Genomic DNA, 72,089 nt, shown 5'->3' on the forward strand with positions numbered 1-72,089 from the left:
CAAGAAAAAAGGAAGGAATGGTTGTTAGGTGGAGCACACAGTGGTCCCCAAATGTCTTCTGACATTGACTGCTTTTCACCATTATGGCTTTGATTCCCTCCAGCTTTCTGGGTCTGTCAATGATCTTCTAAGATCTTTTTTCATTAATTTCATCACCATCCCCGCTGACTTCAATTAAATCAGAAGTTTGTTGTGATGGTGTCAGCTGGTTTTGCAAGGGCCAGATTCATTTTATATAGAATAACTTGATATTGGCTATATTAAGTAAACTACCTAACATATGGAAGGCATAAATCAAATACAGTTTCTTCATGGAGTAGTTATAGACCACCAGTCTGCCAACATTTATATCACCTTAGTTGCCACCTCTGCAGGGAGAAATCACTCAATGATGAAATGAAGAGCATTAGAAAAAAAGGCTGACATATATCCTCCATTACATGATCCAGAGCTCTTGGCCATGCCTTATCTGTGCTGAGATGAGCTCACAGGCCTCCTTCCACACTGTTCTCCAACTTATCAGAATCTCTCCCTAGAATCTGCACCTCTTGTTTCATTCCCCACTTCTTCTGCTTCCCTGCTGACTCCTAATTACAATTTGTGTCACCACTGAAATACTGTAGGCACAGTGAAAACCCTGTTGTATTCTTTCAGACCACCAGAAGACACCTGTCATAGTGCTTATCACACTTTATTTTAAGACTTGTTTTATTGTTGTTCTCTACTTTTAAGACCATAAATAAGCTCCTGAGCTGTACAGACCACATGCATGTGCTCACCCTTGTACCTGCAGTGCTTACCACACCGGAGAGGGTCACTGATCATTTTGTTTCTTAATGAGTGAATGACTGAATAGCATCTCAACACTACAGCAGCACATTCTGTGGTATCATCTGCCAGATCCACCGTTTTTAACTCTGTACCACAGAATATAATTTGTCGTTGTCTTGTCTCAATCCATGGGCCTGGGGTTGAAAGAGGTCCATCTAATTTCTGCAGGGAGAGGGTTTATACCCCATCAGTGGTCCCTGTGATGATTTTCAGTTGCACAACTCCTTTGTTAGTTTTGTGCTCATTTCTATGGTGAACTTGTTTATGGCATATAATACTTGTTTCTCATTTTCAACAGTAATTTCTTTTTGTTTCCTTTTTTTAAAAAAAATTTTTAAGTATATCTTTGTATATAATAGCCAAAAACTAGAATTAGCCCAAATGTCCATCAGCAAGTGAATGGATGAATTATGGCATAGCTATACAAAAGAATATTCTATTAATGATAATTTATCAAAAAGCAGTAAAAAGGAACAAACCATTGACAGATGAATGGATAAAGAAGATGTGGTGTATGTCTATAATGGAATATTACTCAGCCATCAAAAAGGATGGAATGTTACCATTTACATTAACATGGATGGAACTGGAGGGTATTATGCTGGAGGAAAATAAGTTAAAGAAAGACAATTATCATATGGTTTTACTCATGTAGAATATGAGAAATAGTGCAGAGGATTTTAGGGGAAGAGAGGGAAAATGGAATGGGAAGAAGTCCCATGGGAAGGCAGGGAAACAAACCATGAGAGACTTTTTTTTTTTCTAAGATTTTAGTTATGGGAAACTGAGGGTTGCTGGATGGGAAGAGGCTGGGGGGATGGGGTAACTGGGTAACTGGGTGACAGGCATTAAGGAGAGTACGTGACGTGAAGAGCACTGGGTGTTATCTGCAACTGATGAATCACTGAACTCTACCTCTGAAACTAATGATGTCCTATATGTTGGCTAATTGAATTTAAATTTTAAAAAAGGAACAAACTGTTGATACATGCAACAACATGGATGGATTTCAAAATTATTATGCAGAGTCAAACATGGCAGGCAAAAAAGTGCATATTTTTAAATAAAATTCTGGAAAATGGAAACCAATATGTAACGATAGGAAGCAAATCAATGGTTGCTTGAGCATGGGTATAAAAGGAGATGTGGATTTTAAAGGAGCATAAAAAACCATAGGGAGTGATGGATCTGTACTTTATTCATTATTTTGATTGTGGTGATGGTAGACAATGTGACCAGTCTTGACATGATCAAAACTGATCAAGTTGTGTATCTTAAGTATGTGCAGATCCTTGTATTTCACTGTTTCCTCAAAGTTGTTTTTAAAAAGCCAGGTTTTGTAAGGCCGTGGGAGTCACAGCTCAAAGTTTAAATTAAACTCTAAATACAATGGGGAGCTACTAATGGGTTCTAAACAAAGGAAGGGCATGATTAGATTTAATATCTAATGTGACAGAGGCACTCTTGTTTTTTAAATGTCTTATGTGACCCAACCTCACATATCTCAAAATAAGGCAGCCACAGAACAAACACTCAACTGATACTTGCTTATACGAACAACTCCGACTTTGGATTAGTCCGAGTATTTTCTCTCTTCAATGGAAAGAAGGTCAAAGCTCGCATGGGGATACCACAGTGATGTTGTTACGGAACCTGGACTGGATCGCCCAACGGAAGAACCAAGCGGCACCAGGAGATCTTGGAGGATAGGAGGTTTATTTAATGCCGGTGGGCTCAGAGGACAGTGATTTCCAAAGGTCTGAGCCCCGAGCACAAAGGGGGCAATATATACACTTCTACTGCCTCATACTTGGTACTTTTGGCTCCTGCCTGAAGCGGGGCAGGGAGAAGAACCCGGGAGAGCCCCAGAGCAAGGACTGGGACTCTCTCACTGGCTCAGTCAGCCATCTTAGGACACAGATTTTCCTTATCAATGTGGGTGCACACTGAGTAAGCAATAGGCAGAAAATGTGAAACCAAACATCCCTTTTCCCACAATGGACTGAGGAAGAACTAACCACCACAGCAGCAGAGCTCCTCCACTGGGTGCTTGCCACATAAAATCTACAATATAACATCTGCTGTTTCTAATAGTTCTTTGAAAAGAATTGACATACCCAGGAGACTCGAGGAAGAGAATCTCTGTCCCAGCCCTTTCATAGAGGAAGAGAAAGAAGCCAGGAAATGTTAGATCAGGAAGTCTGATTTTGATAGCAAGTGGGGATCCTAAGAGATGAATAAGGGATGAGCTCACCCCCACTGTGACTCCAGCTTGCCGTCACCTCCGTTTTAGAGAGCACAGTGCCTCTGAGAGCCTCAACGGCCATGTTCTTAGAAGATGAAGTATGAAAAGAAGTGACGGAACATCTAAGATTAAAAAAAAAACAAGAAAACAAAAAAACTGGGATTTAAAAACTCCTAAAATCCAAAATCATTACCTTAAAGCCAATAGTTTGTTTAGGCCTCGAGTTTAAACATTAATGGCTAAGGGTTAAGAAGAAAGGAGGGACTGACTCTGTGTCAACTGCAACTTCTTTCTGAGGCATTTTAAAGCATTTAAAGATAATTTTGAATTATCTTAAACTTATTAAGTTGTCACTGACAGAACCTTTTCCTAACGCTTGTGAACTAAGATACTGCTCCAGTTGAGGTAGAAATTTTACACATTGTTTTATCACTCAGTTCATCATGACACTGTATAAACAGTCTGACCAAAACCAATTTGTTGTCAATGCTGGGAAATGCCTGTTACCTCCCACTTTGACAGGAAGTCACCATGTTGGTTTAGCTAATAGAATTTCTTAAAAGTTCCTTTGACACAGCCACTGGAAGTTGTGCTTTCTTCTCCTCTTAAAGAGTGAGACTTCCTTTCAAAAGGGTCCTACTCGGGCACATTTATGAAGTGCCTGCCGCAGATGGGACCAGAAGCACTCAGGAGGGTGTGCTTTCTGGCTAGACGTGTAAGGGCGGCCTGGCACCTGGGGTCTCAGCTGGTGTAGGACAGTCGAGAAAGTGCAGAATTGGCGAAATTGCATTGCCGTCCATGTCTGAATGATAACGGCAAAAGAGATACTTTTAAGCGGAGCCTGCCTTTAAGTTAAATACAAATCTAGTTGAGAGAGTGGACTTTTCGAGGATGTACTTCAAGCAAAGGAATTGAAAACTAAAACATGGTTGCTTCCGGAATTGTTAGAATCAGGAATTGTGCCCTATGGTAGTGCTGCTTCCCTAAGATGATAAACTCCTAAAGACGAAGGGAGGTGTCAAAGTTGCTCTTTGTTCAGTGCCCAAAAGACATTTTGTTCCTAGGAAAACAAAGATATAGACCAAACTGCAGAAAGAAGTCAAAGACTGCCCTTTGGCTGGAAACTGCAGTCCTTCTTAGCTCCTCTCCCTCCCCGAGAGATGAGGATGCAAGAGAAGTTAATAAACATACACTTTCTCTGGCTTCTATATAAATATGGTCAGAAGATGGGACTCTAACTTGTGGGACTCTTGAGTCATTCTTTTGTGTGAAATCATGAAAGCATGAATTTCACAACGGCAGCAATCTATATTTGTTTTATGCTCTACTGTCTTCCCAGTGCCTGGCACCTCATAGATGCTCAGTAAGTTTTCTTGAATAAAATCAAGAAAATATATGTTCCCTCTTCTGTAAAAAACAGACAACAAAACAGCTTCTGGAAACGTGTAAGAAATAGGAGTTACTTCTGAGAAGAAGAGGAGAAAGAAATTTCATTTCCCAGCTTTTCTCATATTTAAATGTTTTATTGTGAGTTTGAATCACCTTTATAATTAGGGTGAAAGACTAGTTAAAAAGAAATCACTCCTTGAGTCCTTTTGAGAAATGGGCTTTAGCAGAATTTAAACAAAAACAGAAACAAAAATGTCTTTCGCCTTTGACCTGAACAGCAGCCTCGCCCCAGGGAGGGGGGAGGAGGGAGGGGAGGGAAGGAGAGGAAGGATGGAGTTCAGAGACCAGAGACTTAGAGCAGCCTCTGAGTGAGAGTCTCTTGGGATGTTTGTGTCAATGCCTGTGGTTCCTAACCCCTGAGGAAATAATGAAGAGGGCTACTTCAGGGATATTTTGGAGTTAAAGAGATAAAATAAAAAGACTGAAGGCCTTAACATAACAATAAAAAATTAAAAAAATAAAAATAAAAAAATAAAAAGACTGAAGGCCTTTAGCCTAAAGAGGAGGGAATCTGGAGGCAAGTTGCCAGAGTCTGAGACCTGCTCCTTCTCTTACTAGCTGTGTCATTCATCTTCATCAGCTCCACTTGCCAGGCCTCAACCTCCCCATCCGCCGCATGGGGATGATAGCTGCACCTGGTGCCTCAGGTTGCTGGGAAGACAGGCCCCTAGAGCGGTGTCTGCCATCATCATCCTCTCCAGGTGTGTCAGCTGTTACAGACCAGAGGCGCACAGAAAAAAAATGAAGTTCAAAAACACCATGGATATTGATGCAAATTCATATGCATCAGCCCCTCGGGGTTCTTTTCAATCAATGCAGAAACTTAATAATACCCTTTGTCTTTCCTTTTGTGCCTATTAAATTGTTCTCCATTTGACATAGGTACAATTTCATTTTTTCAACTGGTAGATGTAAGGGCAGCCCCAGCGGTGAGACATAAAAGATCCCATGGTGAAATGAGAGTCTCTGCATGAAAGTGAGCATTGAAATGTCTTCTCATTTTACCTCTAAACAGACTCGTTTAAGAGGAAAGCAAAAATCCAAACATGAAGTTAGGGCCTACACTCGCATGGGTACAGACAACTTGGGCTGTGTTTTGTGAAAACGCCTATGTTTGTTCACCAAAGACAGATAGTAATAGAGATTTCAAAAGAAACTGCAGGGCTTACTCTGAATGTGGGTGGCTGGGTGGATTTCAGAGCCTAAATCTTCAGTTTCTATTATCTGCCCACTTAGAGTAATTGGAAGTCCTAGCGCAATTTCCGGGATGGTCTCCTAAAGAAGGAAACCAAAGACACAGGGGGTGCGTCCACCCCTTGTCCTGAAGCTAACAGGTATTTCCCTTGCACGCTTTCTCTGTTGTGTGTCTATTAAACGTACCTTTTCTGTCTGCCCTTCTCCCCCTCGGGGGACATGTTCCTGGCTAGTCTTTGATTCATCCTTCCCCTCTCTTCCCAGTGAAAAGCATCTATTCAACCTCAAGTAAAATTAACATTATGGGTCAAATCAATCCGAGTGACTTGAAAATCAAAGTCACACCCCCCCCAAAAAATAAATAATCTCCATTAAATATCAATTTTGGCTTTCTGCTTTGGCTGTTTTCTTTGGGTGCTAATCAGAAACACGTTTCTGCTGTTGCTCAGGCTCAGAGGGAATATTTTAATCGTGTTTTTTTCGCTACATCTTTCATCGTGGATTTTTTTTTACATGAGAAAATTTGGCTTTTCTTTTATTCCTTCCAAACAGAGACTTATCTGTGCTATGATATATGACGTATTGAATAATTAAAATTATCTGGCAGAGCCATGAGGCCCTCTTGTCCCATTCCCAGTCGCCTTTCCCCTGCTCCCCACAGCTGGCCTCCCCTCCCCAGTCTGCCTGCATTGGAGGTCCAGACACAGATCTCCCCAAGTAACCACACAGTCTGAATTCACCCTCTGCCCAGCAGTTCCTCCTGCCCCACTGGGACTGACACACTGGTGTGTGTTCACTTAACGGTTGCTCCAGATAGAAAAAGGAAGGCTGTCAGTGTGCAGATTAGGGACTGCTCAAGTAAGCCACAGAGGGATGAATCCCGCCCCCGGTTTGAGGTGACTTGTCCCAAGGTTCATCTTTGTTTCTCCATGATACTCTTAGACATCCCCATGAAATCAAAAGTCCTTGGACTTCTAGCCTCGATAGTAATTAAGAGGTAATATCAACCACCACCAGAGTACTTTTTATGAACCAGGACTTCCTAAACACTTTATGTCGATTAATTCATTCAATCTTCGCAGCAGCTCTGTGGAGTTGGTGGTATTATTACGCGCCCCCATTTTACAGGCGAGGAAACTGAGGCTCAGAGACATCACATAACCTGTCCAAGGTCACACAGTAGTAAGCTGAGGCCCTTGAGAGACTTAACAACTTGCCCACCAGTTGAATCTCCTGATGTCGCCCACCAGAGTTCCCTTCCCTGGGCCCCGCTCTGGTGAACCTGGTCATTTTGTGCTTCTCATGTGCCCTCCACACACTCCATTCCTATCGTCTGTACCACTTTACTGCTCTTATCTATTTGTACTGCGTCTCTTCCTTCTGGTCCTCTAGGTCAGGGACCCGTCATACTGACCTGTAGATTCCCGGGGCCTAGCATATCCCTGGCACTTAATCCCACTGCAAATGGTTTTCTTCTCTTAATTCTGATCAATTGGTAGCAACTACCAGCAGTGTTGTGTTGAGGAGGCTTCTGAGCAAGTGTGCAGTCATTGGGGAAGGAGTGATAAGCCATGGCTGTCTTGGGAGGGAATGTGGCAGACCTCCATCACTCATTCACTATCCCTCATTCTAGGGTTCCTCTCAGGGTCCAGAACAGTGCACACTAAGTTTGTTTGGTTCATTTGTGACTCTTCTGAGCATTTTGAGTAGTTTTGAGTTGTCTGTCCCAGTGCCCTATAGACTCAAGAATGTTTCACCTATAAACCCCAGCACTTTCAGAATTACTGCCTTACTGTGATTCTAACCATATTGAGAAAAGAAAAAAATCACCATTCCTAAAGTCCTTTTGATTATCATACTTGGGAATATCGGTCTTTGGAGATCTGGCCAAACCACAGCAAATCAGAAAAAGACCAAGGCTATGGACAGATATTTAAGAGTTTTTGTGCATGGGTGGATTTAAACAGCAGGGTAAGAGATGAGTACAGAGGAAGGAGGCAGATCCCTGGGCAAGAGTCAGGCCCATAGGTTGGAGGAGATTCTGGAAGGAAAGGGGAAGCCAAGGAGATCAGGGAGTTTAAAGACCAGAACTCACCCAGTCCAAGTGCTGCAGAGAGTGGTACCAGGCCCCCGGAATGGAAAGATCAGTAAGAAGTAGCCCCACAGCACACCAAGCAAGAAGAAGTGTGAGCATTGTCTATAGAGAATTTACAAATAACACAACCAAACAAAATTTATTGCCTTTTAGGGGTACCTGGGTGGCTCAGTCGATTAAGTGTCTGACACTTGATTTTGGCTCAGGTCATGATCTCAGGGTCCTGAGATCGAGCCCCTTGTCAAGTTCCACACTGAGCATGGAGCCTGCTTAAGATTCTAATCTCTCCCTCCCCCTCTATAACCCCACTCTCCCTCCCCCGCCCCGCTCATGTGCTCCCTCTCTAAAAATAAAATAATAATAAAATATCGCCTTTTATTATTACCATGCGCTGGGAATTCTAAACAATGCCAGTGATAAAATACTCTTCCCTCAAAAAATCTCGTTGATCTAAGTTGTAATCAATTACTGTAGTTATAGTTGAGTTTTGGTAATAAATATGTAAGATTCATATTAGCAGATTTCGACTTCCTATCTTTAATGAATATCCTTGTATTGTACATGGGAGATAATTCAGAGAATTCCCAGTTATATAATTGCTACCTGTGTTCTTTTCTAATGTAGGTTTGTAACTGTTTAGAATTATTTGAGTGTGCTTCAAGCTCAGTGTGTCTCCAAACCCTTGGTACAATATATTCCTGAGTTTAAACAGGAGATATAAAATTAAAAATGATAATATGGGGATTGTAAAAATGAAATACAATTTGAGTTATTTCAACTCTGCCATTCTCTGTAAACACTTGGAATTATTTGTATTTAAAATTATTTGACTGGAGAGGCACCTGGTGGCTCAGTTGGTTAAGCCACCAACTCTTGATTTCAGCTCAGGTCATGATCTCATGGGATCAGCTCCTGGGATCAAGCCCCTGGGATCAAGCACTGTGTCGGGCTCTGTGCTCAGCTGGGAGACTGCTTAAGGATTCTCTCCCTCCTTTTCTCTCTGCCCCTCCTCCCACTCACAATCTCTCTCTCTCTCCCCCTCCCTCTCTCAAATAAATAAATCATTAAAATTATTTGACTGGAGAACCATTTGAAGGCTGCTAGAATTGATCTCAAATCAGCAAGGACATGGACATTATTGCAATTTCTGGAGTTTATTGTAAAGTGAGATTTTTCTGAGTGTCTGCCAAACTTAACACTTCAGAATTTTTCTCTATGTATGTTTCATGCAAAAGAAACTTTTCAAAATTAAAATTTTTTAATGTGTTCTGCAATCCACTGTAAGAGAAGATAGATTGACAAATCTGATTATCCATCCGAGCAGCATGAGTTTGTGAAAAGAGCTACTTTGATAAAATCATTGGCAAAGGCGCAAAAGTCAAGGAACCAAATTGTAATACTGACATTCATTTCTGTGGCAGACCAATTAGTAGGTATGAGTTTTACTTTTTGTTCAAAAAATACAGGAACATAATTAAAATGCATTGGTCCATTTACCTTTTGGTGCATCGTAATACTAGATTTTTTATATTTTTAACTGGCATGAACATATATAACACTCCATTCTACATAAAACACAGTAACAGAAACTTTCTGCTCTCTGCATTTCTTTTTTGGCCACGATGATTGATTTTATTTCGCCATTATGACTGGAAACAGTGCAGTCATAGTGAAGAGGAGAGGTAAACGCTCAGGGTGGCCTCCTTAGGGGTGTCAGAGCGGCTGCCTATGCCCTCGGGCATAAGATCCACCCTGGAGTTGCCTGCAGCCCCGCCGCCGCCGGGAGGGACCCAACACAAACAGATAAGGTTTATGATAGGGTGCAGGCAATACGAAAAAGAGCGCGTGCAGGTAACAGCGCGGGCGGGCGCGAGGTCGCCAGTTCCGCAGGGAGGGGGGCGGGGTTGGGTGGGGAGTTTAAGGAAAGACTGGGTAGAGGGGCTGTCATCTAGCTGTGGGAGTTGGGGCGAGTGCCAGGGCCACACTTCCTGTCAAGCGGTGAAGTGCAGAAGGCTGAAAGGACCTGTGGTAAAGGATGCACTTTCCTCCACTTACGACGCTGTGAGCCTTGAGCAAGATATGTAATGTCTCGGGCCCGTATGTAAAAAAAAACAAGAGTGATAACAGGGCTTGCCTTGTTCTGCAGCTGGGAGAATTCGAGAACAGGGCTTAGAACACAAAGAGCGTGCTTGAATAACAGTCGGGAGGACATCTGGGAGGGATTGCAGTAACGTCAGCCTGTAAAGTTAAAGGAATGAGTGGGCAGCGGCAGAGATTCAGGTCCCAGTTGATCCAGCTGCACTTCTAGGTTGGCCCCTGAACGGCTCGAGATGCTACTGTAGATGGAGATGGAGGGCGGGGAACAGACCTCTGGAGCCTGTCACACCTTCATCCAGCTATTCTAGGTGGTCTCCTGCCTGCCCTGCCCATCTCTGTCAACCCCTGTTTTATTTTCTGCATAGTGCTTGGCACCCCTTGGTATGGTCTTGTTTGTTTATTTGTTTATCGTCCTCTCCTTCCACCCTAGAATGCAGATTTGCCGAGAACAGCATTCTGTCTTGTCCTCCTCTGTGTCTGCGAAGCCTAGAATTGTCCCCGGCCACCGCTCAATAAATAACCTGTTAAATGAATTAATTGTTGAATTGATGTCGTATGCCCTCATTACCGCCTAAATGAAGGGGTGATTTGGCTTGTTTGCCAGCAGAGAGAAAGAATCCAGGCGGGGGAAAGCTTGACAAACTGGAGAGCAAGAATTATTAGGAGCCTCTGATCAAAAGCACAGGTGGAGGACGAGAGGGGAAAGGATAGAGAATATTTCTTGCCTTGAATATCGGATTTCATCTAGAGCTGACTAATATCCCTCTAGCTTTCACTCTCAGACAGCTGGGCTCTGATACTTGTGTGATCAGGCACTTGCTGTAATTAATCATCTTTATAAAATAGCTCAGAGGATTACATCCAGCAAGTAGCCGTCCAGCCTTGTTAAGGTCCTCACAGCCTTTCCTTTATGTGTTGGTTTGCTCCCTAAAATAAGCAGACTTTTCTTACTCTTTTAGCAACTCCAAAAGATGCAGGATTGGTTTGCCTGAACCTTGTTTAGACAACTACATGGGCGTATGGAAAGAAGCTTTGGGCTGAGATAAAACTGCTCATCTAAACGTACTCCGCAAGTGAATGTCTGAATCTCCAGAATGTGTTTAACAGAAAGGAAAATGTCCACCTATGGGTCGGAAGTTACAGCTAAGGAAGGACTAGCAGAAAAGAGAGAATTTCCCTGACTTTTCAGCTTTAACACCAGTAAATAAGCACTCTGAAGTATAGCGTTATGCCTCATGTGAAGGCTACATAGTTCACCCTGTATTTTGATGTATGTGCATAGAGATGATACCTTTCCTTTGACATTTATCTTTAGTAGAGTTATTTATCTTTGGAAAGGAGTCTTAATGGAACACTTGGCAAAGATAAAAATCAGTCTATGACCATTGATGCAGAAATGCATAAAATTCTGGGATCTGCAGCAAACTGCGTGATAAACATTAAACCAAAACTACAAAAGTGATCAAAAGATATTTTTCCAGACTTTGGCAGTAGTAAATAATATAAGTTGAATTTGTTTTTCAGTGTAATTACTATTAATGGTGAAATCAGATGATTTGATAAACAATAAAAATGTCATGAGTGATTTCTTTGAAAAGTTAGAAAAGAAGCCATCTGATTAAGATAAAAAAAGATTCTCTACAGTCATCCCAACACCATTAGGAGCATCACTGAGCCACCTCTGATGCAGAGGATCCTGTCTCCATTTGCCTTTTTGCATTGTAATGTTATATTTGTTACATTTTTTTAAACTGTCATAACCATATATATGAAACACAACAACATAAAATTTTCAGTTTCTGACTTTCTTTATTCCCAACAAGTATTGGGAATAAAGTTTGATTAATTAATTTTTGAATTATTGTTGTATCTCCTCAATCCCATCTAATGAGCTCCTTTGTCAGCAGCGAGAACCGGAGATGGGGAGAGCTTGACCATGTTAGAAAGCGAGCATCATTGGAAACCCTCATTGCCAATGTTTGCCCTTAGTCATTCAACCAACATTGATCAAGCTCCTTTCTCGTGTTAGGCATTTTTCTAGACCCTGGGGATGGAGGGGTAAATATGATGAAGACTGCGCTCCTGCATAAGCTCATCTAGATAGAAGGTAGATAAAGAAAACAGGAAAGCTGAGGACAGAGCGGTGGAGCACATTGAGAATCTGATGGAGCTGTAAAAACAAGGCATCTTAGAAGCACCTTGTAGGGCAGAAAGGAAACAAGAGGATCTTGGCATCATGAGAGCTTTCAAGATCCTGGCTTCGAGAAGGAGGGCATGATCACTGCTATGGCAAGAGACCAAGTACAGTGAAGGCGAAGCGTTGGCCACCAGATTTGGCAAGATTCCAGAAGCCAAAGAGATTGAAAAGAGCAAATTCAGTGGAGCTGTTGGGGACAAAAGCCATTTAAAGACAATGAAGAAGGGGGCACCTGGGTGGCTCAGTCGTTAAGCGTCTGCCTTCGGCTCAGGTCATGGTCCCGGGGTCCTGGGATCGAGCCCCGCATCGGGCTCCCTGCTCAGCGGGAAGCCTGCTTCTCCCTCTCCCACTCCCCCTGCTTGTGTTCCCTCTCTCACTGTGTCTCTCTCTCTGTCAAATAAATAAATAAAATAAAATAAAAAAGAGAATGAAGAGGGAAAGGGGAGGTCCCATCACAGAAGCATTAGATTTCAACAACTTTGATGATAAAGGGAATTTTGAAAATGAAGCTTGTCTGGGAACAACAGGAGTTCACTTCAAAAGACAGTAAGTCACAAGGACAGTGGTAAGACCGGAGACCCAGACCCCTCAGCTGGGCTCACCTTCAGCTCTTCATGGCCATACAGAAATTGAAGGCTGATGTGTCAGATTTCCAGTTTTTTCAAGAAAATCTAGAAGGCCATATAGTTTTTAATATCCCTATTGTACATGTTGACTCAATTTATTTTAAAAATTCATATGACAATCAAATCACATCTGTGGGCCAGATGGTTGAACAAATGAAAAGCCCTGGTCTAGTGATTCGAGCTGCAGGGGAAGTTGGATGCCTGTCTTTTGCTCTCACTTCGACCTCTCTTCTCTTTCTGAGTAATACCCACCTCACATACTGACTTTTCTGTATTCTGCTCTCAAGTGGAAAAAATGTTAACCACCCGATTCTTGTCTAAGTCATACCAAATAACCGCTTTTACCTTTTCAGTTGAATCGATGAGTTGTTCTGATTTGTTCAATTAAATGTTTGTTACACCAACAGTAAACAAGCAGAAAACTTAAAAAAGCAATAGCATTTACCTTTTTTTTTCTTTTTTACGGTAAGAACACTCAAGATTTATTCTCTCAGCACATTTCAAGTACACAATACAGTTTTGCCAACTATAGTCACATTGCTGTGCACCAGATCTCCAGAGCTTATTCATCTCACATAGCTGAAAATTCATATGTCTCCCCATTTCCCCCTTCCCCAGCCCCTGGCAACCACTGTTCTACTCCCTGTTTCTAGGAGCTTGACTATTTTGGATTCCACGTGCAAGTGAGATCATACAGTATTTATCCTTCTGTGACTGGTTAATTTCACTTAGCAAAATGCCCTCAAGGTCCATTCATCCATGTTGTCACAAATGGCAGGACTTCCTTCATTTTTAAGGCTGAACAATATTTCATTGTGTGTGTATCTCACATTTTCTTTATCCATTCATCTGTAGATGAACAGTGAGCTTTCTTCCCTGTCTTGGCTCTTATGACTATAGGTGACTGTTTCACAGTGTATATGTATATTGTCATCAGGTTGTACACCTTAAATACATATAATTTTTTATTGTCAATTATACCTCAATAAAGCTGGGGGGAAAAAGAATGGTGGGAAATCACCCATAGCATACATACACACTCCGTGTGGGTGAGGGGAGAGAACAAACCGTGTTTAGGCAGCTGCTGGGCATTCCAACAAATGGAAGATGCTCTACTCCTGTATCACGTGCCCTGCACCATTCTCCAATGGTAAATAAGTATAGCATTAGATTAAAACAAAAAGCAATAACATGTCCAATAGCAGTAAAGAAAGCATCAAATATCGCAGTATAGAAAGTTAACAAAATTAGGAAAACCTCTACACAAAAAAACATACAAAACATTATTAAACATTAAAACAGAAAGCAATGATGATATTAAATAAATGAAAACATATTCCATGTTCCATGATTGGAGTATTCAGTATATAAATAATGTTAGTTCTTTCCCAGTGGATCTATTGATTCTGTAGCTGGTCTTGCAGTAGGCATTCCAAACCAAAATTCCAGAAGGGTTTTCTTGCCAAAGAGATCCTAAAATTTAAATGGCAATGCAAAAGGCAAAGAATGCCAAAGTAGCACTAAAGAAGAACAAAGTTTGTTTTCAAGATTCATTGTAAAGCTACAATAATTAAAACTGTGGTATTGGCATTAGAATAGACAAACAGTGGAAGAGAATAGAGAATACAGGAATAGATCCATGGATATATAATCACTTGAATTATGACAAGTGGCCTTTTCATGGTGCTAAGACAGAAACTGAATTTTTATCAACCATACACAAAAATCAATTCAGTTATATTTTCAATTTAAGTATGAGAGGCAAAACAATAAAGTATCTATAAGAAAATACTGGAGAATATCTTCACAATCTTGAGGTAGACAAAGTTTTTTTTTAAGATTTATTTATTTTTGAGAGAGAAAAGGAATGGTTGCAGTAGCGAGGGTCAGAGGGAGACGGAGAGAGAATCTCAAGCAGACAGCCTGCTGAGCATGGTGTCCCAGAAGTGGGGCTTGGTCTCAAGACCCAGAGATCATGACTTAAGCCAAAATCAAGAGTCTGATGCTCAACTGACTGAGCCACCCAGGAGCCCTCAGATTTTTAAACAAGACACAAAAATGCATTAAAGTACCATAAAAGAAAAGATGGATTCATTGGATCACATTAAAATGAGAAATTATATGTATCAGAAACTATCTTTAGGAGAGTAAAAGGGCAGACCACAGAGTGGGAGAATATATTTGCAGTACCTACGCTATTTGAACAAAGCAGTTATATCCAAAATACGGAAATCCTGCAAGGGGAAAAAGGACCAATAACCCCGTAAAAGAAAGAAAAAATGGGCAAAAGATTTAAAGGGTGCTTCACAAAAGAAGATATTTGTATTACCAAAAAACATTTGAATAGGTGATCAAGGATATTAGTCATCAGAGAAAAGCAAGTTAAAGCCACAGTGAGATACATTACAGGCCTACCAGAAGGGCTACAATTTAAAAGACTGATAATATCAAGTTGCTGGCAAGCATGAGGAGGTACTGAAACTCATACTGCTGAGAGGAATGTAAACTGGTATAACCACTTGGAAAACTTGGGTAGTTCCTACTAATGTCGAACTATACATTGGGATTTCACAACCCACCAATTCTCTTTCTAGGATATTCCTAATCGAAATTTGTGCATGTACACCAAAAGATACAGTCAAGAATATTAATAACAACATTACTTTAAGAGCTCCCAACCGAAATATCTATCAATAGAAGAATGAATAAATTGTGTTGTACCCATGTAATGCTATTTATCAAGATAATGAACAAGGATATGGATGAATCTCTCAAGCATAACATTGAGCAAAAGAAGCCACAGGCAAGTGAACACATACCGTATAATTCCGTTTACATAAAGTCCAAAATCTGGTGAAATTTATCTATGGTGACTGAAGTGAGGATGGTGCTTACCCTTTTGAGGCTAGTGTTTAGGAGAGTCTTTGAGGGTCTTCTGGGGTAGTAGTAATATACTCTTCCCTGCTTTTGGTGGTGGTGTTCACATTATGAAAATTCATCATGCTGGGTACTTACAATCTGTGCACTTTATGTGTTTTCATTAATAGTTTTCTTTTAGAAACACTTCGTGAGCACCTGTGATGCACCAGACATGATAAAAGTCTAGGGAACATGGCAGTAAACAAAAGGAACATTCACTTCATGGAACTTAGTCCTATGATGGATGATCTAGCTCTTTCTTTTCCATTGTGTAGAAATGACGGACCATTTTGAACTCGAAGATAGATGTACAGAAAACCCAAATTTAGAGACTATTCCCTCATTTGGGCATTTGTAAGAAATGGTGGACCTTCACTTTCCCTGAAATTGCACACACTGTTTCCTCCTCACGCATTCACAAAGGTAGAGGTGTTCTTTGCCCTGGCCAAAGCTTATCTTTCCACCTCTCCTCTAGGCTCTAACTTCCTATTTGTGTCTATATCTTTCAACATGATTTACATGAATTGTTGTTTGTTGTTTACATGAATGTTTCCCCCACTAGACTGAATTTTTTGAGAACAGAGGAGTATCATCACCATCCTTTAATCCTCATGCCTAGCAGAGTGCTTGGCTTACAGTAGACACTCTGTAAATATTAGCTGGATGGATGGCTGAATGGATGCACACATACAATTTCTATGTAGGATACTTAACATTCTTTCCTTCTACTTCTGATGCATCTTAAAAATACATTCTAACATTCCTTCAGTCATTTCCTAGTATGTCAGCTGACTGAAGACTGAGAAGGGATATCACCGGTGATATAGAATGTCCCCGTCTCATAATTTCTAACACTGCCCGATATATGATAGTTGAGTTATCTCAGTCACTAGGTGACTCCAAGTGACTCCAACCTGTGTGAACTGATTAGCTACTAGCACCAAGCTACTAAATCTAAAGTACTTTAGATAAAGCTACTTCATCTAAAGTCGGTATTTTATGGCCTTCAAACTGTTTTTTTTTTTTTTAAACTATTAGTTCTTTAATACAAGTTCCTCTGTGGACTTCCATAGCAAAATAAACTCAGGCAAGTGACAAAAAAGAGTGAACTAGTGATGTGGCACTTACAAATAACATCATTTGGGGGTGCCTAGATGGCTCAGTCGGTTAAGTGTCCGACTCTTGGTTTTGGCTCAGGTCGTGATCTCAGGGTTGTGAGATTGAGAGGTTGTGAAGTTGTGAGATTTGACTGCATCAAACTCCATGCTCAGCTAAGAGTCTGCATGAGATCTTCTCTCTCTCCATCTGCCCCTCCTGCTTGAGCTCTCTCTCTCTCTCAAATAAATAAATCTTAAAAAAAAAAAAGTCTATAACCTAGCAACCCAGTCCCCTGAGCTTGCAAAGCATCTGATAATCTTGCTTGAAATACTTTTTGAAGTATCTTCCCACAATAACTTTCCACACCCTTGGCCTGAATGGGCCCTCAGCAGTCACCTGCTACCCCAGGAGCCTATCCCACCAGTCACTGTTGACTGGACAAGGGCTGGACACTGGGCACAAGCAGAGCCAAAGAATTTGAAGTTAGGATCAAGGGAAAGAGACTTAGTTTCTCCACTTGACTAGTATTGTACTGTTTAAGTTTGAGAGCCATGAGCCACCAGGTTGTGCCATGATGCCTGGGGAGCAGCAAAAACGAGTCTATGGAGAGTAAAACTGAGGCATGAGGAGAGAAGCAGAGGAAAGAGATGGGGAAAAGCTATGGCCTGAGTCCCCAGTAGTTTGCCATTTCCAGGTGTTTCTGAGGCCGGGCTGTTTGCTTCTTGCTACCAGGTTCCGTAAGGTAAGATTCTCTCATAAAACTATTCCTTTATGTGTAGCTTGAGTTGGTTTTTGTAACTTTAACTAGGATGTCCTAAGTCCTATGTTTTCATTCTCTTGTTTTGTAAGGGGGCATTAATGGCTTCTAAATCTTCTGTTAGGCTCCACAAAGTTTGATTTATGTATCGTAAAGGTTAATCCATGATCATGGCATGAGCATATGAAGTGAGAGGTAAAAATCCCCCCCTCATCCTCAGTCCCTAATTAACTATCCTTAATAGAACCTACGTATCTCCCAAGAAAATTTTTATGAATATACAAGCATATGTACTTATATCCTATTTTACATGAGTGGAATCATTTTATAAATGCCCTGTAGCTTGTTTTTTTTAAATATAGATATGTTCCAATGTCAGAAAATATAGGTCTGTTTTATTTATAAAGGCTGTTTGATATTCCATTGTATGGAAATGCTGTTATTTGTTTAATATATTCCCCAGGATTTTTTTTTTTTTTTAGTTCTTTAGCATTACAATCCATGCTGAGATGTCTTGCCCATATATCTTTGAGTATTGTCTTGAGTCTACTTGAAGTATAAATTCCTAAATTGTAATTGCTGGGGCCCATGATTTAGGCACTTTTAGGGTCAATGAATACTGTTTAATTGCTCCCCTCCAACCATGAGTCTAACTTTGAAGAAAGGGGTATTAGAACCTCCTCTAAATGGGGCCAGAATGGGCGTGGAGTGGTGAGTCAGATGAAGCATGGAAACACTCAAGTGTGAAAGGGAATACAGTTTTGTGTGACAGAAGCCGAAAGGCTGTTCGATTCTTCCTCATCTGATAAAACCAGGGCCAGTGAGTTCTTAATGGGCTGTGTTGAGTCACCATGCTATAGATTCACATTCACCCACATCCTGCCTGCTAGAGTGAGATGTGACAATGAAAGCCCCGTCCCTCTGTGGCTGAGAATTCATGAATTCAGAAGAGGCAGGGAGATGGGAATTCTCCCTCTAGCCCTCTGCTCCCTCCCAGAAGTCCTTCTGAACAAAATGGGAGAACAGTAAGGATATCTCCACCATCTAAAGGTTAATATGGCCCTTAGGGGTTTAGAAAACACATTTCAGTCCTGATAGGACTCTGGGAAAGCTGAAAGTACAATACTCACTTTGCAGACAATGAAACTAAAAACCAAAAGTATTTGGTGACTCTCACATTAATAGAACCAGTAAGTTTTAGAGTCTGGATTCAAACCAAGGGCTTCTGGTTACAAAAAAAGGCTGCCTTTAAGCAATGCCACTTAGCTGAAATAGCTGATTTTGACCCCCAAAATAAACCATTTATTTGTAGCTAGTATAAGCCCTTTGTTAAGCAATAATTAGCTTTTCAGTTGGGTATGCGGGAGTCATGGAAACACAGCTCTGGGAATGAGCAAGGGTCTATTAGGGTTTGAATCTTTGAGGTTCCTCTCTCAGGTTCTTGGGTCAAAACCCACCATGTCAGAAAAGAATGAATGCCACTTAGCTGAGAGTGTACTGAACAGGGGCTCTTAGGAAAGACATGAATAAATACTTCTGATAATCAGTCAAGAAGTCCTAAATTAGCAAAGCTTTCTGAGAAACTTTGACATGTTAGGAAATCCTTACAACTATAGAGCTGGTTTTCTGCAACCACATACTTCTTCCCTGTGCACGCGCGTGCACACACACACACACCCCACACACAAGCCACCAAAGGTCATTCTTACATTTTCTTTGTGGTTTGAGTTCTGTTGCCAAATCAGCAGCAGTAAATGTTGGCACACAGGGGCATACCACATTCTGTGTCCGGTTGCCCTGGGTCTCCGTTGGGAAATGCAGTTCCCTCCAGTGACAAGGGTTTTGCCTTGCAATAATGAGTGTTAAAAATAGATGTGTACCAGCAAAAGGAACAACCATGGGAAGTGGGTTTGGGCATTTCCTTTGGTCATATGTGCATCTGTTACCCGCCAACTGATTTCTAGAATATGATTACGGATACCTTACAGTAACAATTTTTACACCAGCTACCTAATTAATAAAAATATGTGACTTTTCAGAGGTAAGAAAGCAAACTATCCTGAAGAGTTGAAGAAACTATCAAGATGGTTCAGACCCTAAAATAAATCAGCATAAATTCTAGACCTAAGTATTCAAGGAGTTCACCTCCCTTCCTTCCACCCTTCTTAATCTACATACTTTCCATCAGAGATCTCATTCAGACTATTATATGCTGGTAACTCCACAGCTCTGTCTCCAGGCCTAGACCTCTGCACTGACCTCAAAACTTGTGTACCCACCTGCCCTCGACATCTCCAGGTAAATGTGGAATAAGTGTCTCAGACTTCCCCTCAAATTCTATTTCTTTCCTCCTTTTCCCCAAAGGAGTAGATGATACCATTATTCACCCAGTTGCTCCAATTCACCAGCAGGTTGATCTTCATCAGCGGGTTGATCTTCATCGTCCCATATCCACGGCTGCTCTTCTAGTGCAGGCCTCCTCCATTTCTCACCCAGACTGCTAAAATGTGCCTACTCTTGCTCCTGACTCCTGACAACCCATTCTCCCTGCCAAAACCCACTCATGTCTTCCCATCACACTGAGAATAAAGTACAAATGCCTTATCAAGCCCTATAATACGACACAGGGTCCAGCTCCTACCTACCTGTCTGCCTCCTCCTTACTTCCTCCCACTCCATGGAGGCCCCATATGCTCCTGTGGCCTTGTTTCTATTCCTCAAACAAACCACGCTCATCTCCTAGGGCATTTGCTGTTTCTCCTTCCTGGAATGTTCTTCACAGATCTCCACAAGGCTCGTTCCCTTTGTCATTTGGGTCTCAATACAACCACCACTTCCTCAGGCCTTCTCTGAGCACACATATCTGTATGACTCCTTCCACCCCTCCATCCTGTGGATCTGTAACGTAGCCAGTAGTTGTTCTATTTTCAACATGGCGCCAATCAGTACCTGAAATTAACTTTTCTTTTTAAGTTTTGGTCTCCTCAGTTAGAACGTGGATTCTTTGAGGATTAGGGACTTTGTCTAACCACTCCCTGAGTTCCCAAAAGCTGGCCAAGTTGAATGAATCCTTGACTGACTTTGGAGACATGGGCAAAGTCTGACCCAGTCAGAATAAGGCTGAGTCACTCCAAACGAGAAGTGTCTTTATGTATCCAATCTCTGCTTCCTCTAAGAATTTCTTCTGGTTACAGAAACAAAGATTCTAGGCAGGGAGACATGAAAAAATGAGACAATTTTGTCACAAACTTAATCTAACTTGCAGCTTCATTTTTCCAGACACATAAAGAACAGAAAGCTGGTGAAAGAGTCATGTTTTCATTTATTTTGCAAATATTTATTGAGAGCCTATTATATGCAGAGACTGGGGTAGGTAGTAAGAATTGAGTGGTGAATGAAACAGAAGTAATCTCTGCTTGTGTGGAACTCATGGTCAGGTGGAAGGGACATGTTTCACAATTAACTACAGAAATCAATGTTCAATTATTTTGTGATGGGAATGAGGAGGAAAACACAGGATGCCATGACAGGGAGACCTGTGTACTCTGGAGCCTCAGAGAAGGACTCCCTGAGGACCTGCTGTGCTGGGTTGACTTTGAGGCAAACTGACAGAACAACATCCAACAGGCCAGTCCTTGTTCCTGTCTCACTTCCCTTCTCCTTCCTTCTGTTGCCATTCTCTTTACTAGAAAGGAGGGTACCTTCTCTGCACAAGCAGCACAAGGTCGAGTGACCCCACTGCACGTGACAGTTGGCCCTGTGTGACCTGCCTTGGGCAGCAAGGGGAAAAGCAGGTGCCCCACCTGAGCCTGCCTCTCTATGATAGTCTCACCCTTGTCCTTGCACATCCTCCCTGAAAATCAGCATATAGCCAAGAACTTATCCAGTCAGTAACAATGCCTCCATGACTACTAGGACTACTACCTCATCATCTTCCTCACTGGCCAGCATTTACTTAGAGCTTCCTGGGGACCAGCTAATGTCCTAAGCATATACTTTCCACCCCTATTGTGGTAGCAAAGCCATGCACGCCCCTTTTCAGAAGAGAAAACTAATATGCCAAGAATTTAAGCAACTTGCTCAGGGTCACACGAGAAAGTGACCAACCCAGAGTTAAAACCCAGGTCTAACAGTACATGCTTAACCCCCACTCTTAAGCCATTTGTGTCCGGTAGAAATCAAACCCTCTAGAACAATCTGATTTACTCAAGAAGTTGAATGAGATACATCTGGGGTCCTACCATCCGTGAGATAATTTGGAATGGAAGGAGAAGCCTCATTTATATTCAAGGCTTTGTCTCACTTGCTTTTACAAGATGTGAACTTTCCAGAGTAAACTGTTTACTAGTTACATGTTGTACTTTCAAAGGCACAGTGTGCTTGGAAGCTAAGACCTTATTGATTCTCAGAAAATGTATTTGAGTCAGAAAGCATCGTCACCACTTTGCAGATAAGGCAACTGAGGCAGAGGAACGAAAACCAACATGGCCAAATCTCCTAAGGTATCAGAAGCCAGTGACAAACTGCAGGTCCCATCTTTGGGCCTTAGGCCAGTCAGCCAACATCTCTGAGCTTCAGCTTCCTTATTCACAGCATGAGGAACCTAGGCAAGGGCTTCCCGGAGAATTTCACTCTTCTCCAAATTCCTATAACCCAGTGATGGGGGTTGTGGTCCCCAGTTAGCTCTGCCTGCCCAACGAGGGTACTCTTTTCTTTTGGTGCCAGTTTGTCAACGCTCTGGTGAGGAACCACTGTCCCTTGAGAGCCCGAGTGCAGGTCCCCAGCCAGGGGAGTGCAGGCCATGTGGATCAGTACTCTACCCTGCTGCATTCAGAGGGAGAGGTATGGTTTCCCAAAGGAATGTGAAGGTGTCATTAAGCAAAACCCACCTGCGTCTGCCACAAGGGATAATCTTCAAAGTGCTGGAGAACTTCAGCTTTCTCCAAACCTGGATGCAAGAAGCCCCAGGCATGGGTTCAGTGAGGTGAGTGATACCTTTAAACAGGAAGGTAAGAAGGGCATCTCAGGGGAACAAAGGATCAATATGGAGCTGAGCCATCTTGTTTGAGGTTCAAGGTAAAGCTCTGAGGAGCGGAAGCAGACCATCCGGCTCTTACCGCAAATTTTCTTCTAACTCTTCTTCCCTTTTGCTCCAAAGTCGGTGCCAGGTGGCTATGTTCTCCTACTGTAAAAGGAAGGTTTATTTTTGGTTTGGGTTTTGCACTTCCCAAACAAAGTGATTTATAAGGGGGGAGATTCCCTACTGTCTCATCCTTCATTAAGGAATGAAAAAAGGAAAAATCTGGACCAATTTGAGTCCATTTCGGTGAGAGGAAACAAACGTGACACCAAGCCAGAAAGGCACTGGTGAAATAATGGAAGAGAAGAGCAGTGGTTACTACTCCAGACCAGACATCACAAAGGTATCTAGAGAACAGGTTCGGGCCATCTGACATGTGTTATTCAGTCAGCACAAGGAGTATTTTTAATTAAGTTAACTGCCAACATTTAAAAGTTAAGTATTTCATGCAAAAAGATTTTGCATGGGGACATTAGGTGGAAATGGAGGGGTGTGTATTCCCTCTGGTGCCACCTCCATTCTCCGTCCTCCATATCTCCTCATGCCTACTCTCCATTGAGGTTAACTGCTAGGCCCGCAGAGCCATCTGTATTTTGCAACCTCTGCTCTATGTAGTTCTTCTACAAGGAGAAGCCACAAATACCAGGAGTTTCTCTGGACTTGTGTGCTCACCCTGGAAACTGAGCTGCTCCTCAGAACGTTGTTAGAACCTGCGTTGTTCATCTTGTCATGCTTTGTCAGCCCTCACTTTGAGGAAGAGAACCTAAATCGATACCCAATCTAGTTGGAGAAAACAAGATCCATTACAGATGGGGTTTACATCTCACTTAGGCTTTTGCTGCCAGACCCAGCGGTTCAATACAAACTCTTAAAGGAAAGTGAGTCAGGGTGTATGGGATAGAATTAGATCTGCCAGGCAGAGGACATGGCCAGCTTCTAGAAAATGCCAAGCCTGGATGGAACAAGGTGGAAGAAGGGAGGCACTGGCTCAGACCATGAGCCCCACAAAGGAACTACAGAATAATGCAGAAAAGTAACAAGATAGGTGTCTGAAATATTTCTGGCCAGTTCTATTTATTGGCCAATTTTAGCCACTTTAGAATGTTAATACATTTTAGATTACAGAATTAGTTGTTTTAAATAAATGAGGTCTTTTTTCATCTATTCATTCAACAAACATTTATTGAATCCCTACTGTGTGTCAGGCACTGTCTTAGGGTTTAGAAAGGCTGAGCATGGAGATGAGCAAAAAACTGTTTTAACTTGTTATTTTTATTTGTTTAGGTTATCAAGATGAATTTTGGCCTGAGTTTTCCCTAAATCTCTGTAGTATATGACAGTAAAATCCTAGAATAATAATTTCAGGATTCGAGTCAGAGGAGCCGTTGACATGGGTAACAGATTCACTGCATGGAGGGGTGGGGAATCACCCAATCAGTAAAAATCTTTTAGCACCACCCTGTATATGTATATTTATTTGTTTATAAGTTATATAATATAATATAACATTATATATTGCATATAATTATGCATGTAACATATATATTAATATATAATTATATATATATATATATTTTGCACTTGTGCACTTTCTGGGGTATGTCACCCCATCCTGGAGAAGCCTAGATTAAGCCACCCACTCCTAAAAATGTTGTGGGACTGTATGGCCAGCATATCAAATGTTCACATCCACAGGAGTTTGGACGGTCTTCACTGATCCTGTAAGTGGACGATAGACTGTCAGCTCAATACCTTCCCAAGGCTGATGAGGTTCCAAGTGATCCTCTAACACACTTTACTCACAGAACACAGACTGATCTTCCCAAAAAGTAAACCTGCTTATGGAACTCCACTGCTTGCAGGCCTTTGGAGGCTGTCGTTGCATTCAGTCATAAAGCACGGAACACCAGAAGGGTCCTTCAAGCCTCTATCTCTGCAGCTGCACCACCTCACCCACCCCCTGAGCTCCCCCAGGAGTTCCTGCCCCGAAGGAGCCCACTTTGCACCTTACATGTCACCTCCTCAGTGTCTCTTCCCTGACCTTCCCATTCTCAGTCCAGGCACCCATTAATATTCTCTCATCATATTTCAGATATTTCCTTTATAGCAGTTAGAATAATTGAGAATCACAAATATATTTGTATGTTTCTATTTAACGTGTATCTCCCCAACAGACTGTAAGCTCCTCAAAGAGGAGGTACTTAGGTCGTTAGTAGCGGCTGGGTGGCCCGGTCGAGTGGATGGCATTTAGCATACACTCAATAAAGATTTATTAAAGGAAAAAGGGAAAGGAAAGAAGGATGCAATTGATTCCTTTATAAATATACAAGCACGTACATGTATATTTTCAGAGGACTGAGAAAGAACAAGAAAGTTCCTAATACATTCTAGCAAAAATATTGGTGAGATTCGTTCATAACACCTGCCAATAAGACCATCCACTAAATGTGTCTGTAATTACAGGAAAAGGAAAAGAAATGTCAACTAAGGTACCCCAGCATTGACTTTTTTTAAGTCATTAAAAAAAAGTAATTCGGGTGTTCTTATGTTCTTGGCTCATGATAGATACTAAAAGAGAAAGTTGTCGGAAGACTGGAATGAATGAACCAATGACTGAACAAGATCTAAGAGGCCAGAAAATATGAAATACTACAGGAATACAAATAATGACTAGCTAAATAAAAATAGTAGGGAAAAAGAAGTGTTACCAAAATAGTAACACATTAGAAATATAATAGTGGTAAATATTTATATAACGGTTACTTCGTAGCAGGCCCCACTTCAGAAACTTTACATACATTAACTCATTTCATTCTCACACCCATCCTTAGGAGATAGGTTCTATTATTATCCCCATTGTATAGACAGGGAAACTGAGGCACAGTGACTCCACATTGTGCCCGCAGTCTTGGGAGGTGGTAGGTGATGGACTGAGAGTCCCCACCTAGGGCACCTGGCTCCCATCCTCCAAGGGTCTCAAGTATTGCTTGTTACTGCTGCTTTCAACTACATGAAAACATGCACACACACTGTGACATTTGTTGTTTGAAAGAACAAATTCATTCTGCCCCATGGCCCCTAAGGAGCTTGATCCCAGATTTTTATTTGTATGGTATTAAAAAGGCCATTAATCTTTGAGGTTAACACGTGTGTCTTGAAAAGGGAAGAATGCCCTGACTTTCTAGGCAGGTGGAGGAATGCCACCCAACATTATAAATCCTTATAGAAGGGAATTCATGCACTTAGCAAATTTTTATTTTATATCCACTAAGTTGGAGTCACTGCTAGGACCTGGGGCTTGACTAGCTATCCAAAAAAGCATAGTCACTGTCCTCGAGAAGCTTACGGTTGGGCAGGGGAGACAGACAGGAAACAAGTAAGTCCTCACTGATTACTGTGGTGAGAGTGGTTGGGGAAGAAAGGTCAAAGGTCGGGGTGCTAGGAGCAGGGAGAGCCCAGCCTTGGTGAGCAGCTGGGTCGGAGGAGGGGGTGGCTCTGGAGCCTTTGTCCAGTGCTCAGCATGTGTTTGACCCACAGGCCAGAGGAGACACATCTTTCAAATCTTGCCCTTCCCCACCCCATGAGATGTGTTACCTTGGGCAAGTCAGGGCATCTCTCAGCGCCTCCATGTTCATGTCTGTAAAATAGGGCTAGTACGACTACTCATCTCACGCATATAATGTGAGAATTAAATGAGACAATCATTTTATAGCACTAAGGAAGTCTAGCTGCTACCACTATTAAGAGAAGTGTCATAGTACTATCTGAAAACCAGAAATCTAAATGTAATAAAATCGGAAAGCTATCAGAGGGAGTATCAATATGAGGGAATGCTTTAAACAAAGATGAATTTTCATACCAAATCACTAAGGGGTTTGCTGAAGCACCTGCCAGATCTACCGACACGGCTCTCCTGAGGGTGTCCCTGTATCTCTCCATGCTCATCCCCGGTCCAAATTCCCAGAGTCAGATAGAAAAGAGTTTATTTCAGCTTCTCCCTGAAATTTAATTCAGTGTTGCTGGTGTTCTAGACACTGCACCCTGATATTTCAGAGTTTAATAAAGTTATTTGGGGTTTGTAGGAAGGGTCTTGGATTCCCCTCCACCTTTTGCCAATTTTTCCCTTATTTTTTTTTTAAGTGATAGTGACCATAATTGTAAATTCTATACCCTCTTAAGTAAATTTCAAATTGAAATTTTTAATCTTAGTGTTTCTTATGAAACAGAACAAAACCATATTTCTATTTCATCAGACCTCGATAACCTGTTGTCTTGAATTTTATTTTGCACATGGCAGGCATCTAGATTTTCAGGATCAGAGAATCGATTGAGGGTTCCTATTTTCTATACGCAGTAGCAAAAGGCCCTCATGAAGGGAAACTCCCTGCAAACATCTCCCTGCCCTTGTGGCATCCCAGCAAGTTCTTGGGGCTGTCACAGATGGCAGAGATGGAGACATATCCATCACCAGGACCTGCTAGGAGGTGGGCGGGGGTTGGGGGGATGTAGAGCAGAGGGAGTTGATCCCCAGGCCTGAGCAAAGGAAGAGAAATATTTACACTGCTCGTAAGTCATGGAGTCAGGTCTGTCCATCGTGTTCAGGGGGCCTCCTGAACTTTGAAACTTGGACTTTGTCCAGACGTGAAATACAGAAAGGCACGCTTTCTGCAACGCTTGCATCATCTGCCACTGCTTCGCCTCACTTTCATCTCAGCTGAGAGATACAAGACAGATTCTTGCAACTGCTCCCTGGGATTGCCCTGCTAACAAAATTGTTGACGTGGAAATCAGGAAGATTTCGGAATCAAAGGGCACGTGGACATGGGAATCAAGAAAAAGTCTTCATGTCCACAGGACTGGGCCCATATGGTAACGATTCCATCAGGATGCTAATTCTCATTCTGTACTTGCGTGGCATGCTTATTAGTGCTCAGTTATTGTCTGTGTAGTGTGTAATTAGGTCTCCATGTATACGAACGAGGCCACAGTATTAGTCTTATGAGTGACGAGGAAGATCGATCCTTCATGGGGGTTACCCAAAACACACAAACACACACGTGTGCTTGTCAGATTCAAAATAATCACTTAAGCTCCTGATGAAGAGACTGCCGATTCAACACCAATCATCCTGAGCACTCCTGTGGCCAGATGTCTCCAAGCAGCAGGGCTCATGCCATCCCCATCCCAGAGGGAAAGGGGCTAGAACCCACAGAAGGCAAAGGATTTTGCCCTGGCAACCACAGCTTCTCCTCCCGAGGCTCCTTCCCCTTTAAGCAAATCCTCCCCACAAAAGAAAAGATATGTTTATTTGTATTTTTCAGTTAAGTTGACTATTTATCCACATTTCCTGCCGATGAGTCATTTATGCAGTTTACTGAAAAAAAAAATAAATTGAGAACCGAAGCACTGCAAAATTAAGGATCAAAGACGCAAAACTGACGTAAAACCCAAATAGGTATGGGTTAAGAATTTAATCAGCAAACCGATCAGTCAGCACACCAGGACCAGACTGCCAGGGAGGCTGCATTTTCAATTGTTTGTTTTGTTTTGTTTTGTTTACCTGGGGTCAACACAGCCTGCCTCTCTGGAGCACCTTTGTTGGTTTTGCTCATCAGATCCTTGTAAATAAAGCACACACTGGTATTTGGTCAAGGAACCAAGCCACGTTTGCCTGGGATCCGCGTGAGGAAAGATCCTGGGCTGGCTGCATAAAAAGGTGTGTGTGTGTGTTTGTCTCTCTAAAAAGAGGCCTGAGTTGAGGGAAGACCAGAGGAAAATTGCTCTGTTTACAGTGTGCAAAGGCGGAGAGAGGCACCGGGCCTCGGGGTGAGGTGGTTAGCCCTGCATCTGGGAAAGCACACATGAGTTCCCCACATCCACCCTGAATGGCTGGGGCTGCACTACACACACACACACACACACACTGATTTGTCATTTTCTACTCCAGGACTCATTTGGCTGCAAAGCTGGATGATGAGTGTTATTTTCATCTCTTCCTCTGGACACATTTTACCCAACTTTAGAAAAAAATCAGTCGGAGAGGCCGATATGTATATCCACACAATAGCTTCACAAAAAATACCTGAAACTGATTCAAAACATCCATCACCAGAGAGCCTCAGAAATGGATACATACAACATGTACTTAGTGAGCATGTGCTAGGCACCACGTATGTTACCTGTGTTAGTTAATCCTGAAAACAATTCTTTGAAAGGGTTACCATTAGTATTATTCCCTTTTCATAGATGAAGAACCTGAGACATGACTTTGCCAAAGTACACAGCAAGTAAAGGGTGGTCCATTTTGGCTCAAAGTTCAAGTTCTTAGCCATGACTGTGTTATGTCCCTTTGAAGATCAATCAGTTCTGTCTGCATCTCATGGTATTATCGTATCAAGTCCTTTGTATTTTGAAAAACAAAATTATCCATATTAAAAGCCTCTTAACACCACCCTAAATCCATAATCCAGAAAGCACATCTTTGAATTATCATACACATTTTCTTTACAATGAACAAAGAAAAAACTTTGACCTTCTCATTCAACTGATTGAAATGCTGACTGTCACCTGTTTCTAACACAATAGGTGAAGTTATGCAATCATTTTCTGGCCCCAGTCCTGCCTCTTCTCTTAGGACTGTCCCCCTAGAAAACCTGCAGGGCTCTCTGGAGCTCACACAATGCACCCAGTTCTCAGCCACAGTTAGTAGATGCGTTCTCACCTGTCACAGGTGTTCCGTGTGTCTTCGCTTCCCTGAATGGCAAAGACCCTTCTGCCCCATTCTGTTTCTGCTTTTACAAAACCTGCTTTCAACTACCTCCTCTGCCCACCTGTTCCTTCAACCTCATTCTTCTCAGATTTGCACACTTCCACAAGTTAAGACCACGGAACTGCAGTGAAGACTGCACTATTCTCCAAGATCAGATAGTGCCTCTGACTTCACCCAGGGTTACAGAAGAGGATCAGCTTTAAAAGTCAGTCCCTGTGCGGGCGCCTGGGTGGCTCAGTCGTTAAGCGACTGCCTTCAGCTCAGGTCATGATCCCAGAGTCCTGGGATTGAGTCCCGCATCAGGCTCCCCGCTCAGCGGGGAGCCTGCTTCTCCCTCTGCCTGTCTCTCTCTGTCTCTTCTGAATAAATAAATAAAATCTTTAAAAATAAAAAGTCAGTCCCTGTGCTCTCTCCCCTCTCTGTATCTGCTTGGGCGTCCCCTTTCCTCCTACTGTCTATAGACGATGACTAGTCTTGAAAGTGAGGTAGTGGAATGACCCACATTAACCTTTATTTTCTAAAGCTCAGCTTAAAATATCTAGAATGGAATCAGTTACATGTGAACTTCCGGTCTGCAATCCAATAACCCACTCTTCTTAAATGTACGTTCATCCAAAATCAACCTTCGTCAGTCAGCACAGCATTTTTTAAGCCCTCATGGGTTCACTCTCTTCCACTCATTGGGCCCCAGTTTGGCTATCTGTAAAAATAAAGGAGTGGGTTAAACCATTTCTGAAGTCTCTTCCAGCTCTCAGGTACTTTGATTCTATTTTGGGTTTCCATCTTCCTCCCCCAGAGTTTCTATCCATCCATCCATCCATCCATCCATCCATTTATTCATTCATTCACTGAAAAAAATATATCTATGGAATGCCTACTGTGCCCTAGATAATGTTCTAGGCAGAGGGATTAGGTGATAACCAGGATGAATAACATCTCTCCCCATGGGGTTTATGACCCTCTCTCTTTCCTCTCCCCCAAATAACATGAAAGTGTAAAGAAAACCCATGGTAAGTTTGACCCAGTAATATTGTATAATCAAATGAAATCTGAGTTCAAATTCCCTTACTACATGTATAACCTTGGGTAAGTCACTTAAGTTCTCTGAGCCATTCTTTATATAGAAAAATAGAGATCAAAATCTGTGGAGTTGTTATAAAGAGTAGAGATGTCTGCAGAGTGTCTATGACCTAGTAAGTGCTCAGTTATGATAGATGACATTGGTATTATCGAGAGCAGTAAGAGATATTAAGGCGCCCCACATGTTTCCCTTGGGCTGCTCTCCTTGTTTTTGTTTAACTGATGGGAGTGTTGCCAGACAGGACATATCCTCTAATTTAATCTTTATCAGAACTTCCCTGCCTACCTCCCTTGTTGAAGTACATGGGATTGCGCTATAGTGGCCCAATGGACTGTTATCCTATACGAGATTCCTATTACTGTTGTAAAAAATTACCACAAATTTAGTGGCTTGAAACAACATAAATATAATATCTTGTGGTTTGGGAGGTCAGAAGTTAGAAATGGGACTCACTGGGCTAAAGTCAGCAGACCTGCATTCCTTCTGCAGGCCCTGGGGGAAAATCTATTACCATGACTTTTCTAGCTTCTGGAGGCCACCTGATTTCTTAGCTCATGGCCCCTTCCGCCATCTTCAAAGCCAGCTGTGTAGCGTCTTCCAGATCTCCGAGCCCGAGTCCTTTTCTACCTCCTTCCTCCATTCTGAAGGCCCTTGCCATTACCTTGGGCCCCTAGCTAATCCAAGATTTTATCTCCCTATTCCAACGCTAACTGATTAGCAGCCTTAATTCCATCCACGTTCCAACCTTAATTCCTCTCTGCCATGCGATGTAACACGTTGCAGACTCTACAAAACCAGACGAGGGACATCTTTGGGAGGTAACTGTTTGGGCTACCGCAGCTCTCCTCAGGGCTCTCTCAGCCAACTCCATCTTTGCCTTTCTGTTATTTCCCTGACTTTGCCTCTAGTCTCCACTCTGTAGAAAGAACACCAGTATGGAAGATAATACCTTCCATGAGGATCAAACGACTTAATGCACAGAAAGACCTAGCTTAGCAGCTGGCACATCATTAAGTGTTTATTTAATAGAAGCCATATAGCAGGGATCAACAAACTTTTTCTGTAAAAAGCCAAATAGTGAATAATCTAGGCTTTGTGAGCCAGATAGTCTCTGTTGAAAATATTCCGCTTCACCATTATAGTGTGAAAGCAGCCATAGACAAAAAGTAAACAAACGGGCATAGCTGCGTCTCAATAAAACTTTACTTACAAAACAAGTAGAGGGCCATATTAGGTCTGCAGACCAGTTTGCTGACCCCAGCTATATAGGCATATATTAGAGGTGCCCAATCAATGGTCACTGGCTCACTGTTACCAAAGTGAATGAAACCAATATAAATGTTAAAAGTTCCAAACTCTTCCACACACTATACCTGGCTTTGAACTCAAAGAGTCAGAGTCCCTACTCACAGGTGACTGACCTTAGAGACCTTTTTAATATCACATACTAATGTGTCCGCCTGTGTGACAGGCGAACAGTGGCCTCAAAGCCTTTGTTCCTCCTCCTACTGAGAGGTAGAATCTAATTCCCCTTGCCTTGAATCTGAGTTGGCCTCAGTGATTTGTTGGACCAGTAGATGGTGGCAGACGTGACATTTTGGGACTTCTGAGGCTAGATCATAAGAAGACCTAAAGCATAAGTCAAAGTTTTTTAAAAAGAGGGCGCAGGAAAAGGCAAAGCAGGAGGAGGAGGAGAGAAGAGGCTACAGCAGCTGCGGCTTCTCAGGCCTCTTGGAATGCTCAGCCATAACGCCTAAGCCTTACAGACAGGCCAGTGACAGCCCCAGCTGATCGGCCGGCCATGAGCCAGCATAGGGCCAGGATCTGGTCATGCCTGTGAAGAAGCCCCAGTGATCCTGTGTCGAGATGAACGAACCAGCAAAACCCTTCCTGATTTCCTGACACACAAATTCTGGGCAAGATAAGTGGCCACTTTAAGCCTCTCAGTTTTTAGGTGGTTGGTTACATAGCAATAGAAACTCAGCACAACTGGGAATTTATGAGCATAGCAATTTTGGTTGTATTTGCTCACTAGTGTTTCCTAATATTCTAGAACAGTGCCTGGCAATAAGATGTATTTGATAAGTATCGAATCATCAAGTGAATGATGAATCCATTCCACCCACTTTGCCTGGCCGACTTCCCTGCACATTTCAAGCCTCAGCTTAAATATCGCTTTCTCCCTAAAGGCTTCTCTGACTGGCCACCCTCTCCCCATTAGATCAGATTCCTCCATTCTTTGCCTTTTCCTTCATCATGCTAATCCCTGTGATAATTCACATAATGATTCTTTTAAGCACATGTTTAATGGCTGTCTTCCTTCTAAAGCATGAGCTCCCTGAGAGCTAAGATGGGGTCTGTCAGGTAACCTGCTCTACCTAGCACCCAGCAAGTGCCCAGCATCAGTTAGGCTCATAGCAAATATTGTTGAATAAATGACAGAGGCTGTTACACACACAAAAAAGATGTTATCTAAAAAGTTCTGTGGATTTGTACAGATCCAGCCCACAGAGCAGAATATATCATCATTGTGCGTGAAATACCAAAAAGGTTTAAAATCTCTTACAGGGGTTTTTCTTCTTGACCTTTTCAATGTTTTTTTTTTTTTTTTTTTCCCCTCAACTGCCTGACAGAGGTTTCTGCTTTCCCCATGCCCTGAGCATCCCCACAGCTGCATGCTGAGCCAGACTTCCTCAGAGAGACAGCTTCCTGTCATGTGGGGGACTCCGGAATTAGTGTTCTGCCACAGCTGAGCAGTCACAAGGGCCCGAGCCCACCTCGGCTCATCCTCAGGTTGATCCCGAGCTCCAAAGTCTCTAATACTTCTGCCTCTGCAGGCGCAGCCCCGGCTGTAAGGCTGTCCTCTTGCAGTGGGAAGGAGACAGTCTGGTTCTTCACAGGCACCTACAGGAATGGGGTGCCGAAGAGGGAGGCTGACAGGAGGCTGTTACAGGGCTTCCCGTGTGCGAACCCGGGAGAGAGGCCTGGAGCGCGAGTGGGGGGAGCGTGAGTGGGGACGTACAGAGTCCACCATCAGCTAAAATAAAAGCAACACTGCATGTCAATTTCAGTGCCATCTAGCTCCACAGCAGGTCCCTCACCATCTGCTAACGCCCAGCTTCCTGCCTCTGCCAAGGGGAAGGGTTAACGGTGTCATGGGTATTGAAGAGCTAAGCTAACTGCATCAGGTTAGCTCTGCCACTTACGGCTTACTCAGGTGAGTCAGTCATTTGAGGGTCCTGAGCCTCAATTCCCTCACATGATGAAGTGACCTTAAGGCCTAGCCCGTGGTGCTGTGGCAGGCATCCGGGACTCATCCAGCACGGTAATCACCCTATCGGCGGATAACCATGTGTGAGCCCTCACTATGCACAGGCCTTGTATGCTAAACTCTGGGTCTGTGACACCACTGAATCCTCACAGCTCGCTTCTGAGGAACAGCTTCTTATTATTCCCATTTTGTAGATAAGGAAACGGAGGTGGCAAAGAGGTTCAGCCACTTGCCCGTGGCCCTCCAGCTGGCAACAGTGTCATGGACTCCTTATGACATCCCTATGACTTCCCGTGACCCTCAAGGTCCGGAGCCTGACAGCATAGATTAAAATCCAGGCTCTGCAGCATACCAGCCGGGTGACCTTCCTCTGTCCGCCCACTCATTCCTCAGCCTGGCCAAGCAGCCCTGTGGGGGTGATTTCCCAGGAAGCATCTCGCTCACCTCGATGGTTGCCCCAGCCACACGAGTGGGTAGTAATTTATGGGGAGCTCCGTTCGGCAGGAAGACAGGCACTTTCATAAAGCTCTCATTTCTCCCCCCCTGGATATATAAAGGCACTGTTCTAAAGTAGGCTTTTAATACACTTCCCTGTTCCCCATACTTCAGGTTGGTCTTCTTCCAGACACAAGAGCTGAATATACTTTTCATACCTGCCCTTGTTATTCTGTCCTTCCAAAGAAGACCGGGAAGCGGGTGGGGCTCCCTGGAGCCTGCAGAATGGCCGGGGCTCTAACCCCAAAAGGAATTTCGCTGTGGTAGCAGGAGAATTGGGAGGATCATAAAGTAAAATTGTCCCCAGTGGTAAAAATCAGACCAAATAGTCAATGCCTGCCTGGGTGTCTTCTCAGTAAACAGTCTGAAATCCTGTTTCCCCTGGAATTACCAGCTTGTTGAAATTTGCTTTTGGTATTTACCAGATATTTTGAAGACATGGATATGCTGCAGGAAACAGAATCCCACTAGGACACCCCCAAGCTATGCTGACCCCACCCTGCCCAAAAGCCAAACTGCCTTTAGCCTAAACCCCAAGACTTCTCTCGAGCCAGGAAAGAGGTCTTTGCTCAATTTAAAAAAGCAAATGAGAAGGAAACCTCTGGACCAGATGATAATTTCAGGATGATTCTGCTTGAAAAACAAACACCAATGTTTTTCCTCAGCATGCTTACAAGGGTGCAGGGAGACGTGGCAGGCGCCATGCTAGGTGCATGTAATCCTTAAGAACTGAACTGCAGTATACACTTCCCCTCATTTGTAGATAAGGAAAGTGAGGCCCACAGAGGTCGAGGAACTTGCCCACAGTCACAGAGCCTGTGAGGGCGGTCTGGACTCCCATCTAAGTTTGCAGAGTCCAAAGTCCAGTCTTCCTTCGTGCCTCTCTGAAAGCTGGATGCATTTCATGAACTCTTGGGCTAAGAAGTCCTTTGGCCCCCTCCACACTCCTGCCAAGAAGCAGCGTCAAAGATTGTCTGAACAAAGGAGAAGCTGACAATTTAAGTTAATAGCAGAAGAGCACCAAGCACATTTTCAGTTTGCCTGTGCAAGAAGGAACAGCTAACTGGTGAAAAGCGGACTGTCTCAGTCTAATAATTGGGCATATTGTCTGCATGACAACAGGTATAGCTAGTTGGACTGATATTGTCAGGGAGCTCCACGGGGGGAGGGATAGATCCAGTTTGGTAGCTGAAGCAACTAGTTCAATTAACTGAGCTTTCCTCTTTGCAAATTGTCCCTGGGCACCACAGAAACAGAACGAAGATGTTCTGCTCAGAGGTCTCACACGTTTGCATGAGCTTTGCCACCCTGCTAACTCCGTAGAAGCCTAGGTTTGACTTTCAAAGGTCAGGTCTGAAGCCTTTTCCTTTATAGGAATGTTCAAAATGTTCAAGGCCACCCCTGTGTGGCGGAAACTTGCCAACCATTCACCACCTCGCTGGCCATGATATTCCTGCCTACTGCCTAAAGTGGTATGTCGGATACCATTGGAGTTTAGAGTGTAATTTTTATGTTTTCACAAGAATATTGCATGAATATATGCTTGGTATAAAAGAAATTTGAAATGGTATAAAAAATGCATTATATGAAGTCAAAGTTAATATCCCTTTTGCCTACCTTATGCCCATTCCCAACCTGTTTCACCTCCCTAGAAATAGAGACTGTGAAAAAGTTGTGCACATTCTTCAGGCTTTTTCTATATAACTAGGTTGATAGATAAATAGCTAGATGATAGATAATGTGGTATGTGTATGTGTGTAGGGTTTTTAAAAATTATAATTGGTATCAGATTATAATAAATTATTCAACAGCATGCTGTTTTATTCAACAATCTCTTTTCACTCAGTACGTGGAACCCTATATTATTCTTTTAAGTTGCTATATAACATTTTGTAATTTATTTGACCATTTCCCTATAATTAGACATTTAGGTTACTTATAATTTGTTACTGTTACAAACAATGTGGTAATGAACTCACACTCTTATCCTTGTACGTTCTTCAGAATGCATCTGAGGCCAGATTCCTAGAAATAGAATTACAGAAACAAAGGTTGTGTATTTTCATGTGCATTTTTTTTATTTTGATAGAGAAATGACCAAATGACTCATCCCTCTCCTCAATAAATAAACAAAAAACCATACCGTTTCCTCTCCAACCAGTAGTATATGCAAGAAAATGTGAAAATTCTGCAACACCAACACCCCAAGCCACTACATGAGAGTGTGTCTTTGCCAGCTAAAATGTTCTTCTTTGTCTCAGAGCTTCCCAGTAGCTGATGGGCTCTCTGGTGCCTGGTTCTGCAGAGGCATTTGGTGAGGTGTCCCCTACCCTACCTTAGCTAGGAGAACAGCAACACTCCCTGTCAGCTTGGGCTCCCACCGTTCTGTGTCCTTCTGAGCACTCATCGTGTCCTATTGTAGTTAATGTATTCATGTTCTGGCTCCTCAACTAAGGAATGACCTTCTCTGGGGCAGAAATGATGCCTTAATGTTTCCCTTTGTACCCCCAGCACCTGTTACAGGGTTTGACACTCGTCAGTGCTGTCTGAGCTGTTGCTTGAATGAATAGCAGAAGGCAGGGAGGGAGAGGAGGAAAGCGAGGAAGGAAGCAAGGGGGAAAGGAGGCAGGTTGGTTCCCTAACAAAACCATGAGATCAAGTAAAGCTCTATGTGAAGCTGAGAGACTCAAGGTTGCTAGTTCTGTGGTACCCTAGAAATCTGAGCATTTGGAACCAGGGAGATAATGTATTTTCTTTCTTTTTCTCTTCAAATTTTTATAAATTCTAGTTAGTTATCATACTGTGCAGTATTGGTTTCAGGAGTAGAATTCAGTGACTCATCACTTGCATACAACACCCAGTGCTCATCACAAGTGCCCTCCTTAGTGCCCATCCCCCACCCACCTCCCTCCTTCACCCCTCCGTTTGCTCTCTATTGTTAAGAGTCTCTTCTGGTTTGCTTCCCTCTCTTTTTTTCTTTTAAAAAATGTATTTTATTGCTAAGACATTACCCAGCCACATACCTGGCAGGGGTGACATGGTCCAACTTCATTCTAAGAACTGCAAGACAAATGCAGGGTTTTTGAGACAGAAAAGCCACATTTGTTTGTTCTTTGGAGTTCTCAAACACTGCACTCTTTTCTTTTCCTGCGGCTGTCTTAGATACTGACAAAGTTGTGTGGGGGGGAAAATGAAGACCGGAGGAGTTTCTGCTTTGACTCCAAGGATCTTTCCCAAGATCCGTCCTCATAGTGCTCAGAAGGCTTCCTACCACCACCCTGTCTTCTTTCCCACTTAATTTTCCAGGCATCGTTCAAGCTTCCTGCCCACTCCATCCTGCCTTAACTTTCTTTCCAACGTGAAAGAACCCCCTGAAGGGAATCCTGTACTCGTTATTTAAACAGCTGGAGAACTGCTTTGTCTTGTCTCTGCCTACACATTGTATACAGGACTTATACAGGGTATGTTTTATCATTGAGTCTTGCGCTGACTCAGGCAATTTCCAGGAAATATTTAAAAATTTCCCGAATGCAGTCAAGTTCAAGAAACTGCTAGAGCCGCTCAGGCTGAACTTGCGAAAACCATATCTAAGGCCCCTATCATTTAATGATCTCAAGTAAAAGAGGAAGATCTATACATAAAGGCCAACATCCACACATAAGGGGAAGGCAAGGAAAAAAATGACGGGAAGGGAGTAGATCCTAAAAGGACTTGTGAGGACATGGTAAAAGATGGCATGTCTTATTTTAATCAACTAAAATGATGGCTCCGCAGGTACTGCCTTCTCTGGAGGACCCGCTGGTGTGCTAGTTTAAATATGCTACATTCATGCAAACTAGCTGCCTGTGTTCCCGGAACACTCGCTTTTGTGTTAATGACCAAATGTATACTGTATCCACCAGCTGCTTCAAAACCCCAGGCCTCCGAGATGCCTGTAACATGGCAGCAGTTCTGGGCGTCAGCCTCCCCCGCAGCATTCAGTATTTTCTGGTCATACCGACCACCTACTCTCCTCAGGTGCTTTCTCTCCTACTAGCATGCCTCTCCCATTAGCTGCCCTGAAAGTTAGCTTTGTGATTAGAAGACCCCTCTCGTAAGTCCCTATATTTGAAAGCCAATTAGGAAATAAAAGTATTTTCTTATCTGGAATTTTCTTTCTCTGTCTTCTGTGTCCTATGCTGCATACCACAACTACTACCCCACCCCCTCCAATGCCAGGACATCTGTCTAAATGCTTGCTGATCTTATATATTTATATTATTTATATATACATATATACATACAGCTGATAGAACTATGTCATGTGTAATAATAATCATTATTATGAACATACTGTGATCTATTTCATCTGTCCAACTAGTAACGTATTAGAACTTCCTCGAAACCAGAAGTTCTTAGCCACAGCATTGAAAGACTTGTTATGTGTCCTGGTGCTTTTGGTTGCAAGTTCTCAGCACCCAACAAACTGGGTTAAACAATAAAAGGAATATTTTAGCACCTACAACTAAAAGAGAGAGAGAGAGAATTGATATGTTTATACACATGTTGCATGGACTTCAGACATGTTTGCACATGGCCCCAGCTCCTTTGATCTGTAACTCTCTCAGCTGTGTGCTGACTTTAGCTCCGGCTCGCGTCACTCAAGGTAGCACAAACACAGCAGCAGTCCTGGGTTTCACATCTCTTCCTTACCCCACCCCCCCCCCAACCACAGACCCACAGTCCTGGCTTTCTTTCCAGGGGCACATAGGGCACATGCCTTCCCCTGAACCAAACAGAATGTTCACAGCTTTGCTTAAGTCAATCAGAGGCTACTCCGAGAGCTGGGGATGGGTTCGGATCAACCTAACCCCACGACTACTGTGCCCTGGGGGAGGTATGAAATGGGGACGGGGAGGTTGGCAGGAATGTCCCCAAGAGAAGGCAGTGGAGGAACAGGAGGAGAGTATCCTGTCAGTGTCATGGTCCAGAAGTGTCTTTAGGAATAATGTGAGTGGGTTGAGGGTGTGGCATATTATCTAACAGGTATGACTCAAAAGGTTGAGGACCTCTGTTCTGAACCATCAACTCAAGGGCAAGAATTGTGTGTTATTGTTCCTTGTTGCTGTAGCACATAGCAAGTGTGAATTTACTCCTGCTCTCCCTTACTGCCCAACTGCCCCCCTCTGTTTTCTCTCTTCTGTTAATATCCTCATATTTACCCTCCTCTTCCCTAGACCTGCTGTCCATCGCCTCAGAAGGTCCACCATAAAAGAAAAGCAAGCCTACTGTCCACCCCCCCACCCTTTACTGGAGAATATAATTTGGAAAGAAGATTATTAATGTTTACATGTGTGATCAAGTGACGTGACTTCATTCAGAGGGTCACATAGTGAAAGCTGTGTTTCCTGTGTGAACAGCAGAAGGCACCCATCCATGAACTTAGATGCCAATTGTGAAGCCACGGGGCCAGACCTGGAGCTGCATAAGGCTTCAAGGCAACTGGATTTCACAAAATACAAAGCTTTATTTAGACTGAACATGTGCCATTTGTCCCGCTATTTTAGGACATACATTTCCTATTATTATTCATGTGGAGGTGATGAGTTAAAGCTGAGCTACAGGTGCACTTTTTCAGTCCCTTGGGACAGGCACTTGGCAAAGATCTATTTGTACAGTCTAGGGTATAATCTGTGGCTATGGACTTCTTCTCCTCAAAGAAAGCTGGTTTAAACAGGACTAGATTATTGTGTTTAGAAATCATAAGCATGGACACATTATGGTGCCCTTCCATCTGTAATTAAAAACAAAACAATCCTTACCTGAAAATACCAAATACTAAATTTGCATGCATGCAGACATCAGAATAACTTCATTTGGGCTTTACAAATGGCCAAATGCTGAATACATTCAGTTAATTTGAATTCTTCTCTCCTCTCCCTCCCCACACCTCTCTTTTCATGTCCTTGCTTTGCTGGTGGAACTGTAAATACATACCTATTTTATCTTTCAAATAATCCAGCCACGGGTCTAGAAGGGAATCAGATAGCTATCTTTGCCCAGGGAGGTTAGCTATTCTAACCTGCTGAGTGAACTTTTCCTGGCAAAACAAAAACAAACAAACAAAACCAGGTAGAAGCCTTAGTGAAGCTTACTTAGATCTGGCAAAAGCAGTGTTAGGGTCACCAAAAAGGAATCCAGCCTCCCAGACACTGAATACTCCAGCTGCTGGTGTGGTGACCTCATGGGGAGAGAGGTACTTTTCTCTGACCAGGAAATATTAGAGCTACTCAAGAGTCCACTTCCTTCACCCCACTGATGAATAGCTCTCTTATCCTGTGCTCGATCCAAATCCAATCCCTCCTTTCGTGTGCACTTGACTCAATCCCTTTTAGCTACTCAAAGACAATGCTTCAACAATTCTTCCCTCCCTTTCCCACGTCCTCAGAACTTTCTCCTTTATACCAGATCGTTTTCATCACCCAACAAACATGCCATTATTTATCTTACATTTAATAAAATTAATAACCTCCAAATCCCTCAAAGCTATACCCCATTTCTCTGCTCTCTTTGGCAAGAAAACTCCTAAAAACTGTTGTCTCTTCTTGGAGACTAATTCCTCCCCTCCCATGAGGTTCAAAATCCAGTCCAGCCAGATTTCTCCTGCTCCCCGACCCCACAGAAAGAGCTCTTTGCAGTAACCAGTGACCTCCACATTACTAAATCCAATGACCAATCTTCAGCTCTGCCCTTGGTTCAGAGAACACCACTCTCTCTTGGTTTACTTCCTACCTCCCCAGGCTCTCCTCTTCAGACTCCTCTGCTTGTCCCTCATCTCTACAAAGTTGGAGTGCCCTAGGGACTCCCTTCTTCTCATTTTACACGCCCTCCCTTGGTGATCCCATTCATCTCCTGCCTTTAATCTTATGTTAACAACTCTGAGAATTCTATCTCCAGCCCAGACCCCTCGCCTGTAGCTCAGACTCATAACCAATAGCCAACTCAATGCCTCCACTTAAATGTCTCATAAACATTGTTTTTAATTCAATGTGTCAAAAGTGAACCTTTATTTTCCCTTTCCACTGACTCCCATCCCGATGAAACCTGTTCTAGCCACAGTCTTCTCCATCTCGGTTGATGAGACCCCTTTCTAGTTAAGAGTCTAACCAATCCAGGAGCACATCTATATTAAAAATAGAACCAGGGGCACCTGCACCAGGTGACTCAGTCAGCTGATGGTCTGACTCTTAACTTCAGCTCAGGTCATGATCTCAGGGTTGAGAGAGGGAGCCCTGCATTGTACTCTGTACTCAGCGTGGAGTCAGCTTGAGATTCTCTCTCTCCCTCTCCCGCTCCCCCTGCTCACTCACCCACTTACTCACTCACTCATTCACTCACTCACTCACTCACTCACTCACTCACTCAATAAATAAATAAATAAATAAATAAATAATCTTTTTAAAAAGAAAAGAAAATAGAGCCAGAGTCCAACCTGGTCCAGACCTCAACAGGATCACTGGCCACCAGGCATCCACCTTGCCCCCATAGTCTGTTTTCAACACAGCAGCCACACCAATCCACGTAAAATAAATCATATCATTAGTACTCCATGGCTCATTCATAGCAAAAACCAAGGCCCCCAAAATTTTGTCCCCCTTTCCTTCCTGACTTCTCTCCTCCTGTGCTCCCCTGCCTGGCTCCACTGCAAGCCCCCTGGCCTTCCCACTCTTTGCCAAGCATACCTGGCATGCTCCCACCGCCAGGGCCTTTGCACTGGATATCCCTTTTGCTGGAATATTCTTCCTCCCCACATCTACGTGACAACTTTTTTCAGCCCCTAAAAATCTTTGCTGAAGTGTCACTTTCTTGATGAATCCTATCTGAGCATCCCACCTCAGAGTGAAACCTGCCCACCTCCCGTCACTCTGTCTTCCCGACCTTGTTCTGTTTTGTCCAAAGCACTTATCTCTTTCTTTTTGTTTTTTAAAGATTTTATTTATTTATTTGTCAAAGAGAGAGAGAGCGTGAGCACAAGCAGGGGGCGTGGCAGGCAGAGGCAAAGGGAGAAGCAGGCTTCCCGATGAGCAAGGTGCCTGACGCAGGACGTGAACCCAGGACCCTGGAATCATGACCTGAGCTGAAGGCAGATGCTTAACTGACTCAGCCACCCAGGCGCCCCATGTCCAAAGCACTTATCACTTTCTAACATACTATGTAATTACTTACTTTCAGTGCCTATTGTTTATTGTTGGTCTCCGAGGAACCTATAGAATATAAGCCCTGGGGGGTGGGGTGTTTGTTTTATCCACTTTATATCCCAGTTGCCTAGTACAGTGCCTAGTACTTACTAGGTGCTTGATAAATTGTCATTGATTTCTATTCTATAATCAACTGTTTTCACTTTATACACTGTGACCATTTTTTATTAAGTTTTTTATTTAAATTCCAGTGTAGTCAACAGTGTAATAATATTAGTTTCAGGTGTATGATATACTGAATCACCACTTCCACACATGACCCGGTGCTCATCACAACAACTGCACTCCTTAATCCCCATCACCTGTTTCACCCATCCCCCACCACCACCTCCCCTCTGGTAACCCTTAATTCTGTAGTTAAGAACCTGTCTCTTGGTTTGTGTCTCTTTTTTTTTTCATTTGCTTGTTTGTTTTGTTTCTAAAATTCTACAAATGAGTGAAATCATATGCTATTCATTTTCCTCTGGTTGATTTATTTCACGTAGCATAATACCCTCTAGCTCCATCCATGTTGTTGCAAATGGCAAGATTTCATTATTTTTTATGGCTGAGTAATATTCCACTGTATACATATGCCACATCTTCTTACCCACTCATCTACTGATGGGCTTGGGCTGCTTCCATATTGTGGCCATTGTAAATAATGCTGCAATAAACATAGGGGTGCGTGTATCCTTTCGAATTAGTGGGTTTTTTAAAGTTTTTATTTAAATTTTAGTTAGTTAACACAGTGTTATATTAGTTTCAGGTGTACAGCTTAGTGATTCAACAATCCCATACATCACCTGATGCTCATCACAAGTGTACTCCTTTTTTTAAAAAAAAAAAAAGAGATTTTATTTATTTATCTGAGAGAAAGAGAGAGGGCAGGGGGAGGAGCAGAGGAAGAAGGACAAGCAGACTGCGCTGAGCACAGAGCCTCACAAAGAGCTCTATCTCACAACCCTGAGAACTTGACCTGAGCCGAAATCGAGTCCGCACTTAACCAGCTGAGCCAGCCAGGTGCCCCAACAAGTGCACTCCTTAATCTAATTCACCTAGTGTTTTGTATTTTTTTAAAAAATTTTATTTATTTATTTGACAGAGAGGGACAGAGCGAGAGAGGGAACACAAGCAGGGGGAGTGGGAGAGGGAGAAGCAAGATTTCCTGCCGAGCAGGGGGCCTGATGTGGGACTCGATCCCAGGACCCTGCGATCCTGACCTGAGCCGAAGGCAGACGCTTAATGACTGAGCCACCCAGGCGCCCCATGTATTCTTTGGGTAAATATCTACTAGTGTGATTACTAGATCACAGGGTAGTTCTATTTTTAAGGGAACCCCCATACTGTTTTCCAAGTGGCTGCACTAGTTTGCATTCCCACCCACAGTGCATGAGCGTTTCCTTTTCCTCCACATCCTCACCAATGCTTGCTGTTTCTTATGCTTTTGATTTTAGCCATTCTGACAGGTGTAAAGTGATATATCATTGTGGTTTTGATTTGCATTTTCCTGATGGTGAGTGATACTGAGCATCTTTTCTTGTGTCTGTTGACCGTCTGGGTGTCTTCTTTGGAAGAATGTTCATGTCTTCTGCCCATTTTTTAATTGAATTATTTGGGGTTTGGGTGTTGAGCTGTATAAGTTCTTTATATATTTTGGATACTAACCCTTTATCAGATACGTCATTTGCAACTATCTTCTCCCATTCAGTAGGTTGCCTTTTAGTTGTGTTGATTGTTTCCCTCACTGTGCAGAAGCTTTTTATTCTGATGTAATCCCAATAGTTTATTTTTGCTTTTGTTTCCCATGCCTCTGGAGACCTATCTAGAAAAATGTTGCTATGGCTGATGTCAGGGAAATGACTGCCCGCGTTCTCTTCTAGGGTTTTAATGGCTTCCTGTCTCACATTTAGGTCTTTAATCCATTCTGAGTTTATTTTTGTGTCTGGTGTAAGAAAGCGCTCCAGTTTCATTCTTCTGCATGTAGCTGTCCAGTTTTCCCAACACCATTTGTTAAAGAGACTATCTTTTTCCCATTGCATATTCTTGCATCTTTTGTTGGAGATTAACTGACCATACAATTGTGTGTTTATTTCTGGGCTTTCTATCCTATTCCATTGATCTACGTGTCTGCTTTTGTGCGCGTACCATACGATTAGTACAGCTTTGTAGTATAACTCAAAGTCCGGAATTGTGATACCTCCAGCTTTGTTTTCCTTTTTCAAGATTGTTTGGCTATTCAGGGTCTTTTGTGGTTCCACACAAATTTTAGGATTTCTTGTTGTAGCTCTACGAAAAGTGCTGTCGGTATTTTGATAGGGATTGTATTAAATGTGTAGATGGTTTGGGGTAGTGTAGACATTTTAATAGTATTTGCTCTTCCAATCCATGAGCATGGAATATCTTTCCATTGTGTCATCTTTAAATTCTTTCACCATTGTTTTATAGTTTTCAGAGTACAGGTCTTTCACCTCTTTGGTTAAGTTTATTCCTAGGTATTTTGTTATTTTTAGTACAGTTGTAAATGGGATTGTTTTCTTAATTTCTCTCTGTGTCGCTTCATTATTAGTGTATAGAAAAGCAATGGATTCCTGTACATTGATTTTATATCCTGTGATTTTCCTCAATTTATTTACCAGTTCTAGTAGTTTTTTTGGTGGAGTCTTTAGGGTTTTCTATATATAATATCTTGTCCTCTGCAAATAGTGAAAGTTTTACTTCTTCCTTGCCAAGTTAGATAACGTTTTTTTTCCTTTTTGTTGTCTGTTGGCTGTGGCTAAGACTTCTAGTCCTATGTTGAATAGAAGTAGTGAGAGTGAACATCCTTGTCACGTTCCTCATTTTAGGGAGAAAGCTTTCAGTTTTTCAATATTGAGTATGATGTCAGTTGTGGGTTTTTCATATATGTCCTTTATTATGTTGTGGTACGTTCCCTCTAAACCTACTTTGTTGAGGATTTGTATCATGAATGGATATTGTATTTTGTCAAATGCTTTTTCTGCATCTATTGAAATGAGGATATGGTTTTTGTCCTTTTTCTCAGTAATATGATATATTGCATCGATGGATTTGTGAATATCGGATGCCCCTTACATCCCAGGAATACATCCCACTTGATTGTGGTGGATCATTTTTTTTAATGTATTGTTGGATTAGATTTGCTAATATTTTGTTGAGGACTTTTACATCTATGTTCATCAGAGATATTGGCCTATAGTTCTCTTTTTTTCTAATGCCTTTATCTGGTTTTGGCATCAGGGTAATGCAGGCCTCATAGAATGAATTTGCAAACTTCCTTCCTCTTCTATTTTTTGGAATAGGTTGAAAAGAACAAGTATTAACTCTTCTTTATCCATTTATTTTTTTTCTTCCATGTTTTTATTTAACTTCAAGTTAGTTAACTTATAGTGTAGTATTGGTTTCTGGAGTAGAATTTAGTGATTCATCACTTACATACAACACCCAGTGCTCATCCCAACAAGTGCCCCACCCATGGCCCCTCCAACAACCCTCACTTTGTTCTCTATAGTTAAGAGTCTCTTATGGTTTACCTCCCTCTCTGTTTTTATCTTACTTTAGTTTTCTTTCCCTTCACCTATGTTCATCTGTTTTGTTTCTTAAATTCCACATATAAGTGAAATCATACGGTATTTGTCTTTCTCTGACTGACTTATTTCGCTTAGCATAATACCCTTTAGTTCTATTCACATCATTGCAAATGGCAAGATTTCATTCTTTAATGGCTGAGTAATATTCCATTTTATATATATATATATGTATGTGTGTATGTATATATATATATGTATGTTTGTATGTATACACACACACACCATATCTTCTTTATCCATTCATCAGTCAATGGACATTTGGGCTCTTTCCATAGTTTGGCTATTGTGGACATTGCTGCTATAAACATTGGGGGGCACGTACTTCAAATCAGTACTTTTTGTGTTCTTTGGATAAATACCTAGTGTATTTGGATAGTGTATTTATCTTTGGATAAATACCTAAGTACAACTGCTGGGTCATAAAGTAGTTCTATTTTTAACTTTTTGAGGAACCTCCATACTGTTTTCCAGAGTGGCTGCACCAGTTTGCATTCCCACCAACAGTGTAAGAGGGTTCCCTTTTCCCTGCATTCTCACCAACATCTGTCATTTCCTGAGTTGGGATGAACTCTTCTTTAAATGTTGGGTAGAATTCACCTGTGAAGCCATCTGCTCCTGGACTTTGGTTTGTTGGGAGTTTTTTTATTACTGATTCAATTTTATTGCTGGTAATCAGTCTGTTCAAATTTTCCATTTGTACCTGGTATATGATTAATCCTTTCAAATTGATTCTGTGTCCCATCCTACGTATATAAGTATCATACATAAGACCCTAATCCCATGACTTTATCACTGTTGTGTGAGTAAAAATATTCAGATGTTCTCTTTAAATGGAAAGGACTTTCAAGCCCCCATCTCTCCAGACCCATCCTGAAGCCTCAGTTCTGTATTGGGATACCACAAGGAAATTAGCAAGAGATAATGAAAATCATAACTAGAACAGCAATCTGTTGTCTCTCCAAATTGCAGAATTTGTAGTTCAAGCACTTTAGCAGTGGCCTAGTGGTTAAGAACACAAGCTTTGGGATCAGATTGCCTGATTTCTTTTCATGGGCCCAGGATTTACTAGGCATCCAGTTTGTCGATTGTAACACCAGTATTGTTCTTTTCATTGTTGTTGTTCCCAAAATAATTGAATGGAGGTGTGGTAGGCAGTACCAAAAGATGTCCACATCCTCATCCTGGAACCTGTGACTTTGTTACTTTCCACAGCAAACAGGAATATTGTGGTTGGAATTCAGCCCAAGAGATTCTCCTGGATTATCTAAGTGGGTCCAGTGGTATCACTATAGGCCCAAAAAAGCAGAAGAAGAGGAAGAAGAATCAACTAGAAGAGGTGGGAAGAGCATGAGGCATGGGAAGGGCTCAACCCACTGTTGTTGGCTTGGAAAATGAAGGGGCGATGAGCCAAGGAATACAGGCAGCCTCCGGAAGCTGAGAAAAACCCCAGCCAGAAACTAGCCAGGAAACAAGACTCCAGCCCTACCACTATGTGGACATGAACTCTGCCAAGCACCTGAATGAGTCTGGATGTGGATTTTCCCCATATACATACCATATATACTATACCATTTATTATATACCATGTACTCCTACAGAACGGCTTTCAAGTGGGATGGTGTGACTAGAAATGAGTGTGCTTGCCTCATGTTAGACACCATGCTAGAATCTTTGCCTGTGTCATCTCATTTAAAAACACAGAGAGACTGGCGCACGTATATAGCAAGACCTGTACAATCAGGGTAGAAGGTCAAGAGTTAGACAATGAAAGGGAAAAACTTGCACCAGAAATCATGGCTGAGGTTACTCAATTTCACAATTAAAGTAGTCTTCATTAAAATATATTATTTTTATTACAAAAAAAATTGAAAGATGTAGGACAGAGAATAATATAACAAAAATCGTTTTACTCTTAATCCAGATTTAACAAATCGTGCCGTTTTTGACTCATATTTTCTTTTATAATGAAAACAAAAATGTCCCAGATGTGCTGTAGTCCCCATTGTGGCTGGCCTGCTCTCATCCCCTCCTTACTTCCTCAGAGGTCACCACCTTCTCGAAGTGATGGGAATGCTCTCTGTCCAGATTTCTATACTTCTACTACATATGCATGTACCCACATGACATTATCTGGGGTTCTCTGTCAGCCTTACACAAATGGTAATGTGCTGTGCTGTGCCTTCTGCCACTTGCCTTTTCTACTTCACATTGTTCTCAGTGTTTATCTACATCGATATCTGCAGATCTAAGTTATTTCTTTTAATTGCTTGAATAGCATTCTATGGAATGAATTACCCACAGTTTATTTACTCGTTGCCATATTGATAGACATTTAGCCTGTTTGCACATTTTTGCCATTACAGGACCTGCTGTCATGAGCTCTCGTACATGTGTCCGTTTTTTTTTAATTGGAAGGTTTGTCTTTTTCTGGTCCATTTGTTACTCATTATATAATCCCAAAACACATTCCTTGCTCACTTAAAGAATTAGAAATATCTTCTCCTGGTTGATTTCTTATTTATTTAATTTTATTTTGGGTGCCTTTTTTTTTTTTAATACAGACACTGACTTGACACAGTTGTATGTATCAATCTTTTCCTTTGAGGTGTGTGCTTTCTGGGTCTTGTTTGTGGAACCCTCCCTACCCCGAGAGGGTTCTTAGAAGTTGACTTTGAGGCCACCAAGGAAGGAGGGAGGTGAGAAGGGGCCAGATTTGTAAGCTATTCTGTCTCTGCTCCACTCAGAATAGCACCTCATATGTCTGTTTTATATTTGGATACCTACATAGATTAGCATTGAAGATGTTCTCTTGCTATTTAAAAAAAAAAAATCAGAACTTTGAATATTGTTGAATTTGCTCAGAGATTCCTGTCCACTGAGATAAAAACAGAAAGAAGGTGAATGACATGAACTCCTAAGAGAAAACAAAGAATGAATATAATGTGCCATATAGTTGCTTTGTGCTGGGAAAAAGAGGACTGCCAATTTGCTTAGAGAGGGAAGCTCTGAGCACTAAGTCCTAGGCGGGACATGTCCTATGGAGCCTGGTGTGAACAAGGAACATAGAAATAGCATAGATACTAGTTTTCAGAAGGTTCAGAGAGATTCTCATATGGCCTTGCTTATGGAATTAGCAGGAGACAAGGAGTTCATCTCAGAATACAGGGTCCTTTCAGGGCTTTACTGAAACAAGAAAGTATGTGTATTCTGGCCATGGCCCAAGTCACAGATCTGCTGTGAGCTTCACATAAGAGCGCACATTGGTGCCTTCGCATCTGGTGAATCAAAGGGTCTGGCTGAGAGAGCAATTCTCCCCTCACCAGGCATCCACCCCGGTTTTCAGCCTCTGCTCTCCTCTTTCTCCTGAGAGGACTTACTAGTTAATGAACTCAAATCCTTCATGTTTTGAATGATGTGTGTGTTCAGCAGCTACAGAAGTGAAATAAACAAACACGAATCACTGCAAACCTTACAAACCTTCCAGTTTGTAAAATTTTTCCCACCTGCAACTCCACATTTGTGCATTTTGTTCCTGTGACCACATGGGGAAGGAAATCTAGCTCATTCTTTATTGTTGGTGATGGCTGGAGAGCCCCTAGTAGCTGGAATATCTTATTTTGAAACATACATGTCATCAGAGACCTGTTTCTATCCCTAGCAAAAGAATAGAGCATTTTACTTTATTATTAACCTGGCTTCTTCTTTAATTCTCTTGCTCCTCTCCACATATTTATATTTTCCCCTTTTTTTTTTTTTTTGTTGTTTATATTATGGTCTCATTTTACATTGTCTGTGCTAGGGCTCCATGATTATGCTTCACTTCATTTTTTTTTATGTGACCTGCTTAGATTTAAAATGATCTGTTTTCTCAAAAAGAGCACACATGATAATATGTTTCCTGGCATTCTGCCACTGCCCTGTCCCCCCACTCTGTGGATTTAAGGCTTGCTTCTTCAGGAATGTGCAGAACTGTTCTGAATAAAGATAAAGTAAAGAATTCAAAACTCTTCTCCCAAGAAAGGCATGCAGAGTGATTTTTCATACCTGTATAGTAAAGAGGTTGAGTCAAGCATTTCCTTTGAGCAGTCAGAACATTAGTATTGAGTCATACTCAGCCAGACTTTTCTACCCGCGCCCTAAATATGCATCAGAGGGACTTCCACTGTGTGTTAATCTGTGGGCATTTCCCCCCAGGGGTTCTTTGTTCCATGGGTCTGGAAATTGAAACAAGTAAAAAGGATACAAAGATTTCTTGCCAGATTGTGAAAGACCTGAACAACTTTAGGGCCAACACACATGCAGACTCCCATGGTTACTCACAACACATCATGGATCTCAACTTACACACCTTTCCGAGTGCAAAGGAACTGGACTTGCTCACTACTGTTAGGGTCTGGGCAGACAGGAAACAGAATTCCATGCATAGGGTTTCATCAAAGTGTCTTTAACAAAGGAATGATTTATAGGGTAAGTGGATTCAACAAAGGATGTTGAAGCTTCAGGGACTGCCAGTGAACAGCAAGGAGACATTTCCAGCCCTGGAGCTGAAAAGGAAGGGAAGGCAAGCGTGTTCCGGAGCCCACTGAGAGCGGGAGCCGGGAGGGCAGGGCTGCCTGGGAGGAGCCGGGGTCACAGACCAGGGCGGCCGGATGGCAGTGAGGAGACAACGAAGGAGCAGGTGCAACACAGCCCTTCTCCCTCTCGGCCTCTCATCTCCTGCTTCTGTTGGCCAAACCCAACTGGCAAAGCTGGCAGGCTGGGGAGCTGGGATAGGTAGCCCCGTGGATCAGCTTCCTGGGACAGAGAAGGGTGGAGGAATGGCTGGTGAGAAAGGGACAGCTGGAAGTGGGCAGATGGAAAGTAACCAGCACCGGGGTTAAGAGTAAGCAGGTTTGAAATTTGCTCAAGACAGTCTTTTTAAGGATAGTCTGACTTAGCTCATGAGACTTGGGGTTGCAGATGGCTTAAGTTATTGTGAAGAAGCACTCCGGTCTTCCACATGAGCTGGCCTTGGTGAGACATAGGAGCCGAGAACCAGCCATGAGAATTCTACTGACCTGCCAGAGTGATACAGTGTTTGAGCTAGAAGGGACCTTTGAGGAAGCATCTTACTCAACCACTGCTCTTTAGGAATAGGAAAAGTGAAGTTTTTAATGTTCCTCCCTTCAGTCCTCCCTTCCTAACAAGACAAATATTTATTTGATTGCCTACTGTGTCCCAGGTACTGTTCTCATGATGAGATTTCAACAGTGAATGGAACAAAATCCTGTTCTCATGGAGCTTACGTTCTAACAGAGGGAGAGAGACAATAAACAATAATAATAAAAAAATATATACAATAGGTCCAAAGGGGATATGTGCTATGAAGACAAATCAGGCGAGATAAAGGGTGGACGAGCCAACAAGAGCAAGAGATGGGCTTTCTCCTTTATGCCGTAGACATGGAAAACCTCTTTGGTTGACATCATTTGAGCTGGGATCTGAAGAAGGGAGAGAATGAGCCATGTGCACATCCAGGGCCAGAGCATGCCAGGCAGGCAGGGGGAGTCGGAAGCGTCAGGACCCTGAGTGGGAGCACGCTTGGCGCAGAGCTCAGTGAGAGAGGGGTCTGGGGGAGGTGACAGGAGACGGAACTGGTGAGCCAGGTGTGAGCCAGGGCTGAGGAGCCTTGCAGGCTCTATGGAACTTGGTGTCATTCCCACTGTGATGGGAAGCCATGGGAGGGTATTGAACAGATCAGTGACAGGGCTTCTGTTTTAATAAGCTCTGTCTGGCTGCTTGGAGAGGGGCCTGAAGGGGGCAAGGCCGGTGAGGAGGCTGTAGCAGTCCTCTGGCGGAGAGGGGCGGATGGCTGGGAGCAGAGTAGACGTGGGGGAGGTGGTGACAAGTGGTCGGATTCCAGATGTGTTGGAACAGAGAGCCAACAGGATTTGCTGCTGGAGGAGCCATAAGGTAGTGGGACACAGGAATCAAGGATGACTCCAAACATTCTGGCTTGAGCATCAGGAAAGGTGGTGCTGACATTGCTGAGCTGGGAGAGAAGTTTGGTGGAGCAGGGGTAGAGACAGGGGTCGGGTGAGGGGCTTGGAAGGCTTTAAAGGCTTGTTTAGATGTCTATGCAAAAAAAAACCCATATATACGTATACTCCTATGGACGTATGTACGTGTGTGGGTGTGAATATGAAGCTCAGGACAGGGGTGAGGCTTGCATAAATTTGGAGATAGTATTTAAAGTCATGAGAAGGTGAGGACATCTACAGAATAGGTATAGCTATAAAACAGAACAAAACTTAGCACTGAGCCTGGAACACACTATTATTAATATTATTAATATTATTATTATTATTAACAGTCAGCACTAGATGCCAGGGAGGGTGTTCAGAATTCCACATAGAGTATTTTATTTAATTTCCCTCAGGGCTCTGTGAGAAGTTTACTATCATCCCCATTTTCCCTGTAACTAAAGCGAGGCGCTACGACTCCATCAGTCCCCTGAAGTCACATGGCTAGAATGTGGCAAAGCTGGAAGCGGGCCCAGACGGTCTGACTCCAGTGGAAGCAGCCAGCCCCAGCGCCCAGAGCAAGTTTGTGGCAGACGATGTCTGATAAGCTTCTCTCAGTGCTACGCTGCCTCTGCTGATGAAGTTCTTTCATTTCCATGCAGTTACTCAAAATGCAGAATCACACTTGAGTATCACAGCATCCAGATATCAAGCACGCCCCATGCCCAGCTCCAGTTTGCAGAGTTGATGCCATGTCTCCCCTCGGCATCATGAAGTGCCTGACTCCGGTCAGAGGCCAAGGTTCGGAATCACCTACCTTTCGTCAGTCACTTCACAATGACAGAGCAGCTGGTGTGGGCAAGGTGTTCGTGTTCGACACCGATTGGCATTATCTGTAACTTCCTCAACCTACATTTCCGAAAGTAATCAGGAGCGTGGTGTGAGGGGAACTGCTCGGGCTTCGGAACCAGGCAGGCCTGGGGCTGAATCTAGCCCCGATGTTCCCTGGTGGGGACTTTGGGCTAGGTGTTTAATTTCTCAGCACCTTGTCATTCTCCTTCACAAAGTAGGGAAAAAGGGAGAATAATTCTTAGTGCTTGGAGTTGCTGTGAGAATATAACAGAACAGACAGGGAAAGCGCCAACACAGGAACTGGGCCATCATGGTGCTTGGTGTACCGTAGCTCTTGTGATGATGATGATGATGGTGATGGTGTTGATGGTGGTAGTTATGCTGATAATGGTGGCAGTGGTGATGGTAATCATCATCATCCAGCATAGGAGAGGCCTGGCTGGACCCACAACTCTGTGGGATACAACCTGGAAGCCTGAGAGAGAATGTCTGCTTTAAAGAAGAATGTTTAGTGAGGTTTCACTAAAATGCTTGAAAACCCACCACTCCATAAACTACTGTTTATTATTAACAACAAGTTCAATGTTCACTTATGGGCCAGACATGGTACCAAGTAATTTATATGTATTTCATTTACTGCTCAAGATAGCCCTTTGAAGAACAAAGTATAATTAGCTTCATGTCAGAATAGAAACCTGAGGCTCCAAAATGTTAAGTGTCTGATCCAAGGTCACACAGAAGAACTGAAGGTCTGGGGAGAGCTAAAGCAGGAAGTCAAGCCAGGGTTATCTGATTCCATATCTGCAGCTCTTAACCCCTGCACCGTATTGCCTGGGTTCTGACCAGATGTGCAGTAGCCATTCTAAGAGGTCAGGGCACTCTGAGATGGTAGAGGGTACGTAGGGGCTGATGCTGAGGGCTCTTAGGAGAAGTTCACACACATCAGTAGAAGTGTGTTTGAGATACACATGAGGATTTAAGCTAGAGACTGCAAACAAGCAAATCAGAGAGACACCTTATTGGCCCTGCCTAGTATTTCTGCATTTAAGAGCAGGACGTTTCCCTTTGAAAATCCAGATGTTTTGCTTTTCTTTGAAAGTGGCATGGTCTAGAAAAACTGGATCGTATTCCAGAATGCCTTCAATTAACTGGAGGGCTCCTACCTTTAGCTCAGGTGTATTTTCTTCAGTTGGCCCAGTGCCCAGAACTCCCTCTTTCTTTTGCCTGCCAAGTTTGTTTCTTTGTCCCCCTGGCCTGACCCTGTAGCTATTTGAAGAGTGCCCTGTTCTTGAAGGTCACATAGGGACCAGAACACAGTTTGGGTTGCAGTTAACAGAGCAGAGGTCCTTGCCCAGTAAATGCCAACCCTAAAGAAAGTGGGGAGGGCCCAGACTTCCTGTGGCTCACCTCCATCAGGAGGCCATCTCCACAGCAGGAAGATCAGTCTGTTGCTGCAACAACAGGAGTTTGCTCTGATCAGTTCTACCATCTGCCAAGGTCCCCCAGTGCCTGTTCTGCCTGCCCTCTTTGCTGGCTGTTGACCATTACTTCCTTTCTGTCCCTTTCACAAAATTCCTGCTACCCTTTGTTTCTCCTGTGGGCTTCTTCCTAAAACTGTTTGGGAAGGTCATTGTTTTCTTGTTTAAAAATATCTTGTCTTCAGCTTTCCACAGTTTCCAAGTTCATGAGCGAGCAGGACCCTAGCAAGCCAATGAGACAATATAAAACCTCCTTTTGAATCTTTTGTTGAAAAGAGGCAGGTATAAATAGAAGTAGAAATAAGAAATCATCTTGTCTCTATTGCACTTTATGATTTTCAAGACACAGTCACATCTCCTCTCTTGCATGATCCTCAGAATAGTCCGGTGGGGTAAGGAGAGTGGGAGTAATGTGTCCATCTTTCAGAGACTACAGCTCAGAAGTGATGTGCGGGCGCCTGGGTGGCTCAGTCGTTAAGCGTCTGCCTTCAGCTCAGGTCATGATCCCAGGGTCCTGGGATCGAGCCCCACATCGTGCTCCCTGCTCAGCGGGGAGACTGCTTCTCCTTCTGCTTCAATCTCTCTCTCTCTCTCTCTCTGTCTCTCATGAATAAATAAATAAAATCTTTTAAAAAATTATTTAAAAGAAGTGACGTGCCCTGAAAGGCTCAGTGGTCAGTAGGAAAGAAAATGTGGACTGGTGCCCAGGCCTGACCTGGAATGAATCTCCATGGCATAACTCATCTCTTGCCTCACCAATTAGTTGACCACCTTATCATGGACCTTTGCTCTGAGGGAACTGAAGCTGAAATGCAAAGGCCAAGGATCTACTCATTCCGCCATCCTTCCTCCTCTTTCCTTCTTCCCCTCCTTCCACAAATGGCTCCGGAGCACCCACTCAGTGCCAGGCCCTGAGATCATCCCAGGCTGGGCAATGAAGTCAGGATGAATAACACCAAGAGAAGATGGCTTCACTGCTCTAAGAATGCCACTTCGTGGTTTTATGGCTTTTTATGATTTTTAAAGCCAGTTCGCAGCAACCCTATGTGCTGAGTGTGCCTATTTTGTGGATGGAATTTAGGCTCTGAAAAGCCACATGACATACAGCTAGTCAGCCACAGAGCAGAAACTCATACCCAGGTCTTAAGACTTTGGGCTCAATGCTCTTTCCATGACTGATACTATTAGCACTTAATAGTGCCTGGCACACAGTAGGTGTTTAAGAAATACTTGTGAAACATAAATTAAGATCACAATGCCTCTCAAAATGACTAAGAACCTCTAACATTGACATTTCTCCTTCAAGGCCAAGAAAATAAGGACTGTGAGGAATCTTACTAACCTATTCCTTAGTAGAAGCCAACAATGCCTGAAATTAATCCTATTATTTTCACCTAAAGCAACATATGAACCTAGAGAGAAAAACAAACACCTCAGCTGTGGCAGATAACTGCAGATAAAGCTTTTTCTTAGGTTTGTTGACATTCTTCTTTGCCCAAGGACAATCTGTTAAGAAGAAAATATTTTTCCCTATCTACTTCAAACTACATTCCAGACTCGAAGTCCAATATTGGATAATAAGTAGTAAAGCAAATTGCTTAAACTTCTCAGGCTCCTTTTCCCTAGGTGACTTTCCAGATCTACTGTGGGAGGGTCCCAAGAGTCTCCTCGCTGGGTTTTGTTCTCTTTTGCAACGGGGTGGGAGACACGTGGGGAGCAGTTTGATAGGAAACCTTGGGTTTGGCTTGGTTCATACATCAATACAGAAGCGTGCGTGAGCAATTCAAGAACCAGTTCTGTGGTGTGAACTTTTCCTCTTGGAGGCCTGGCTGTCCATACCATTCTCCTTGGGATGATCCAAGCGGCTCTGCTGCCTGGCACCACTCTCTAAACTGGTCCACCCTTCCTTGCAGAAGGCGGGACCAAAGTCAGTTTTCCTCTGGAAAGGGCAGCCTAGATGCTGACAGGTAACAGAGCGGCTGTCTCGTTCCCCAAGCTAACCGCCTCCTCTCCCTTCTCCACCAGTTGGCCCATCTGGCTTTTCTCCCCTTCAGCCCTCTCTCCACCACTCCCAGAATTAATAGCTACTACATTGGACTGGCCATGGAAATGATTGACAGCAAGAGTGTGGACCCTGGAAAATAAAGGATATGGAACTGTAGGGAATAAAACTCCTTTTTTTTTAACCTTGATAATTTATTTTTTTTTATTATGTTCAGTTAGCCACTGTATAGAACATCATTAGTTTGTGATGTAGTGTTCAATGATTCATTAGCTGCATATAACACCCAGTGCTCATCACAACGCGTGCCCTCCTTAATACCCATCACCCAGTTACCCCCTCCCCTCTGAAACCCTCAGATTATTTCCTGGAGTCCATAATCTCTCATGGTTTATCTCCCTCTCTGATTTCTCCCCCTTCAGTTTTCCCTCCCTTCCTCCACGGTCCTCCATGCTATTCATTATGTTCCACACATGAGTGAAACCATATGATAATTGACTTTCTCTGCTTGACTTATTTCACCTAGCAGAATCTCCTCCAGTTCTGTGCATGTTGATGCAAATGGTGGGTATTCATCCTTTCTGATGGCTGAGTAATATTCCATTGTATGTATGGACCACATCTTCTTTATCCATTCATCTGCTGAAGGGCATCTCTTATTTTATATTTAACCCTCCAGCCTAGTGCCTTTTCCATTCTTGTTTAAATCAGCCTGTGTTTCTCAAAGTGAAATCACTAGACCAGGGGCAGCAACATCATCTGTGAATTTATCAGAAATGCAAATTCTCAGTCCCTCCCCCAGACCCTCTGAATCTCTCTGGGTGGGGCTCAGCAACTTGTATTTTAGCTGGCCCTGCAGGTGAGTCTGATGCACACTCAAGTCAGAGAACCACTGGTTTAAATCATTTCTTCTTCCCACTGAGTATCATCCTCCCACATGGTATCATTCACCCTCAGAGCTTTGTCTTCTAATATTTATATAAATGGACAGAGATTTTGTGATCACACTAACTGATATGGAGTCTTCAGACTATAACCTTTGAGATAATGTCAGAAGAAATGTCAACCTCTGAAAATCCAGCTAAAAGTAGTCAGTAAAGTGTGATGGAAATAGCATGGACTGTGATATCAGACAGCTGTAGGTTCAAGTCCACCAGATGTTCAAATGCACCTGCTAGCACTGGGGTTTTAGTGTAATTATTCACACCTTCTGTACATTGTCCATAAAATGTGGATAAAAGACTAAAGTCATAGGGTCATTGGGAAGAATAAGTACATGTGAATATATAATATATATTACACACCAACCACTCCGGAAACAGTCCCTTCTTCCTCTCTCCCCACCTCCAGTACAACAACAGTAGAAATGCACACACCTGCTCTTTGGTGTTCCTCCTTGCCTCTCCCGAAACTCTATCAAGGAGGTCAAGGTATCTCCTAAGGCCAGGCAAAAACCAAAGTATGTCTCAGTCTATTGTCTAATTGAGATGCCCAGCCTCTTTCCTCAGAGTTAGAATGTGGCCAGTAGAAAAAAAAAAGTTATAACCTAGACCTTTTATTTGATCTAATCGTATGATGACCGCCGTCAGAGGAGGATGGAAGTAAGGCATGAAATCTAGAGAAGGGAAATTTGGTGTTTCAGAATTTATTAGTATTGGGATATCTGGGAGTCTCAGTTGGTTAAGTGTCTGACTGTTGATTTCGACTTAGGTCATGATCTCAGGGTCGTAAGGTTGAGTTCAGCATTGGGCTCCCCGCTCAGCAGGGAGTCGGCTTGGGATTCTCTCTCCCTCTCCCACTGCCCCTCCCCCAAAAAAGAAAAAAAAAAGAATTTATTAATATTCATCCAAAAGTATCCAATGAAAAGAGAGTGACAGGTACTTTATCAGAGGAACCCTAATGATTTGGGCTCCTAATAAGGAGGAGGGGCAGTTCAAAACTTTTCCACAGTCTGGGCAAAATGGTCCTTAAAAATATCTTCTTCCCTTTATGCTGAGTCTGCACTGATAATTCATTGTGTATTGACTTTTTCTATGTTACCAACCCTAAGCTATTAAATGATGCATGTGCATTGAACCCTCAGATGTAATTACTCTAACTTCCCCCACCCCAGATTTTCAGATGAGAAAACAGATTTAGAAGCTAAACCCAGTTTTTCTTTTTATTATTATTTATTTATTTGAGAGAGAGAATGAGATAGAGCATGAGAGGGGGTAGGGTCAGAGGGAGAAGCAGACTCCCTGCTGAGCAGGGAGCCCGATGCGGGACTCGATCCCAGGAGCCTGGGATCATGACCAGAGCCGAAGGCAGACGCTTAACCAACTGAGCCACCCAGGCGCCCATAAACCCAGTTTTTCTGACATCACCAAGACCTGGATTCAAACTTGGGATTCCACCCCAGAATCTGAACTCTTAACCACTAAACCTCAAATTCCTAAAACACTTATCCAGGTAGCTCAATATGAAGGAGTGAATCTGCCGAGTAAGAGAAAGCAGCATTCTACCCTTTGGAAAGTTTTGTACTCCCATTATGAATCAGTCAGCTGGCATTCTCATTTATAAATCTGTCCAGTTAGTATCCTTCTGAGTCAGTGCCTGGAAGCTTGATAAACTCAGGGACAGCTGATTGAATAAGGTTTCTAAAAATACGAAGGTGAGGGTTAGGGCCTGTCCTGAGATTACCTTCCCAAGGAATTGCCTACCTGAGCAGACCTGCTGGAGGCAGCGAACCAGCCACCCAGTTTTCTTTCATACCACCTTAAATGCAGTACAATTCAATCATAGCTGTTTAATATTAGACAATTCCGAGAAAAATTTAGAATGATTATGTTGGAAGGATTAAGCTTCTAGGAGCTTTAAGGATATAGGAGAATTCAGAGCTGCCAGAAATTCTAAAGATAGCAAATAGCTTTTATTTTAAGTAACAGATCCAATCAACCGGTGGTAGTAATTGCCTGGAACCCTGCATCAAGAAGGATTCTGAGACTGCTTCTGGACTGAATAGTAGAGAATGTCATGATTGATTAGCAATGTCTGCCATGATCACAGATGGTTGATGTGGGAGACCATGTGTCTTATATTTTATCGTCCATTCCCTCAGTACTAGTATCTCAATTGATATTGACAATTATATTGAATTCAGTGTCCAATTATATTTAGGTAGAAAATAATATATCTTGAAAAATATTTAAATTGTATGAAAGCATACGGGAGGGTACTTGCTGATAATAGGTGCAAACTTGAATTAACTTTTCAGTACTTTTGTCCACAGAGATTAGTTTCCACCTTAGCATGGTAAAATACAAAAAGAAAACTTTGCTTCCCTATAAGAAATGTGAGGGTTCATTTTGGAGCTGAATTTTCTTGTGGACAGAAGTAGATGCTGCTTTTGAGACATGAGTTTGTTCATCCCACATAATCACAAAACGTAACTTAAACATTTTAAGGGTGTAAAAAGCTCTTAATGTTTTATTTTAAATGTTGTGATTGGAAATGTGTCTGTTCTGTAAATTGGAAACACAAGTAATTTAAGTCCCCCCAAAATACACTTTTAGCTGTCATTATTTGCAGATGATAAGATTGTGTACACAGAATTTTTTTTAATTTCCAGATTCAAATTAATAATTTATAGATTTACAGATTCAAATTAATAACTGAATTTAGCAAAATTGGTAGATACAAAGTCAGTGAACAAAAAAACCAATTGTATTCCTATGTATATGCCAGCAGTGATTAGGAAATGAAATTTTTAAAATACCATATATAATTGCATCAAACAAATATGACATAAAGTTAGGACAAATATAGTGAAGGATGTATAAGACTTCTACACCGAAAACAAGACATAACTGAAAGAAATTAAAGAAAACCTAAATAAATGAAGGGCTCTTCCATGTTCATTGATTAAAAGATTCAATATTTTTATCCCCAAATTAGTCTATAGATGCAATCTGAATCAAAATCACAGATTTGTCTCTCAGTGTGTGTGTGTGTGTGTGTGTGTGTGGTGCATGTACATGCAAAAAAAAAAAAAATTCCCAAGTTGTTTTAAGCTTTAAGAAGAAGAAAACAGGAACTTGTATTACCAGATCTTAAAATTTAGTATAAAGCTAGAGTAATTAAGAAAGTGCAATAATAACATAGAAGCAGACGAATCAATGGAATAAAATCCAGAGACAATGTCTACATATATGGTTACCAGATATCTGACAATAGTGTCATTACTCTGCAGTGAGGAAAGGATGACCTTTACAACAAATGATGTTGAGTCACTTGAATTTCCATATGGGGAGGGAGCATAAGTGAAACATGACCCTTTCTTCACACTATTCACAAAAATCACCTTCAGATGTAAAAGGAAAAACAATCATCTTCTAGAAGATAACATAGGAAAATATTTTCATCACATTAGGATGAGCAATGATTTTTTTTTTAGAGAGAAAGAAGAGAGAGCACAAGTAGTGGGGAAGGGGCAGAGGGAGAAGGAGAGAGAGAATTTTTTATTATTATTATATTATATTAATCACCATACATTACATCATTAGTTTTTGATGTAATGTTCCATGATTCATTGTTTGTGTATAACACCCAGTGCTCCACGCAGAACGTGCCCTCTTTAATACCCATCACCAGGCTAACCCATCCCCCACCCCCTTCCCCTCTAGAAACCATGTTTGTTTTTCAGAGTCCATTGTCTCTCATGGTTCGTCTCCCCCTCCGATTTCCCCCCCTTCATTCTTCCCCTCCTGCTGTCTTCTTCTTCTTCTTTTTTTTAACATATAATGTATTATTTGTTTCAGAGGTACAGGTCTGTGAATCTTAAGCAGACTCCACACCCAGCATGTTGGATGATTAACCGACTGAGTCACCCAGGTGTCCCAAGCAATGATTTCTTAAACAGGACATGAAAAGCACCAACTATGAGAAAATAATTGATAAATTGAACTATAGTAAATTGAAAACTTCTGCTCATCAAAAGGCATTGTCAAGAACATGAAAAGGCAAGCAGCAGAGTGGGAACAGATATTTGCATAACTAACAAAAGACATGTGTTTATGTTTTTTTAAACTCTCAGACATCAGTAAGAAAAGGATAATACAATAGAAAAATGGACAAAAAGATTTAAGTAGGTATTTCACAAAAGAGGATATGAGACCAGTATAAGGACTCGACATCTTATTTTTCAGGGAAATGCAAATTACAACCTCAATGAGATAACACTATATACCCACCAGAATCACTAAATTAAAAAAAAACAACTTGTAATTACAAGTGTTGGTGAGAATGTACAGCAACCAGAGCTTTCCTGTATTGCTGGCATGTAAATTGGTACAACATTGAAAATTGCTTGGCATTGTCTACTAAAAACACATTAGCACTCTACGATGTTGCCAATTTCCTTCTTAGATATAGAAAAAACAGAAATGTGTATATAAGAGCACTGAAAGACATGTACAAGAATGTTCACAGCAGCATTATTTGTAATAGCAAAAAACTGGGACCCACACAAATATTCATCAACATAAAATGGACCAGTATATTGTGGCATATTCATACGGTGCAATACTAGATAGCAACAAGAAGAAATGAATGTCTGCTCATGCAGCATCATAGACAAATCTCACAAGGAAACACACGGTTGAGCAAAAGAACCCAGATAGAAAACAGCACACACTGTTCTGTATACATTATACATGATCTGTATAATTCCATTCACATAAAACCAAAACAAAATTTATTGTAATAGAAATCAAAAGACTCGTTCTCTTTGGGTAGGATGGGGATCCATTTGGCTTGCTGAAAGTGTTCTCTATTTTTATCTGGGTGGTGCTTAGGACAATTATTTCACTTTAAAAACTAATCTCTAGTGATAGAGTAGCGGGAATAGTGAGTTTGAAGGGGCACACAGAAGATTCTGGGAGCTAGTGATGATATAAGAAGCTACATATCTTGATAGGTGGTGGTTACATGGGGCCTTCATTTTGCAAACATTCATCAAGCTACTCATGGTTTCTGCCCCTTGCACTGCAGATTTTTTGCCTCAGTAAATCTTACATTTAAAAAAAAAAAGTTCTGTATTTGAGGGAGAGAAGACAGTAAAAGCCCTGTATATGGACTGACCATTGTCCTTTGTGGTAACAATAAGAGAAAACATTTAGGGATACCTGGGTGGCTCAGTTGGTTAAGCGTCTGCCTTAGGCTCAGGTCATGATCCCAGGGTCCTGGGATGGAGCCCCACATCAGACTCCCTGCTCAGCGGGGAGCCTGCTTCTCCCTCTGCCTCTGCCTCTCTCTCTCTCTCATGAATAAATAAACAAAATCTTTGAAAAAAAGAGAGAAAACATTTACTGAGCAGGTAATACACGCCAGGCCCGGTGCTAAGTACTTTATGTGGATACTCCCATTTTATTCTCATATGTCCCAAGAGGATTGGTCCTAGTAATATCCTCCCACTTTACAGATGAAGAATCTGGGGTTTAGCAAGATCATAGGACTTGCCTGAGGTCTTACAGTTAGTAAGCAGCGTAGCTGGGATTCCAGCCCTGGTAGTCTGCAAATGGAAAAATGGAATTCAAATAATGTTTCTTAAAAAAGAAAGAAAAAGACAAAGGGTGTTGTCACAGATACCTGGTTGTATGTGCCCTCAGAAAGCTGCCCACTGTCCACCGGCCCAGCGAATTCACCCTCCGCCTCTCAGGCCCAACAGAAGGATGTTGTGAATTGGCTTTTCCTTCACACGTCGTCAGCCTCCAGGGCTGAGGAGAGGTGGTGTGTTTGAGTTGGATCTCAGGGAATTACTGTGGCAGGCACTTGCTGGATTTCCTGGAACTGGAGGAGTGATGTAATGGTACTGGACGAGGCTAGAAAACAGGCCTCACCATAAGCACTGTGTAAACCATCCCCTGTCACGCCAGGCCTCAGGCCCTCAGCCCACCCCACTGTGCATCTCTGGCACACATACCCTTCACACCTCCACTCCTAGCCCCCTCTCTGTCTTCTCGGCACCCCATGACTGAAAATATTAATGTGTAGGCCATTCCCAAGCACTGCCTTTCACTGAGAACTTGGAGTTGTTCATCAGCTACAAGCATTGCCCTGGTCTGAGTTGGAAGGTTAAGACGGGGCACTTCGCTTGGAGAAATTCTGTAGAAGTTTTTCACAGACCAAGTGGTGAGTGACCAATTTCTGTCATTTTTTTCAAGACTATAAAGAAACCCAAGTAGCAGGAGACAATGAGGTGCCTGGGGTTAGGAGAGTGTTCTAGCGTTTGCAGATCAGAGGCCAGACTCAGAAATGGAGACCTTCAGCTCCCCTCAGAACAATGGGCATGATGTTTGAACAGCAGAAGATCCCAACATCTACTCAAAGTTACAGACCTAGCTGAACAGTTCCCTCTTCCTCCCACTGCGTTCCAGGGTGATTCCATGAGATTTTATTTTTCCCAAGAAGGCTTTAAGTGCCTAATGTAAGTTTTATCAATATTTCTAGAAAAATCACCCATATCCCAGGGTTCTTTTAGCCAGTGATTTTCTTTGGGTTCCATTCACCCTGACCCATTCTGATTGTTTATCCACTCATATTTCTTCTAATGTTTCAATTCATTGCAATTCTTTTTATTTTTTTTATTTGAGTATAGTCGACACACAATGTTCCATTAGTTTCAGGTGTATCCACTCATATATTTTGTATTAACTCATTAACTGGCTTAATCCATCATTCATTTAACATATGTTTATTGTCCACCTACTGTGTGCTCTGGAGTATCAGCTGTAAGGGACATGGTTCTTCTCTTCCCCAAGGTACACAGTTACGCATTCCCAATTCAATTTTTATATATAATTATACATTTAAATAGATTTTACACCTACTATGTGCTAGGCACTCTTCTGACTATTTTTACATTTATGGTCTCACTCATTCTCACAGTAAGAGAAATTTCTGTTTTGTAGATGAGGAAACTGAGCCAGAGGAGCTAAAACTAACTGCCCTGAGGCCCCCAGCTAATAACAGATACAGCTGGGATCTAAGCCAGGCAATCGGATTCCATAATCCATGCACCTACCCACTGAATATGTATATATAGATGAATAGAGAACAAATCTGGAAGGCTATAACCAAATGTCAATCGAAGTCATTTGGTTCTTTGGAGAGAGGGAGAGGGTAGAATGACTTGGTGATTTGTATTTTATTCTTGCTCTATATTCTCTATTATGCGTGTGCGCGCTCGCTCTCATTTCTCTCTTTCTCTCTCTCTCTTTCTCTCCCCTGAGTCTATTTTACTTGTACAATGAGAAACAGTCAATCAGGGTAGAAAAGCATCTGAAGAGCGGATCTGTAGGAGTGAGGCGGGGGAAGAGGCGGGGGGGGGGGGGTTGGGCAGGAGCTTGGCTTCGGGTCGAGGTCCGGCGCGTGAAGACACCTTTCCCTCAGGAAGTGGCACGCGAGTAGGGGAGGCCTGTTCTCCTCGGGATTCTTTCGCCTCCCCTGCCTAGGCTGGAAGCTTTTTTTAGTGACATTGCCTGGGATTTGCAAATAGGAATATTCTAAAGTAGGGAGGATTTTTAGTGACCACGCCAGCCACCTGAGAACAATGTGTACTCAGGGAACAAACATGTTGCATAATCACCGGCCCAGGGAAGGTTAACTGCACAAAAATACCTGCTCCGGAGTAAGGCTTGGTGTCAGCTCAGTCACTATGACAAGCCACGGGTGACCCAGGCTGCAGATGCTCCTCGCCCCACCTACTGCCCTGCTGGAAGTAAACAATGACGTCATCCTTATTTCAGAGACATTCCCTTATTCCCCTATCAGCCTGTCTATTTGCAAGAGCGAAGGATGCCTGCTGCTTCCTTTGCTCACAGGCAGAAAGACAGAATGCAGTGTTCATGCACTGACAGGTGTTTTCCCCTTTAGGTCACTTAATCTCCAAAGCAAATGTATAAAGTAGAAGATTGAATATCCCCATTTGACAGATGAGGAAACTGAGATTTGGAGAGGCTAAATACTCATCATATAGCAGTTTACCTGGAGATGACCTGATCATCAAAGGAAAACCAATCTTTAAAAAAAGAAAAAGAGGGGCGCCTGGGTGGCTCAGAGGGTTAAACGTCTGCCTTCGGCTCAGGTCATGATCTTCAGGTCCTGGGATCAAGCCCCATATCGGGCTCCCTGCTCACGGGGGAGTCTGCTTCTCCCTCTTCCCCTGTTTGTGCTCTCTCTGTCTCTCTGTCTCTCTCACAAATGAATAAATAAAATCTTTAAAAAGAAAAAAAGAAAAAGAAGAAACCTAAGAAAAATGTTGGTACAAAACAAAAGGCATCATCAGTTCATTCATGTGGATGTTGAAAGTGAATAGATTGGGGAGGAGACTCATTCTTCTGAGACTTCATTTGCTTTTCATAAAGTAGACCTGAAACCCTATTTGCTCCCCTAATGATATATTCAGACCAAAATGTTATCTTCTGTGGCTCAGTGTAGTCAGGTTATGTTGGGAAGTTCTGTTTTATTCTAAGTGCCACAGAAAGCCACGGAAAGGCTTTTGTGAGGGAACTGACCTGGTCCGATTTGTGTTTAAATCTCATGTTGGGTGCCAAGGGGATAATGGCCTGAATGTCTGTCTTTCCGACTGGACAGGAGGCACTATTCTTATTTGCTTTTGATTCATTTACACCTGTCTGTGCCCACTCAAGAGAGTCAGCTCCATGAAGAGTAGAGACTGTGTCTGTTTTTTCACTACTGCGTCACCAGTGGCTAGAACAGTATCTGATCCAGATTAGGCTCCTGATAAATGTTGGTTGAGTGAATAAGTGAATGAATTTATACAAGAATAAGAAAATGAATCAAGTACCACATGAATGAACGTAAGGTATGTTGAGCCCTATGAAAGAAAGGATAGAGTGGCAGGAAAGCATATAAAAGGGAAATTTGGACTGGGGATGGGAGGGTGATGATATAGCCTGGAGGCAAAAATGAAGAGAAGCAGATTTAAGGCATATTGGTGACGTAAAATTAATGGGACTTACTTGATATGAAGGCTGGGGGGGAACGCCCTAGGTATGAAGATGAGCTTCATTTGCTCAGCCCTCCAAACTGGACATCCAGTTAAATTCGAAAAGAGTGAGTATTTTCTAAGTTGTTTATTAGCTATTTGTACAGAAAAGCTGCAGAATAGCAAGCCTGATTTTCCCAATAGTGAGATGCTGTCACTGAAAATAGGAAGATAAGAGTGGTTATTTTTATCGTATTTACAGGAATCAGTTGTTAGCAGTCTCTGTATGATGTTTTCTTCAATACTCCCTCCCTTAATCCCCTGATATTTCTATAAGGTTTCCATGGCTTGGTTTCCATGACACCACAACAGTCAGTTTCATCCATTCTGTCAAAAATAAATAAATAAATAATAACCGGTCAAGAAAAAAAGCCTTTTCCTGCACCTGAGTGAATGCACCGTCTCTCCATCCCATCAGTACGCACGCATGCACGCGCACACACACACACCAGGGCTCCTAGCACAGAGCTAGGTACACAGATATTTACAACAATCAATTGCCTTTCCGACTTAGGTTAAAATAGCTTTCACATCTTAAAGACTTTTGTAAACCATCTGATTAATATTTATAAAGAGCAATTTCCAAGTTAAGTGTTCTTCCACTCTGGACTCTGAAAGTGATTCTCTTGAGACTAGTTGCTAAAGGCAGATGCTATTGTTTTATAAATTACAAATGAAATTCCTCTCATTTTATCATCCTCAAAGACTTGCTGTTATTTTATCATCTCGATTTCAAAAGCTAGTAGCAGAGGAGATGATTTTCATAGATGTGTAGGAAGCATCGATTTTCCTTTTCCCCTCAATTCCTCCGTTCAGAATTTGTTGGCTGGACAGCCCTCCTGAGCTTGCCCTGTGATGGGTTTCTTTTGAGATTTCTGTTTTTTTTTTTTTTTTAACCTCTGACTCCCTTCACCCATTTCTCCCACCCCCACCTCCACCTCCACCCCTCCCTGCACCTCTGGCAACCACCAATCTCTTCTCTGTATCTCTGAGCCTGTTTTTGTTTTAGATTCCACATAGAAATATCGTACTTGACTTATTTCACTTAGCATAATGCCCTTTAGGTTGATCTGTCTTGTCACAAATGGCAAAATTTCCTTCTTTCTGTTGACTGAATAATATTCCACTGTGGGGTATGTGTGTACATATATCCAACAATTTCTTTATCCATTCATCCGTTGGTCTGTTTCTCTCACATGAATATTTTGGCTGAGCTTAGAGAGTTCATTCACAAGTTTCCAATCTACTGTCCAGATCCAAGGTGTGTCCTTCTGTAACACAGTGGGCTTTTGAATCCCTGCCCTGGTGAGTGGTGGATGTATGTCTGTGTCGATATTTCCAAGTCGCAAAGCTTGGATGACTAAACAAACAGCCTGTGGACTCAATCACTTCCTCCTTCCTCCTCTGACTGTAGCATGTTGGTTTTTCTGGGGTGGGTTGCACCTGTAGATGGTGCATGATTCTTGTGAAAACAGCTGAGAGGCTGTGCTATCTTCTCAGGCCAAATGCTCTGCAAGGCAGTAGCCGTATAAACCACCTCTGAACCATCAAAATTCTTGGGGACTTAAATAACAGGGTGAGAGTACCGCAGCCTCTCTGACACGAAAGGTGTGCAGAAGACTCAGAAAATGCCACGCTTTTTGTCATTGTTCTCAGTTTGCAGCACAGCCAATTTCTATTGATTTTCTCATTTGTTTTCTTAAATGCGAAGTCCTATTTGTTCTATAAACATAAAGAAATCCCAGACCAGGCACTTCACTAGGAGAGCCTTATGGGTCCAGCTGGGAATTTTGTTCCTTCTTGATGTCTGCACAATGGCCATATACTTTTACATGTCTCAGCTTCATAAAGGGCTCTGTGAAAGAGCTCTGTGATGGACAGATCACAAAAGTAAACAAAAGTGTCATTTTTTAAAAATCTCTGGGAATTATTCTACCATGGTTCTGCTCAGATCCCTGAACAAGAATTTGAGACAATTTTCATAGACAGGTATATACAATATAACACAATGCCCTGGTGGCTTTTGGACATAGGTTTCCTTTTTGTCTTTCTTGTGTCTAATGTGTATTGGGTAAGGGGAGCATATATGATGTTGCTTAGACTCTTCAAAGTTTGCCCATTGCATCTTTCTCTTGCCGTAGTTTACAATGCCGTGCATATTGTGGGCCCTGCTTTTTCTCATTTCAGGCTCAATTACTTGACCCTGTTTCTCTGTGGTTCGGCCACCTGTCATCTTTACACTTCCTAGACACCTTTGTCCTCCCTGGCCCACCCCCAGAGCCTTTATACATTCAGTTCTGGTGCTGGACAACTCAGCCCACAAACACATGCCGACACACACACACCTACCTACACTCACCAACCACACTCACTCATCCACCACACACCCTCTTCTACCCAGTTAACACCTAGTCATCCCTCATATCTTAATTCAAGCACCACTTTTGCAGGAAAGCCTACCCTGACCCTCCCAGGTTAGATTAGGTTCTTATCTTACATACGGTCATAGAACCTATTCTTTTCCTTCAGAGCACTTGACTAAGCTGGCAATTATATAACCATTTGGGTACTTCATTATCAATGGCATTCTCCACCCAAGATTTTGTAAATCCTATGCAAATATACATTGGATCTATTTTTGGTTCACCTTTGTATCCTCAGCCTTGTGCATAGAGCCTGGCACATAGTTGACTTACAGTGAATATCAGATGGATGGATGGATGGATGGATGAACGGATGGATATGTGTGAGTGCATGTGTGTGTCTGTCAGGTAATGGGGCTATTGCTACTGTAACTTACCAAGTATATATTTAGTTTTCTTTAATTTGGACTGCTCTGATAAGCAGAAAGTAGAAGTAACACTATTCTTCATGTGAATCAACTTCTTTGCTAATTCTACTTATGGAATGAGCATTCATTCAGTCACATAAACACCATGAATGATTCTGGTTGGCATTCAGGGAAGAAAAATCTATTTATAGGACTTATGAAAATCATATAAATACCATGTCTTGTTAACTGTGCACCTTTGTTCATTTCAACCTAATCACAAAACAGCAATCTCTCCTCTTTAACACCATTAACAAATCGTAATGTGCCCAAGATAAATTACTCAGTAAACACATGTTTAAGTACATTAGCAGTGAGCAACTGAGTGTTATGTTACACACCCTGGACACTCGGCAGCAGCCTCCTTCCCTCTCCACCTCCCTGTTAGAACAGCCTGTGGAATTTGGGACAGTTCCAAACAGAAAGGATGAAGAGTACAAATACATATGCTGATGCTTACAGAGAAATGATATGGGAAGGTCCCGTCACCCACTACTGACTGGTACAATACAGCTGGGAATGCATTGTGATTGTGTACCAGATAATTCAAATAGTTGCAGAATGGAGAAACGTTGATAAAAAGCACATCAGGAATCAGAGAGCTTAAAATAGTCAAGATTGCATACCAAGGCCGGGTTGAATTCTGGTTACTAACTGCTGGTGCCCATCCAAAAGCTGGCTTAGGTAGTAATGGTCATGGTAGCATTCTGCTAGTAAAATTACTTTTAAATATAGAAACCAAGGCATTTTAGAATTACCTTGTACTTTGGTTTACAAGTATGTAGTCTAGTCTTGCCTCAAGCCTCCAACAATCAACGGAATCATAGAACAATGTGTGATTCATGAAAATGCCCTTTATAGGGCATTGCTGTGTGATTCATGAAAAATGCCCTTTATAGGACCTACTCCATGAAGAGTGTAGTGGTGAATTCTAGAGCTACAGGCATCAAGTGCCCATAATGCAAATTTGAATTATAGTTTCCATTTCTTTTAAAATTTTCAAACTTAGAAAAACTAATATTTTAAAACTTGAAGTAATATGCACAGATTTGCCATCATAGAAATCATTCACCTAAATTTATTGTTTTGGGTGTTTCTAAAAATAAAAGCAATACATGCTCATTGAAATATGTATCTATATTTACATATAAATATAGGGACATCTACAGAGATATGTAGATATAGGTATCTACATTAAGTAGTACAGATATTTATAAATTAAAAAGTACCTTTCATTCGCTCCTTTTCCTGCTGCATATCATATCCCGTTTCCCAGAGAAACCCGGGCTAACAATCTGACATATTTACTTTTATTTTTACACAAATAGGATCCTACCCTGTATGCGGTACTGCAACATACTTTGTTTATCTTTAGGATATATCTTAATGTCCTATTGAAGGAAGCTGAAGGAGGGGTACACAAGACTTTTTGTACCCATTGTACTATTTTTGCAACTTCTTGGGAGTCCATTAATATTTCAGAATCAAATGGTTTTTAAAAAAGTAAGAAACCTTTCATTTTTTTTTTAAATGTATCTTGGTTATGGTGCCACTTTGGTACATTATAACTACTTCACTCTGTTGACTGGGTTACTAATATTTTATTGTTTGGATATATAATAATTCTTTTATTTTATTTTTTATTTTTTTCAAGATTTTATTTATTTATTTGACAGAGAGAGACACAGTGAGAGGGGAAACACAAGCAGGGGGAGTGGGAGAGGGAGAAGCAGACTTCCCGCGGAGCAGGGAGCCCGATGCGGGGCTCGATCCCAGGACACTGGGCTCATGACCTGAGCCGAAAGCAGACGTTTAACGACTGAGCCACCCAGGCGCCCCTATAATAATTCTTTTAATTAGTCTCCTTTTGATGGGTATTTATGTTGTTTTCCAGTCCTCTGGTGTTACACTAACAATGCAGGGGACAACCTAGTACTTCTACCTCTAGTTGTCATACACTTTCACAGGCCAAGCACCTCCCCTCTTTCAACTGATCTTCTGTATAAGCACGTATCTAAACTTTACAATCTCAGGTAATTGTGTCTAGGAAGGTTTTGTACTAGCAGATTCACATTTTTATAAGAAACATCTTGGCAGAGCAGACATAAACGAATTACTGAAAAAGTTTGTGTCTGCTACCCCAAAGTTGGCTTTATTTTTCCACCAGGGTTTCTCCTGGAGGGGCACGTGCACACCAGATCTTTCCCGTGTGTCCAGAGGACAGTCGGTAGGAGGCCTGCGTGACTGAGCAGGCTTCAACCTTGACACAATCAAACAAACAAAGCCATCTGCAAGTTCAACAAAGAAGAGACCAGGAGTTTCCCCAAGCTGGTTGAAGACACAGGCAAAGAAATAATGAACTTCTCAAAACCAGCTGCTTAAAACCATGCCTTTGCCAGGCCTTCTAAACTTGGCACCAGTTCCTGTTTGCCAACCAATGACAGACTTCATCACAATTCAATACTTTATCCCTAGCATGAAGTCAGCCTTGTTTTGAATGTTAATATTTGCCTCCACAACACGGAATCCATTTTGATAGGTATTAATGTGACATATTTAGGAACCCATGCTACTGCTAGGCACTGTAACATAGGAACTGGAATACAAAGATAACTAAGGAACCCTCTGCCTGCCTCCCCCAAAAATACTCTATCCAGACCAGCAGTTCTTAATCATTTTTGCAGCCATGGTCCCCTTTGAGGACCTGATAAAACCATGGAATTAGGACAATGTGCATATGCATGTATACCCAGAACTCTACAGATGATCTCAGCTAGTACACCAAGCTGGGGACCTAACCATTAATGCATGGACCTAGGTTAAGCTCTCTTAGTCTACTGGAAATGCAA

This window comes from Callorhinus ursinus, unplaced genomic scaffold (assembly GCF_003265705.2).
Source record: "Callorhinus ursinus isolate GAN/ISIS: 27379988/994484 unplaced genomic scaffold, GSC_fseal_2.0 scaffold23, whole genome shotgun sequence".
Classification (NCBI taxonomy): Eukaryota; Metazoa; Chordata; class Mammalia; order Carnivora; family Otariidae; genus Callorhinus; species Callorhinus ursinus.